Genomic DNA, 67,570 nt, shown 5'->3' with positions numbered 1-67,570 from the left:
AGAATTACTTGTTACTGTGTGGTGGAGGTATGTGAATGCCACGGTGCACATGGGAGAGGAAAGCTCTGTGCAGCCCGTTGTCTCTCCTTCCACCTTTATGTGGGGTCCAGGGATTAAACCCAGGTTGCCAGGGTTGTGCAGCAAGTGTCTTTCTCCACTGAGCCATCACACTTTTCCTCCTGGTTTTACGTCTAAAAGAAAGCCAGACACGATGCCTAACGAATGCCTGTAAGCATACCCTTGGGAGGCTGGACTGAAGAGACTGCCACAACTTCCAGGCTGGTCTGGTTTACATAGTTAACTGCAAGCTAGTTTGAGACTCTGTCTCTTTTATGAGAGCAAAACAAAACAGAATAAAACAAAATGCAACTGGCCATAGGATCACATGACACCTGGGAGCTGCAATGCATTCAAAGGTAAATGGTCTCATTTAAGTCACGGAGACTTCCCTTTTCTTCTGTACTACAACCATCTGTTTCTGGCCATCCTCTCCTTTGACCTATGTTCACAGTTACTCTTTTTCATTTTATCTGAAGGAATGGCCCGACCCCTGTGTTTCGCCACCTCACTACTGAACTCTGACCACCTACAGAATGGTATGATGGGGAATCTGGAGCACGCAAGTCTAAATTTATTAGTGGCTGTGTTCCATAACATCTTTAAATTACGTGCCTGGAACCTGGAATTTATTTCCCCATGGAAATAGTGGTTACATTCCCAGTGGGTCTACAAAAGCTTGTTTAGCCAGGAATGTCACAGAAATGAACAGTGTCACCTTCCTATTCACCCTGCTTATTACCCTGAAGTCTCCAAGGAGTTCTCGCCTTACTACATGGCTTAACTAGCCATCACTTCAGTGACACATTTTTTTTTCTCCTTATAAATTACAGAAAAGGTTGATTATCATTGCTAACTCTACCTAAAATCCAACTTTTTTTTTTTTTTTTTTTTTTAAGATTTTATTTATTATGTATACAGTGTTTGAAGGCCAGAAGAGGGCATTAGATCACATTATAGATGGTTGTGAGCTACCATGTGGTTGCTGAGAATTGAACTCAGGGCCTCTGGAAGAATAGCAGAACAGTCAGTGCTCTTAACCTCTGAGCCATCTCTCTAGCCCCTCTAAAATCCAATCTTTAATCTCTTATCTCTCTTTGAAGCTGTTTTGTTTTTAAACTAATGATCACTTAAGATGTGACTCTGGTGGAGTTATTCTCCTGACATCCAGAGAAATAATGTCCCCAATGCTGACACTAAGGCTACACTGTCACATTCTCCACCTATAGCTTGAAAAGAACCAGCTGTCAGCTATAGAGGATTTTAATCCAGCAACATGGCTACTCTAGCTGGAATACAGACACACCCTTAACACACACCTTTATTTTATTTTATTCTTTGTTTTTTGAGACAGGGTTTCTCTGTGTAGCCTTGGCTGTCCTGGACTCACTTTGTAGACCAGGCTGGCCTCGAACACAGAGATCTGCCTGCCTCTGCCTCCCGAGTGCTGGGATTAAAGGCATGCACCACCACGCCCCGCTCGCCAGCACACACCTTTAATCTGGAATAGCACAGGCCCTTAGGACACACCTCTAATCTCTAACAGTGAAGGGAAGGCTCGTTTGTAGGAGGAAGCACCCATGTTTGAAAGACCCATGTCTAATTGAGAGGCAGAAAGAGTGATGATCTGAGAACAGAGAGAGAGGAGGCAGATTTACCTAGACAGTTTTAGAGATAGCTGAAGAGAGAACAAGCTAGACACAGGTGAAGACAGAATGAGCCAGAGAGTGAGAAGGAGCCAGAAGATTAGATCAGATTGCTAGAGTTGGTTTGAGGCAAAGTAGAGCAATTCAGTCAGAAGGTGAGAGAAGCCAGTTTGAATCAGTCAGCTTGGAGAGGATTTTGAACCAGACTAGCTGAGTTGAAGACGCCAGCCAGAGTGCGCAAAGAGCCAGAAGGGGTGAGCAGTAAGTCTCAGAGACCGAAAGCACTCTAGGCCTAGATCAGATTGTACAAAGGCTAAAAACTTCCAGGACTAGGCCTAGGTTAGCAGATGAGGCAGTAAGCCTTGGAGGACAATTCCCTCTGAAGAGTAGAAGCTCCTTTTTATACAGTGGGCACAGCCACTGACCTGCAAAGGTATTTGTAGGGCTTTGAGGAGGCTTAAGACAAAGCAGCAGCCCCTCAGAAACTTTGAATCACCTTTCTTGATGTTTAGCATAACAATAGATAGCAGTTCTCAGGTCTGAGTGGTCCTGGATTAGGGTGAGAATTTAGATTATCTGGTTAATGCTTATGTATATTTTGACTATATTTCAATGGGAGATATATCTATCTCTCTTCCTCTCCATCCATCCATCCATCCAACCACCTATCGTATCTTACTAAGTATTCCAGAGAGAGAGAGAACGCAACTAACAAAGAAACAAACAACAACAAAAGGAATCCAGACAACAACTACAAAAAAGTCCAGCCTGGACATCTGCTCGACCTGTGTGTCCAGAATAAAGAAGAGAGAGCCATGGCGGTGTATGTCCACTTCAAAGGTGGAGACAGGAGGATTGGCTAAATACGGTTTGAGGCTAACTAGGCTATATGAGACCTCATCTCAAAAAAGAAAAAAACAAAACAATAAAACCCCAAACAACCCCCAAGACAGCACTCCACAAAAGACAATGTATGTTGTTAGTGGTTTCTTTCTTTAAAGAAAAAGAAAAAAAGGGGGTGGGGGCTGGAGAGATGGCTCAGAGGTTAGAGCACTGACTGCTTTTCCAGAGGTCCTGAGTTCAAATCCCGGCAACCACATGGTGGCTCTTCTGGTGTGCAGGCATACATGTAGGCAGAACACTGTGTACATATTGGATAAATAAATCTTAAAAAAAAAAAAATTGGTGATTCTCAGTAAACATTTGCCAAGAATGGCATTTTTACTTATGGACAAATTCTAATACATTGTGCTGGGTGTGGTGTGAGGCAGAGACAGGTGGATTTATGAGCTCAAGGCCAAGCTAGTCTACAGAATGGGTCTGGGAAAGCCAAGCTACACAGAGAAACTGTCTCCAACCCCACCCCCCCAAAAAACCCCAAACCAACCAACCAACCAGACAACCAAACAAAAAAACCCAATACAGTAACCATACATGAATCTTTTACTTTAAATTCACAATGTCTAAATAAGATTGTTTAAAATTATTTTTTTAGTAAGCATACAAAATAATGAGTATTGTTACACTTCCATACATATATATCACTGTATAAAAGAGATCTTTTAAGGACAGAATATAGTTGTCATTTTCTTAATAACATCACTATAATATTCACAACAAAGTACTCAGATTTTACAAAACCAAAATCACTAGTAGCAAAAGGTAGATACAGCAGGATAGATATATAATTATATATCTGGTGCATATAATACTTCAGAAGCTGTGGTAGGAGGCTTGTAAATTCAAGACTACCTTGGGCCACATAGGGAGTTCAAGGCCAGCCTGGACTGCAGAGAAAGACCCTTTCCTCAAAAAAAAAGAAAAAAAGGGGGGGGAGGAGAGGAAAATCATATCATATACTTCTGGACCAGCCAGGGGACTTTCTCAAGCCAAACCAAACCAGAACAGAGAATAAAATAACACATAATGTGCCTAGCATGGTGGTGTCAAGGCAGACGCAGGTGGAGCTCTGAGTTTGAGGCCAGCGTGGTCTACATGGTCAGTTTCAGGACAGCCAAGAAACCCTGTCTCAAAACAAACAAACAAACAAAAACCCCAAACAAAAAAAGATGTAGCAAGTTTAATGCAGGTACAGCTTCAGCTCTTGAAAGGCTGCAATCACCATCTATAAAAAATTAAGGCCACTTGGGAGGCAGAGGCAGGTGGAGCTCTGAGTTTGAGGCCAGCCTGGTCTACAAAGTGAGTCCAGGACAGTCAAGGCTACACAGAGAAACCCTGTCCCGAAAAACAAAATAAATAAATAAAATTGCGGCTTACATAAGGAAAAACATGCTGTGATCTCAGCTATGGAAACTTACTTCCTTGTTATGGCCACTGTGCTTTATGTGCAAGTGTTAAAGAACAACAACTGGGCGGGGCGGGGCGGGGCCGGGTGGGGTGTGACTAATACTTGAGAGGCAGAGGGATGGCTATGAGTTCCATGCTAGCCTGCACTACATACTGAGCTCAGGGCCAGCTTGGGTAATATGGCAAGATCATATCGTAATCTCAAAACAAACAAACCAAACCAAAACAACAAAATTGTAAATACAACACAGCTTCACATGCAAGGCTTCCAAGATGAGAGGAACTATTTAATGTTTAATGCCTATAGTTTTTCTCATCAAAGGACAGAAAAACTCACAGAAGGAATTATAACCAAATTTAGATAAAATTCCTCAGACAAATTGTATCTGAATTCATCTGAAGTTATAACACAGACACAGGCATTTAAACATCAGTTACGCCTAAATGCAATGCGTTGTAATGAATTTTAAATGAAAATTCCTCATTCCCTTGGAGCACACAAAGAGGCCTGGCTATTTCCTACTGTGCTTTAATGCCTCTGCAAGCAGCTCTCCACAGCTGGCCTACCAGTCACCTCCAAACCCAGTACAGTTTAACTTGGATCCTGTTTATGTGCTAAAGTTTGCTCATTTAAAAAAAAGGGGGGGGGGGCTGGCGGGGTGTGTGTGTGTGTGTGTGGCAGTATTCTGGGCTGGAGAGATGGCCCAATGGTTAAGAGCACTGGCTGCTCTTCCAGAGGACCTGGGTTCAATTCCCAGCACCCACAAGGCGGCTCACAACTGTAACTCCAGTTCCAGGGGACCCAACATCCTCACACATATATACATGCAGGCAAAACACCAATACACATAAAATAAAAATAAATCACTAAAAAAAGTCATGACGTCCTCAGAACCTATAAAATCAGCCAACAGGCTAGCAGCACACTGGAAGTTCTTAACATTTCAACACTAGGAAAACTAAACACACCTCTCAATTTTGTGTTACAAGAAGCAGATAGCAATATATATATGTGTGTGTGTATATATATATATACACACACACATATATATAATGCACCAAAGATCTGAACATTAAATAATCTATACAAGTTAAAAGAAATAACACAAATGAAATCCCAGATGTGATTCTTAAAACAATTTTACTTGAAGAAAATCCAAAGCATCTTTCAATCTATTGCTAGGCTTACAGAAGTAATCTTTCTTTTTGGGCAGATGGACCATAACAGGCTTGTACTGCTGTACTGAGGGTTTAAATACATGGTGCTTCTATTTGCACTGGGAAAGATAAACAGTTGTATTATGCCTTTCTGGACAGTCAATAGGTTTTACTTACATTGCTTTGAGAGAAGACAAAAGACATCTCTTTACAATAGACTCGCAGCACCCTCAGTTTCTTGGATACCAAACACACAAAATCTTAACCATAGCACATGAAAACGCATATGTACAATATAAACGGGCAATAAAATAAAGACACTAACGTGACCTCTAAGGTTCTTAAGTGCCAATTTACAGACTGGCCACCAGATACAGAACTTGAACCTGCCATAAGAGAAAAATCATTATTAACCGGGTGGGGGGGGGGGGAGAAATTAAGCTACGACTGTCATCATCATGGAAAAACTTAAGACGGAAGACAATAATATCATAAAACCTGTGTCTTGTAAAGATTTCTTCCCATCACAAGGTGCAGAAACATTACCCCCACGGAGCAAATGACCTCGGTCCTGTTTCTTCCCTGCTTTTGCCCCCAGGCGCCGGTGTAGATCTCGAGTGTGGACTTTTTCCAGAGATGAGAGGTAGAAATCTGTACTTTATCCGGAGCCGGTGCACTTTCCCCCTTGGCCCATCTCTCCTCTGCCTCCAAGATGGTAGGAAAGTTGTCGTTTCGCAGGGCAGAGGAACTGCTCTGTGGTGTTATGTCCTCGCAGTGCCTGTAGTGGTGCTGTAGGAGGCTGCCGCCTCTTCTAGTGCAGGCGGGCAGCCCTGCCTTCTTGGCTGGAGAGTATATTCAGGGATTTCCCCTTAATGATCACCGACCCTGGGAGCACTTTTTTAGTTTCCAAAATAAAAATATGATCCTCACCCCTCTTGTACGACAGGGCAAGACTCTCGCTGAAGCCCAGGGGGGGAGCAGTATCAACCGAGCTTCCTAGTCCACAGCCAGCGCCTCTCTGATCTGTCAGCCTAGCCGAGGGAAAAGGGGGAGGGGGGTGGGGGGGAGGAGGAAAAAAAAAATCAGGGGGAAAAAAAAAAAGCAGCTGAAAGGTAAGCAGAGGCGGCCCCAGGCCCGGCCCACATCCCCGGGCTCCCGTAGGGCGGCGGGCAGGGCCGCGCAGGCAGGGCGGGCGGCGAGCGCGCTTACGTGAGGCCGGGGATTCGCCGGCCCACGCCAGGCCGCGGGCGGAGAATGAAAGGGTGAGTGGGGCCGGCGCTGGGGTTGGCGGGGGCCGGGGGGACCGGGGGGCCTCGGGGACGCCCGCAGGCAGCTACGGCGGGGGTTCCGGCGGCGGACTGAGCGCGGCCTGCGCGGGCCGGACCTGGGGGGGTGCTGCGGAAGGGGGGCGCCCTAGGCCTCGGGCCCCGCGGCGGCCGCGCCCTGCCCCCGCGCCACAGGCCTCCCGCGCCCCTGGGGTCCCCCGGGGCCTCGGGGTTGGCGGGCCGGTGGGCGGCGCGGAGGGCTGCATCCTGCGCCGGCCCCAGGGCTCTCCCGCGGGGCGGAAGGCCGGGTGGCGGGGACCGGGGCGGCGGGTCTCGGCGTGGGGAGTGTGCGGCAGCACCACCCCCCTTTTCCCCCCGTCCCCGGGCATCGCGTAGACGGGGGCCCCCCGGATTCCGGTAACTGTTGGGTTTATTTATCCCCGTCCGCGGCGCTCCGGGCGGCCTGGCCGGGGCGGGGCGGGAGGCCTGGCGGGCGTGGGGTGGAGGGGCGGCGAGGAGTCAGGTGCAGCCGCGGCCCGGAAAGTTTCCTTCTAGGCCCGAATTGGGGGCTGCCCTCTCTCCGGGGAACCTCGGTCCTAGCGCCCGGGACCCCCGAGGGCTTGGGGGCGAGCGCTCGGCTGGCGTGAAACTCTTTGCCAGTTCCTGTCCATTCAAGGTACTCCGCCCCTGCACCCCTCGCCCGCGCCCCACCCCACTCCCCGCGATCCCCCTGCGGGGCTGCCAACTCCAGCCCATTCCCCAAGAGCTCCCAGGCCCGGGGAGAAGCCTTCTCTTCCGGTTTGGAAAAGTTTTCAAGGGATTTTTTTTTTCTTCTCTCTCCTTCTTAGCGTTATTAGTTAGTGACTGGGCTTTTGGGGGTGGGAAGGGAGGAGGTAGATTCAGGTGCTGTTTCTACAGCACAGTCTTTGCCAGTCGGCCACCCCTCCTTCCTCGCTGGTTTTTGTTTTTTAAATCCCGTACCCCACTTGTACATTTATTACACCCCCCCCCCCCGCCTTCTCTCCCGGACTCCTTTGGGTTCCCAGTCCCCCTTTCTGGACAGCTCCGGCAGAAAGATACTAAGTAGGGAGCAGAGAGCAAACTGTCAGGGAGAGAGAGAGGGGCAGGACCAGGCTGGCTTCTGGAGCAGTCCCCTGCCCCCAGTTGTAGGACTTTCCCCCCTCTAATTTGGTCACTGTCCGGTAAAAACCAACTCAGAAACTGAAGCCGTGGGGGAGACCTCGGCTGACAGACGTTGCCGAGCATTCAAAATTGGGAGGAAGGAACTGGAGGGCAGGGCGGCTTTTTGAAATCAGGTCTACCTGCAGTTTACAGAGCAATGACTGATTTGTTCTGGAATAACTAGGTTTACGTGGTATCCTTACATGGCACTCTAGAATTAGAAACATTGGGGGTTTAGCCAGCTTAAAGTTGTTATTGCTACAGCTCAGGGGTCTGTGGAGTAGCCCTGTGAACTGAACATAGGAGTTCGGCTCTGGCCTACCCTGTAAACGAACTCGATTTTGTTCTATTTTGGTGCCATCAGCTCTGAAACTTTATTCGCTCCTTTTTTCTTTCATGTAGTAAACTTAAATGTCCAAATTCTAGGATGCCTTTCTCTTCAAGGATAGGCAGTTTCTGGAGGCTACAACCTACTCCCTCCTGGTTGTTGTTTAATGTTGAAATTGCAGTGTACATGGTCCTGCCACCCCCAGTCCCAGTGTGGGCAAGTGTGGGGAGTTCTCTCTTTTTTTCACATCTCTTCTTAGAGCTTGGGGCAGTGTGCGTGCGTGTGTGTGTGTGTGTGTGTGTGTGTGTGTGTGTGTGTGTGTGTGTGTGTGTGACCTGCTTGGTTGCAGGTTGGAGATTGCTGGCAGAGGCGTCCACGGTCTGATCTCAGCCCACAGGGCAGTTAGTGAAAAGCTGCCTGTCAATTGCAGAGCCACGGGGTAGTCCATGACTTGGTCAGCGCTGGCCTCTGTCAGGCATCTCGCACACTGAGGCTCCTTACACGATTCTTACCAAGGAGTCTTTGCTTTTCTCTGGCTAAAATAGAGCTCTGTTTTCTCACAGAGTTAGATGACCAGCCATTTAGAATGGTGCCTCAGGAGGTCTTGATATTTGAAGATGGTGTGGATTTGGTGTCAAAATGTAAATTACATATAATGGTTGTTTTATCATAATTGATTAATTGACATTGGTTATTGACTAAGGCGTTTCCATGTATGTGTACAGCAAAAAACATTATTTCTTTGATCACTGGCCCTTATTTTGAGCAAACTGCATAGAAGAAAAATCATTCTGAGTCCCCTTTCCCAGGATATTTTAAAGTTAAAAAAGAAATCTTGCCGTTTTCTAATATGCTTAATGCTTGTCATCAGTTTTATATTCTTAGTTTCAAAAATTGTAAATGTACAAATACTGAAAAGTTTGTGATTTTTCTCCATCCTGTCTCAAACATTTTAATTACTTGTTTTAACATACTCGTGGGATATTTTATTCCAAGAAGTGGGAGATTTGATGTTTTGAAACTTAATTTTATTTCAAACTACCAAGACTTTCTGGGAACATACTGAATTAATTTTAAGTTGAAAGAGAATGTCTTTTTCACTATGAGTTGTTTTGTTTAAAAAGTAGATGTTTGGCCAGGCAGTGGTGAGACACACCTTTAACCCTAGCACTCAGGAGGCAGAGGCAGGTGGATCTCCAAGTTTGAGGCCAGCCTAGTCTACAAAGCAAGTCTAGGCTAGCCAAGGCTACACAGAGAAACTCTGTCTTGAAATACCAAAAAATAAAAAAAGTAGATGTTTAAACTGGGTGCGGTGGCTCACGCCTTTAATCCCAGCACTCTGGAGACGAGGCAGAGGCAGGTAGATCTCTGCAAGTTTAAGGCTAGTCTGGTCTACAAAGCAAGTCCAGGATGGCCAAGGCTACACAGAGAAACCCTGTCTCTGAAAAAAAAAAATCCAAAGAAAAGAAAGAAAGAATTTTGTGTATCCCATCTCCACTTTTTTTTTCTTTCTAGAAAACCATATTGCTGCTATTTAACCATTTTTATTTTTGTTTATGGGTGTTTTGTGTGCAGGTATGTCTGTGCACCATGAGGGTGTTATACCCGAGAAGGCCAGAAGAAGGTGTCAGATCCCCTGGAAACGGAGTTGCCATGGTTGTCAGCAGTCATGGGGTGTTTGGAATGAACCCTGGGTCCCCTGATAGAGCAGCAAGTGGTCTTGGTTGATGAGTCTTCTGTCTGCCTATTGCTGCTGATTTAAAGGACTGAAAGTGTTAGTTTAGATAGAGTTAAACAGTCTGAAGTCTGACCACTTGAACATATTTGTTCAACCAAACTCTTTGTATCCATCTTTCTCTAAGATCTTCTAGGCTTAGCTCTCAGCGTCTAGGTCTGGAACAGGGTTTTAGGTACTGGAAAACGTGGCGATTTGCACCTGAAGACAGCTTCTTCCCACACCTGGTAGCTTGTGAAGCAGTAGGTGAGACTGGCTGCGTGCTGCACTGGATGGACGGCTGTACAGGGGACACAGCTGCGCTCTTGCACTGACACCAGCTGAGTGTATCCCAGCCGTCCCTGGGCGAAGGCTGACTTCAGACAACTCTCCTGGCCGTGAGACTGGGGAGAGGCTTAATGTTACGCCGCCTGCTTTTCCTTCCCTGATTCAAAGTGGCAGACTGCTTGGTTCTAATTCTTTTGCACACTGTAATTCAGAAATTTATTTATTTATTTAGGAGGCAGGGTCTCACAGCATGGAACTCACTCCTTAGATTAGGCTGGCCTTTGGTTTATGTGATCTTCCTTCCCACCTCTTCCTTCTCCGTGCTGCGTGCCACCATGCCCAGCTGTGATTTACTCTTTTTTAAGGGTCTATCCTGTCCCCACCCCCAGGGTTTCTCTGTGTTATCTTGGCTGTCCTGGACTTGCTTTGTAGAGATCCACCTGCCGCTGCCTCCCGAGTGCTGGGATTACAGGTGTGCACCACCATGCCTGCCTGTGATTTACTCTTAGAACCAGTTCTTAGTCAGGGATGGCCGTGTATGTCTGAAGGCCAGGGCTAGAGAAGTTGCGATCAGAGGATCTCAAGTTCAAGGCCAGACTGGCTACATAGTATGGCTGTGCTTAAGCACTCCCATCTCTCTCAGGAAAACCATTTTTTTGTTTTGTTTTTTGTTTTTTTCAAAATCTTTGTATCATGCCATCATCCAGGTATACTTGGTTGGACTAGGCTTTGAGTTGGTCTCTGATCCCATCTCTTCTTACTCTTTGGTCTCTTTAACAGGACAATTCTTGCTTTAAGGATTAATGGTTCAACTGAATGTGGTGGCACATGCCTTTAATCCCAGCACTCAGAGGCAGAGGCAGGAGGATTGCTGTGAGTTGGAGGCCAGCGTGGCCTACAAAGTAAGTACAGGACAGCCAAGGCTACACAGAGAAACCCTGTCTGGAAACAAAACAAAACAAACCGGAAAAGATTAGTGATTCTTCTAGCCCACCTATGTTTGTAGGAACACCACCCAAGTAACTCCGTTTGTTTGCCTTTTTTCGTAGTAAAATTACATGCGCATACTGTGTTTGGAGAATTGACCTATCCAACCTCTCCAGAATAATACCGTTTTAGTGCCTTCCTCTTCTTGTTCTTGTGTGCACACAGCACACACACAGACTAAAAGCCTGAGTGAAGGTAACAGGTGTGTGCTTTCACATCTGGTAAAAGTTTGGGATTTAGAATCAAATTGGTCTTTAGTCCAGTGGTGTGACACCTTATAATTAGAATTCATCTTTTTTTCCCCCTTCTTCTAGAGATAGGGTTTCTCTGTATAGCCTTGGCTGCCCTAGAACTTAACTCTGTAGACCAGGCTGGCCTTGAACTCAGAGATCCTTCTGCCTCTGCCTCCTCTGTGCTGGGATTAAAGGCACCACTGCTCGGCTTTAACTTTTTTAGAAAACTGTTATTGTATTTTATTTATTATGTATGTGTGTATGTGTATGCCATAGCATGTATGTGGAGGAGGTCAGAGCACAATTTGTGAGAGTCAAGTTTATGATTCTACCAAATAGGTCCCAGGAATTGAACTTGGGTTGTCAAGATTAGCAGAAAGCGACTTTATCCTCTGAGCTATTTTGGCAGCCCTTAAAACTAATCTTACTATTCAAAATAAAAATAAATCAGGCTGGAGAGATGGCTCAGAGGTTAAGAGCATTGGCTGCTCTTCCAAAGGTCCTGAGTTCAAATCCCAGCAACCACATGGTGCCTTACAACCATCTATAATGAGATCTGGTGTCCTCTTTGTGTGTGCAAGGGTTCATGTAGGCAGAACACTGTATACATAATAAATACATCTTTAAAAAAATAAAAATAAATCTTAAAACATTTCTTTTGCTTGGTGTGGTGGCACATGCTTTTAGTTCTAGTACTTGGGAGGCATGAGTGCGTGGATCTCTGTGAATTTTTTTTTCTTTCCGAGACTGGGTTTCTCTGTGTGTAGCCTTGGCTGTCCTAGGTTCACTTTGTAGACCAGGCTGGCCCCTGCCTCTGGAGTGCTGGGATTGAAGGTGTGTGCCACCACGCCCATTGATGGCTGTAAATTTGAAGGCAGCCTGGTCTACATAGTAAGTTTTAGAGTGCCATAAGGAGACCTTATTTATAATAATGATGATGATGATGATAATTTATATTCATAGCTATAATTTCATAATCCTAATTTATATCTGCACTAATAATAATAATTATTATTATTAAAAGCAAGCTGGAAAGATGGCTTAGCAGTGTCCACATTGGGTGGCTCATAGCTGCCTGTTACTTTAGCTGCAGGTGACTTGATACCCTCCGTGGATTTCAGGAGCATGAGCTCTCACACACTCATATATCCACACAGAAATACATATTTGTCTATATAATAGAAATTTTTTAAAAGGCCCTCAGGAGATGGCTCAGTGGTTAAGAGTACATGCTGCTCTCCTGGAAGGCCCAAGTACTGTTCCCAGCCCCTGTGTTTATAGCTCATGACTGTACCTCCAGGTCCTTAGGCCAGACACTGCTCTCACGTGCACAAACCCATACACAGACCCACACGTACTCCCATGATTAGAAATAAAAAAATCTTGAAAACATTTAAACTTGATTTTATTAATCTTAGCTTTTAGTTGGGACTGGTGGCTCACGTCTGTAACCTTGGTACTGGGGAGGCTGTGGCAGTCGTATCAAGAGTTGGATGCCAGCCTGAGGTGCGCAGTGAGTTCCGGCCAGCCTGGGCCACAGTGAGACTTTGTCTCAAAGAAACACAAAGGGTCTTGGCTTCCTCAGTGAAGCAGCACTGCTCTCACCTGCCCGAGGCGTGGCTGTGGAAGCGAAGCTTCTCTAACTGCTGCTTCTCTGGTGGCGTGGGGTTTTGAGCCCTGGGCCTTATGAGTGCTGGACAGTCTCTACACGGAAGTGAATCTGAACTTGACACCCTCTAGGACTGTGCGAGCCCCTTAAGAGTAGAGTTACTTTTATGGCTTTGAAGGCCTGGGTATTACGCGGCCTTCGTAGATCACTCTGGAGTGACCTAAGAAAGTGACAGGAGTCACTTCAGCAGGTGTTGATTCATCCCTTTGGCAGATCAGCCGTCTGGTGCCAGTTTCTGGTTTAAAAAGAGTCTCTAACATTAAGTATGACCTTGACCCTCTGAACCACAGAGTAGAGATTTTAGGCATGTGCTGTGCTTCAAGTCTGTCAGCAAGCACTCTGCCAGCCAGCCAAGCCATGTCTCTAGGTAGTGCCTCCCCTCCCCCCTCCCATCAGAGACTTTCTAGTATGGAGTAGAAGGAAACTGAGTATATTACAACCCAGAATGATGTGGGTTAACCTCGTGGAAGAAATCTATTTTTCTACTGTGCCTTTCTGTGAGGGCTTTGAATCAGGGCTTCCTGCCCTAAGCAAATGGGAGGAGTTAGGTATTTCAGGAGGTGGGCGGTGCAGGTATGGATAAATGCCTAGGGACAACAGACTGCTCTGTGTTGCAAATGGTGGATCTGTGTGGTCTTGGGCTGGGAGTGGGGGGTGGGCTAAATGGTGAGTGGGGACTCAAGTTTCTTTGTTGGGGTAAGGAATATGGGTTTCTTTTAAAATTGCTAGTGAACCTGAAAGTATTTGTCTAAATACATTACTTAAAAATTGGGCGGAGCTTGGTGGCGCACGCCTTTAATCCCAACCCTCGGGAGGCCGAGGCAGGCGGATCGCTGTGACTAAGAGTAGGTGGAATAAAGGAGTGAGACTGGATCCCAGGGAAGACGGTTTGAGCTAAAGTGCTGCGAGCCAGAGGGCAGGAGGTGGCCGAGGCCACTTAGAAGGTGAGCTGGCCTCAGAAGTGTGGTGTGCCCGCAGGGTGGGAGACATCTCCAGAGGGCAGCTGAAAGGAAGGAATAGGTAGATTTGACTTAGCGGATTTCAGGAAATGAAAATGGATTTGTGTACATGGACAGTTTGTTCATTGGTTTGATATCTGGAGTCAGGTACAAGTTAAAAATAACAATAAACTCCCTAGGAATACATTGCTTGACATTGCTTGACTTAGACTTTTTGAGTGTATAACTTAATGCTTTTATAGATGAAACAGGTTATGACATAACTTGATCTTGAATGTTTAAAAGTTTTTCAACTAACTGCTGACCTGAAAATGTTATTTTTTGTGAGAAATTTAAAATCCTGAAAACTTGGAAGATCTTAGAGTTGGGGCTAGATTTCAGTTTTTGTTTTTGTTTTTATATGGAACGCTTCAGGAATTTTTGTGTATGTGTTGAGAAAGGGTTTCTCACAGCTCAGAGTGGCCTTGAACTTATAGCCACCTTCCCACACAGCTTCTGGTTTGTTTTCTTTTTTGAGACAGTATCTTTTTTTTTTTTTTAATATTTATTTATTTATTTGTATATAGTGCTCTGTTTGCTTGCATGTCTTCATGACAGAAGAGGGCATCAGATCCTATTACAGATGGTTGTGAGCCACCATGCGGTGCTGGGAATTGAACTCAGGACCTTTAGAAGAGCAGCCAGGGCTCTTAACCGCTGAGCCATCTCTTCAGCCCCTTGAGACAGTATCTTACACTAGGTCTAGCTAGTCTGGAATTCACAACAATCCTCCTGCCTCAACCTCCTAATGTTGAGTTACAGGTGTGAGGCACCACACCCTGTGAGGTCTGCTTTTTTGCCTTTTTTTTTTTTTTTAATTCAGTAACTTGCTGAAGCTTGTTTGTGTTGTCTTTAAAAGAGCAAAGTTTGCTGAAGTCTGCCTGTGGTCCACTTTTGCCCCACTGTAGGCCTTTCATCATGTGCCGCCATAAAGTAAAATTAAAAGCAGGGAGGCCAGCACTGCAGTCTGAGTTTGGAGGCAAGGGAACTGGGGGGGGTGGGGGGGGGCGGGCTCCCCTCCCCTCCCAGCCCATCCCAGCCCAGGCCAGGACAAGTGAGAAAGGACTCCAGGTGTCACGTGAGAGAAGGGAAGAGGGGAGAACTTTGGTAACAGAAGAGCCAGGAGTTTCAGATTCTTAGAACCAAAGGATCTGAGTTTAGCCACAACTGAATTTTCCCTTACTGATCCTGCAATGTAGGATTTCAGCAGCAGCTCTGACATGAGCAGGAATTCAGTAAGCATTGGTTGTAAAAACTTACTAACCAGAGCTGATAAATGTTCTAACCAAAGCAGGGTGTGTGTGTGTGTGTGTGTGTACACACATGAGAGTTACTGAGGAATTACCTCTAGGCTTTGCGTGTGCTAAGGGAGAAGCGATGCCCATGTCCCCAAACAGTGTTCTGAGACGTATATCCGATCTATATCTCACAGTGATCCGCCTGCCTCTGCCTCCTTGAGTGCTGGGATTACAGGCATCTCCACCACGCCTGGCTATATTTTATGCTTTTTGAGACAGGGTCTCACTACATATCCCTGGCTGCCCTGGAACTTACCATGTAGACCAGGCTGGCCTCAAATTGACAGAGATGCTTCTGCTTCTCAAGTGCTAGGGTTAAAGGCACGCCTACCAAGCCTGGCCTCTGCCAATGTTTTCATTCAGAAGAAAATCAATACTTAAGGTCTCTTTCCAAAGGTAGAAACATCTTTTAGATGTAGATTTTAAAATGTGGATCACGGGAGAAACTTCTCAGTGTGTTCTGTAACTCTAGTCCCCAGGAAGTAGGAGGGCCTGAATTAGTACAGAGTTACACTGACCCATTCAGAAAACCACCAGCCGCTGGAAGAGGGTGTTGTAGCCCTGCGGACTGGGGATGAGACGATAATGCTAGTAAACTCCTCCGTACGGCTTCTAAGAGTAGTCAGTGTTAAGTGATCACTATGTGCTGGGTACTGTGCTAAACACATGTTCTTGAAATACCTAATTTAATTGTGCTAAGCAGCTCAGTGAGATGCATGCAATTATCTTCCCTTTACAGATGAGAAAATTGACCAGATCTGAGCCCTATTCCTGATTCCTCCCAGAGGCAATGAGTGATCTCCCTGCTGCATAAACTACCCATAACCTTTCTAATAAATCAGGTAAGGCCTTTTAATTAATTTAATTCATAATGTGAATTTATTTGTACACCTGCCTTTTGAGGAGGCTTGGGCACATAACAGGTATTTGATAAGCATTTATTTTCTTTCTTTCTTTCGTTTGTTTGTTTGTTTTTTAAACAGGGTTTCTCTGTGTAACAGCCCTGGCTGTCCTGGACTCGCTTTGTAGACCAGGCTGGCCTTGAACTTAGAGATCCGCCTGCCTCTGCCTCTCGAGTGTTGGCATTAAAGGCATGTACTACCCTGCCCGGCTGCATTTATTTTCTTTTTAAATTATTTTGCCTTACACTTGATTATGACTTTGTATTTTTGGGACATGGGCAGTTTTCTCTCTCAGTCATATCAGTTGATATATTTTTATCTTCAGTCAAACTTCACTGCATTTTGCCATCCCAGAGTACCTCAGAGGAACAGAAATGACTCAGCTATTGGGAGTGTGTGTGTGTGTGTGTGTGTGTGTGTGTGTGTGTGTGTGTGGTGACTGGTGAGATTTTTGTGTATTTAAATTTTAGACAGGGTCTTACTATGTAGACCTGGCTGGCCTAGACATCCCAATGTAGACCGTGCTGGCCTTGAACTCAAGGACATCCTTTCGCCTTTGCCTCCTGAGTGTTGAGAATAAAGGCTTGTGACACCATGTCGAGGGCCTGAAGTATAGTTTTAAAGATGGGCTAAGTGACTGAAGAGATGGCTCAGCAGTTAAAAGCATGTACTAGTGTTCTTGCGCAGGGCCAGGCTTGGCGTTCAGTACTGATGTTGGGTGGCTCTCGCTGACCTGTGACTCCACCTACACCAGCTCCAATGCCTCTGGTCTCACCTACTTTAAGAAGATTGGAGGGCGGCTGATGAGAGAAAGGGCACTAGTGAGAAATGAAGGGGAGCTCGATCTGGTCCGTCATCCTGGGTCTTGGTGAGCACACACCTGTAAGAGCCCACGCCAAGGGTCTAGTTCCTTTCTTTGGAGCATGTTTCATGTGTGGGTTATAATCCTCTAAGGGGAAAAGGTGCCATAGCTACTAGAGAAGTGATGTTGTTTTCATCAGTGTTTAGTAAGCCCACTCTTGCCATTGAGTCTAAAAGCAGGAGAATTTCTTTAAAAACATGTTGGTTATGTAAAATGAGAAAATAGGGTCTCCAGCCTCAGCAGATAGTTAAGTGGGACAAGGCACTTGCTGCTGAGCCTGATAAACTGAGTTCTATCCCTAGAGCTACATGGAGCATAGAAAAGAACAGACCCCTTACAGGTAGCCCTCTTGTCTCCACAGGAATGCTTTCTAGTATTCACATGTGTGTGAGCTTGTGCGCGAGCGCACACACACACACATACACACACACAGAGACATGATGTCACACAGTGTAGTCCAGCACTTAGGAAGTAGACATAGGATCAGAAGTTCAAGGTCATCCTTAGTTACATAGAGTTCCAGGCCAGACTGGGCTATCTATGACCCTCTCTTAAAAAGCAAAATAAAATGAGATAAAATTAGAACATAGATATTTATTATAAAAGTAATTGTGTTGTTGCTAGGTGGTGGTGGTACATGCCTTTAATCCCAGCACTTGGGAGTCAGAATCAGGCAGATCTCTATGAGTTCAAGGCCAGCGAAAAAAGCAAAAAAACCCAAACATACAAAAGAGTAATTGTCTTGTAAATGAATTACATGAATTGCCTAATAAATATTTTATTATTTTGATTGTTATTATGTTATTTGATTGTTATTATATAAAGCATATATATGTTTGTTTTGATTTTTTTTTTTTTTTTCCCCCGAGACAAGATTTCTCTGTGTAGCCTTGGCTGTCCTGGACTCACTTTGTAGAGTAGGTTGACCTCAAACTCACAGAAATCTGCCTGCCTCTGCCCTGAGTGCTGGGATTACAGGTGTGCACCACTGTGCCCGGCATACACTTAAATCTATGCTCCCCTCCTTTAAAGCAACCGAGGAAACCAAAAAGAAACTCCCGTGTGTACTGCCCACTACATCGTCATAGCCAGGCAGTATGAGTTAGTGGTCTGAGGTGTGGTGATCTTATTTATTTATTTATTTATTTATTTATTTATTTATTTATTTATTTTTGGTTTTTTGAGATAGGGTTTCTCTGTGTAGCCTTGGCTGTCCTAGACTCGCTTTGTAGACCAGGCTGGCCTCGAACTCACAGTGATCCGCCTGCCTCTGCCTCCCGAGTGCTGGGATTAAAGGCGTGCACCACCACCGCCCGGCGGTGTGGTGATCTTGATGAGGGTGAGATTGCAGTGGGATGATGCTGAGCGGGATTTCTTCCTTAAGTGCTGCAAGGGGAACCAGCCCACTGAGGAGCTGGTACAGCCTGAGGACAGCCAGCAGACCCCGGGCTTGGATTATTGGAAAGGCTCTCTGCTCTCTGTGTTGGGCTCTCAGACTGGCAGGGAAGGTGGGCCTTGGCTATAAATAAGCTGCATCCCTTTTGTTTTTGGTTTTTGGGTTTTTTTTTTTTGTTGTTGTTGTTGTTGTTGTTTGTTTTTTGAGACAGGGTTTCTCTGTGTAGCCTTGGCTGTCCTGGACTCGCTTTGTTGACCAGGCTGGCCTCGAACTCATAGTGATCCACCTGCCTCTGCCTCCCGAGTGCTGAGATTACAGGTGTGCGCCTGGCCCAGCCCTCTTGTTTTACAAGGCATTCAGAATGGAGGAGATACTGGCAGCAAGAAGCTGATAGCTGGTTTTTGTTTTTGTTTTTTTGTTTTTTGTTTTTTGTTTTTTTGTTTTTTGTCAACTGAAGAAAAATAAAGCCCAAGTTTCCTTTCCTCAACCTCTGTCATGTGTGTGCTTGTGGGAACTAGCCAGCTAGCCTCACGGGAAGAGTATTTGTGATGAACACTTCCAGAAACAGCAGAAAGGTGAAAATTGTGATCAGATAGTTCCCTGTGGTGGGAGGTGGAGGTGAGATGTTGCTCTTCTGAAAATGGAGAAAAGATGGTATAAAAAGCTCAAGAAATAATAAGACAACAGTAAGGGTAGGCTGCTGTCTTGCGCGTTCAGAATAAAGAAACAGCTCCTCATTGTACAATTTTTGTTGTGGGTTTTTCTCTCTATGTAGCTGTGGCTGTCTGAGAACTCACTCTGTAGACGAGGCAGCTCTAGTTCACAGAGATCCACCTGCCTCTTCCTCCAAAGTCCTGGGAGTAAAGGTGTGGACCACTGTGTCTGGCTAGGGAGGTCACTTTCAAAGCAGTGGATGAGAGGACAAACTAAAGAACACCTAAGAAGGACTAGAGAGCCAGGTATGGTAGCTCACCTTGTAATTGTAGTGCCTGGGCGACTGAGGCAGGAGGATTGAATGAGTGTGAAGCCAGTCCTCTAGCCTATAGTCTCACGCCAGGCTGGAGAGGGGATGGTAGAGGGAAACGGTAAGAAAGCTAGTTGGCCAGTAAGTGAAGATGTCAGCAGAATAAGCAAGGTTAAAAACCTTAAAAGAGAAAATTGGAAGCCTGTGTTTTGAAGGCTGGAGACATGGCTCAGTAGGTAAGAGCACTTGTTGCTCTTGCAGAGTCCTGGTTCAGTTCCTAGCACCCACGGTGCTTCACTGGCCCGGTCATCTGTAACTTCAGTTCTATCAGATTTGACGCCCTCTTCTGAACCCTGGGAGCACCAAGTGTCGACATGGTGCACAAACATAGATGCTGGTGAAACACTGTGTTTAAGTAAATCTAAAAGAAAATTTATTTTTTGACACAAGGTCTCGCTCACTATGTAGCTCAGCCTTACTTTGACTCACGGCAGTCCTCCTGCTTGCCCTGGTGCTGGGATTACAGCTCTACACTACCCACCAGGCTGAAAAGGGGTTCAAAAGGAAGTGGGGTATGGTGCTCAGGCCAAAAGCCTGGTACCTTTCTCTGTGAACATTTCTCTGTGGTGTGTGCATGTAGGTGTGCACATGACAGTGCACAGTCACGTGAGTGAATGCAGGTGCATGTGTGATCACAGGATGACTCATGTTGGTCCTCACCTTCTACCTCATTTGAGACAGGGTCTCCTCTCTCTCTCTCTCTCTCTCTCTCTCTCTCTCTCTCTCTCTCTGTGTGTGTGTGTGTGTGTGTGTGTGTATGTTTTCTTTCCTGCTGCACTCGCTAGGATAGCTAGCTTGAGAACTTGCAGGGCCCCTCCTGGCTCTGCCTCCTCCAGTCTCCTGGGAGGAGTGCTGGGATTACAGATGTGTGTGCTACTGCATCTGGCTTTTCTTTTTCTTTCTTTCTTTCTTTTTTTTTTCTTTTTTCTTTTTTCTTTTTTTTCTTTTGGTTTTGTTTTTTCGAGACAGGGCTTCTCTGTGTAGCCATGGCTGTCCTGGACTCACTTTGTAGGCCAGACTGGCCTGGACCTCACAGAGATCTGCCTGCCTCTGCCTCCCAAGTGCTGGGATTACAGGTGTGCGCCACCACGCCTGGCCCATCTGGCTTTTCATGGGTTCTGGGATTCAGACTCAGGTCTTCAGATTTGTGTAGCAGGTGCTTTACCTCTGAGCTGTCATCTTGGCCATGTAAATAAGTTTGTTGTTGTTGTTTTGTAAATAAGTTTTTAAAAGCTTACTTATGTAATATTTTTTAAAAATTAAAACAAAAGTTACACTTATTGTGTGTATATGTGTGCATATGCATATGTTGCCACTGGGTCCTTGTACCTAGTGATGATATAAGTACTGTTACCCTGTTTTGTGAATGAGAAATCTGAGAATCTGAGAGTTTAAATGATTTGTTAAGATGACAGAGTTGGTGGTAGATTTTGGGCTACCGTTTCCTCTGATGCAGACATTTGTCCCTGAGTGTGAGGAATTTCGTACAGTCGCTCCCTTGGTCTGTTCTTTCCTCTTCTTCCAGCTTGGTTTTTCTAGTGCTGGGGGTTAAACCCTGACCTTCTACATACTGAGCATCTAGTATGGCAGAGCTTACTGGCAGCAGCACAATTTGTCTAGTTTTTCTTTTGAGACAGAATCTCCTGACCTTGAACTTCTGATCCTCCAGAGTGTGAGAGTTAGGTGTGGCCTGGGGGTTGCAAGCTCATTGTGAGATAGCGCTGGGGACCAAACCCCTAAACCCTGGGCTTTGTGTTTGCTAAGCCTTTGCCTGCACCTGAGCTACGTCTCCAGCCCATGTTCAAGGTCTAAAAGGAAAGCTTATTTCTTGGCCTTTCTTTTCTTTTTTCTTTTTTCTCAGACAGGGTTTCTCTATGTAGCACTGGCTGTCCTGGACTCGCTTTGTAGACCAGGCTGACCTCGAACTCACAGAAATCCGTCTGCCTCTGCCTCCCGAGTGCTGGGATTAAAGGCGTGTGCCACCACTGCCCGGCCTATTTTTTGGCTTTTTAAAAAACTGATGTCTAAGCTGTCACCCACCATCTGGGTGAGGTTCAGAGTTGAGGCTCTGTCAGCTCACTGAGACTTGGACTTCATAAATTAGGTTCAGTTTGTTGTTACAGACTACAATATTATGTGAGCATTACGTGTGTGTGTGTGTGTGTGTGTGTGTGTGTGTGTGTGTGTGTGTGTTAGTGTAGCAGATGCTAGATAATTTCTCTTTTCACTTTCTTAGGGACTCTTGGGTCAGAAGATCCAAACCGTGATTAGTACTAGTATTTGACTCACTAGGAGCACTGAATTGAACAACGTAAATGTGGTTGACTAATACTTGGTGTCGTGGAGTTCAAGTTTGGATGGGCTGGGTGTGGCAGACAGAATATGAGAAAATAAGTATTAGGGCATTAATACTTTACGTGTGTGTGTGTGTGTGTGTGTGTGTGTGTAGGCACCGGAGTGCCATGGTGGGTATGTGTAGGTCAGAGTATCACTCTCAGGAGTTGGTTCTCTCCTCCCACCATGTGGGTCCTTGGAATTGAGCTCAGATTGCCAGGCTTGGTGGCACACCTTTCATCCCTGAGTCATCTTGGCAGTCCAGAAATAAAGCTTTTAAAACAGAACGTATTTTATCTTATGCATATATTATGTATGTATATGTGTATTTTAATTTACGGCGTGTGGCCTGTGTGTTGTAGGAGTATATATGCATACACATGTTTGTGTGTGTTTGTGTGTAGGAGCTCATACTTGCCTAAGGCAGGTGTCAGGAATCTTCCTCAGTTGATCTCAACCTTATATATTGAGGCAGGGTCTCTGAGATGAACCATAACCTTACCTAGCCTCACTAGCCAGTTTGCTTCTATAGCAAGTGTGTTATCCACTGAGCCAAATCCCAACCTTTTTTTTTTCAAAGAGGTCTTATGTAGTCTATGTTGGCCTGTACTCCTGCTCTTCTGACCTCTGCTCCAGGGGAGCTGAGATTTTATAGATGAATACCATCATGCACGACTTAAAAATTTATTTACTCAGCTGGGTGTGCTGGTGCACATCTTTAACTCCAGCACTTGGGAGGCAGAGGCAGGCAGATCTGTGTGAGTTCGAGGCCAGCCTGGTCTACAAAGAGAGTTCCAGGACAGCCAGGGCTGTTACACAGAAAAACCCTGTGTTAAAAAACCAAAAAAGAAAGAAATACTAGAGCTGGGCATGGTGGCGCATGCCTTTAATCCCAGCACCCGGGAGGCAGAGGCAGGCGGATCGCCGTGAGTTCGAGGCCAGCCTGGTCTACAAAGTGAGTCCAGGATGGCCAAGGCTACACAGAGAAACCCTGTCTCGAAAAACCAAAAAAAGAAAGAAAGAAATACTATTTTATCACTGTCTATGTCTGTGGTGTGTGTGAGCATGTGTGCTACAGCATGTATGTGCAGGACAGAACAACCTGTGGGAGTCAGTTCTCTCGCCCTACCTTTTTTTTTGTTTGTTTGTTTAAGATTTATTTATTTATTATTATGTATACAGTGTACCTGCAGGCTAGAAGAGGGCATCAGATCACATTTTAGATGGTTGTGAGCCACCACGTGGTTTCTGGGAATTGAACTCCAGACTTTTGGAAGAGCAGTCAGTGCTTTTAACCTCTGAGATATCTCCCAGGCCCCTCTCTCCCTACTTTCGTGTGGGTTCCAAGGATGGAGCTTAGGCAACCACTGAGCTATCTCAGCACCTGTCCCCTCTTTGTTCTCCTCTTCTTTCATTTTTATTACATTCATTTCTTTATTTTGTGTGTGTACCTGTGTCCACACACATGCCACACATGGAGGTTGGAAGGCAACTTACAAGAGTCAGCTCTCTTTCTGGCCTGGAGGGTCTAACCTAGGTCATCAAGCCTGGCAGCAGGCGCCTTTAAATAGGCTCTTGCTGTGCACCCCTGGATGGCATGGCTAGAACTCTATATAGAACAGGCCTTGAATTCCAAGTAATCCTCCTGCCTCGCTTCCCAAATGTTGATTATAGGTGTGTGATACCATAACCAACTCTGCTTTGTATTTCATAGAAACATTGTGTAACATTGCTAAGTATTTGTTGATGTAATAACAACAACAAAACTGTAGTGCTTTGTAAACTATCTTTGAAAGTTTTTATTTGTTTGATTTATGTATATGGGTATTTTGACGGCACGTGTGTCTGTATACCACATGGGCGTCTGGTACCTTGGAGGCCCTAGGACTAGAGTTACAGATATTGTGAGCCTTCCTGTGGGTACTGGGGATTAAACTCAGCTTCTCTGGGAAAACGGCCAGTGGCCAGTGCTCTTAACTGCTGAGCCATCTCTCCAGCTCCCACTTCCCCCGCCACTTCCCCCCCCCCCCCCCCAGCCCCTTTGGGACATTCTTATGTAGCCCAGGCTGCCTCAGACCTACTGTGTAGCTGAGCATAACCTGGAACTCCTGGTCCTTCTACCACCTCCTAAGTGCTGGGATTGCAGGTGCAGACCCTCGTGGAGTTAACCTGGTAGAAGTGGCTGTATCTTTGAGCCACTCTGAGCTAGTCACAGAGTGCGCATGATTTGCTTCAATTTTGGAGGGTGAGGTAACATGTTTTATAAAGCCCCCTTTCCTGTTCCTTGGAATATTAGACTCTAGTCAGTCCATTGCATTAGGAAGGGGACATGGAAATACTTTATGTTCTGGGTGAGCTGGCTGTTTGTGTATTAATGAGGCCTTTGATGTTTTGTAGACAATCTGCTTCTTGATTGAGCAGCATTCCAAACTGTGCTACCCCTGGGCTCTCTTCACATTGCTGTGGTGCAGAAGATTTAAAATCAGGTATGGCAGAGAGGCCACAAGTCCCTCAGTGAAATTCTCTCCTTGAGTCTGCCTTACACTCTCTGATTTGTTTATCATTTGGGTTTCTTTTTTGTGGTGGCCTTTTAGCTGATGTTCACAAGGAATAGAGTCACGTGATGTATGAAGGGAAACATATACACTTCTCTGAGGTTGACAATAAGCCCTTGTGCTCGTATAGCCCCAAACTGTGCAAGCAGCGGCGACTCAACGGCTACGCCTTCTGTATCAGACACGTTCTGGAAGACAAGACTGCCCCCTTCAAGCAATGTGAATATGTGGCCAAGTATAACAGCCAGCGTTGCACCAACCCCATTCCCAAATCAGAGGATCGTAGGTAAGAATGCCGTGGGACCAGGTTTGGGTTGTTAGTAGTCTTGGAATTTTGCATTGTCGATTCTCTCCCTTTGTCTCTCTAACACTGTTGTTTTTCACTGTGTTAAATTTGAGTGTTGAGTCCTGGGGCTGTCCAAAGAAACTTTCGAGTACTTCTGGGGTTAAGAGCAATTTCTTTTCAATGGAGTGGTACATTTTAGAGGGCATTTGAAAATATGTTTGGGTATTTCATAAGCTTCTAGACTTTCTTTGTAGACCAGGCTGGCCTCGAACTCAGAGAGATCCGTCTGCCTTTGCCTCCCTGAGTGCTGGGATTATAGGTGTGTGCTACCACGCCCGCCTTAAAGAAGAATATAATTATCCTCTTTATATTTTTCTTGCATTTTCAAATTTCATTTAACAGATTATTTTTAGAGTCAGATAAAAGCTAATCCTTACTATCTTACAGGGTCACCAAATAATGTTAACAGGGTGTCAGAGGGCAACAGCATGCTAAGGCTTGTGGGGAAAATCTCTCTAAAGATTTATTTACTTCTACTATTACATATATAGTGTTCTGCTTGCCCGCCAGAAGAAGGCATCAGATCTCATTATAGATGGTTATGAGCCACCATGTGGTTGCTGGGAATTGAACTTAGGACCTTTGAAAGAGCAGCCAGTGCTCTTAACCACTGAGCCATCTCTCCAGCAAACCACCCCGACCCCACTTTTTCTTTTTCTTTTTTTTTGTTTTTTGAGACAGGGTTTCTCTGCATATCCTTGGCTGTCCTGGATTCACTTTGTAGACGTAAAACTCACAGAGATCCACCTGCCTCTGCCTCCCTGAGTACTGGCTACATTGTGCTATTTTTAAGAAATGGGTTGTAGCCGGGCATGGTGGCGCACGCCTTTAATCCCAGCACTCGGGAGGCAGATGCAGGCGGATTGCTGTAAGTTCGAGGCCAGCCTGGTCTACAAAACGAGTCCAGGACAGCCAAGGCTACACAGAGAAACTCTGTCTCGAAAATCCCCCCGCCCAAAAAAAAAAAAAGAAAGAAAGAAAAGAAAGGGGTTGTAATTGGTTGTCTTTATGTTTGTAGGAAAAATACTTTCCCATGGTCTCTTCATGCTTCTTTAGATCTCCAGACGACAGTAATCATCCACACCCTCCGTAGTCACTCGTTTGTCCATGTTCTTTAATGGAAGCAGGTGTCAACCTGCGTAGGCGTGGCTAGCAAAGAACCGTGTATTTTTAATGCTGAGTATTTTTCATTTTTAGTGTGAAATGAATGATTTTTGTAGGTAGAGAGCCTACCAAAATGAGCATACAGACAAGTTATTTGGGGGCTCTCTTTTAGAACTTCTGGTGAGCACGTGTGGCTCAGATTACAATGTGTGAAAGTCTGAAACAGATGCTTAGCGGAGCAAGGGAACAAAAGTTACCTGGGTGTGAGAGGGACCTGCACTTGCACTGACTGGTACCCCCGCCCCTGCCTCTAGTGCCAGCCGCTTTGCTTGGGCCACTTGCTGCATCGCCGTAGTCTGCTCACTTTAGCGTCTCACACAGCAGTCCTCTTTCTTAGCTGTCTTTCATTTGAGCCAAAGCAGGTGTTATCTTATTAGTGTAATCCAGAGAGCCTGGCTTCTTTAAAATACTGGTTTTGTGAAACATTTGTTTCACCTATCTTTGACATTTTTTTTAGAACAAGGAGGGACAGGGGTTTTGTGTTCCTGTGTTGAGAGAAGCACCAAATGTACACTCTATTTCAAAACTGCCCCATGACTGTGTAACTGCAGAAGACTTGTTGAAACACAGGATTAAAACAACAATCAGCTCAGTCTCTCTGTTCTCCCTCTGTTCTCTCTCCCTCCCTCCCTCCTTCCCTCCTTCCCTCGCTCCCTCCCTCTGTCATGGATGCCCCCTTTTCCTCCTCCCTGACCTCTCCTGCCCTCATGGCCCTGTCACTCTATCCCTTCTCCACACCCTCTCCCCCTTTCCCACAGTAAACCTCCTTTATATCAGAAAACACACACACACACACACACACATCAAAGAAAAAAAAAGCACATTATTCCCTCACAGTGGCACACTCATAATACAAAGACAGGAGGATGACAAGTTTGAGGCTAGCCTAGGCTACGTAGCAATGATTTTATCTCAAATAAAAAAGGGCTAGGAGGGTAGCTCACTGGTAGAGCAAGGACCTGGGTTCACTATCCAGTGTCAAAAACCAAACCAAGACAAATGATTTTCAGCATTTGATGAAAAGATTACTTTCTTAGCAAAAGTAAGGCAGAAATTTTTATTTTAAGTTAGAAGTCAGAGCTAGCCATGGTCCGCAGGTAGAGTCAAAGATACCTTTGGGGAGCTGGTTTTCTCCTGCTACCATGTGGTCTCCCAGGGCTTGATCCCAGGTCTTTGTGCCTTTACTAGCGGAGCCATCCATCTCAGCAGCCTCCAGAAGGAGGGATTTTAAAAATGCAGACTGCTGACCGTGATAGTGCGAACCCAGTGGCTGGAGTCAGGGAAGGCTGTGTGTGTAGATTAGCCTGTGCTGTATTAGCGGTAGTCTGTGAAACAGCTTCACTTACCAGCTAGTTCTGCTCACATGTAAATGAACACAAGTTGGACTTCTTAATTAATTAATTAATTTTTAAAATGATTTATTTACTTATTACACACACACACACACACACACACACACACACACACACACACTATGCTCTGCCTTCGTGTGCACCTGCATGCCAGAAAAGAGCAGTAGATCATATTAGAGATGGTTGTGAGCCACCCTGTGGTTGTTGGTAGTGTTATTTGCAAATAGGTTAAACTAGAATCAGAAAGAGTTTAATATTTCTCTTGTTCCATAAAGTCCAGGTTAAATTCATGTAATACTTTGTTTAGATCTTTACTTCTCAAGTGCTGGGATTAAAGGCAAGTACACCATACATGGTACTGTTTCTTCATCTTTTTAACTTCTTAGTTACTAGTTTTTCCTACCTAACACCATTTCCTTACTGCCTTCAGCAGTAAGGACTCCGTTTTGTTTAGGGGATATATATATAGTCCGGCTCAGAACTGCCAGCTCTGCTCAGCGCTGTGTGGAGATGCCACTTGTTGACTGCAGTAATGGGTTCCATCCTCAGATAGCTTTGGGAAACACTGGCGCATGGGTGCATCTCCCTTGGAACTTCATAATGCACGTTATTATATGTAATGCTTTGAGATGTTTTTCAGCAGAAACAAGCAACAACAAAATCATTATGCAATTTCGGTTAAGCCGTAATTTTCCAAATTGACTAAGTGTGAAGTACTGTTTTGATGGCGCACTTGTTAGCCTGCTGTGGGAACTGTGTGATGAATACGGACTGGAGAATATTCCGTTCCACAGACCCTCAACAGGTTTTCAGTGTAGTTAATTGTCATAACAGGTATTTATTTTCTCAGTATGTACAAGGACTTTATCCTTCACGATATTTAAGTTGCAAAGGTAGCCTTTGTAGACATTGAAGAGTCACGAGGGTCTTCATGAGCTTTGGTTTTACTTCCTATCCCAGCTTGGTCACTTTTTACTTGGAAAGTGGTTTGGGGCAGATTTGTGTAAATGTACTGTAATTATCTGAATAAAGGGTGTTATTTTAATGCTTACTTCAGCTTACTGCTGGAGGAGACCGTCCATGTTCTTACATCTCTGTCTATTGAGAGGCTCCTTCCGCTAACCAGCTTTACTTCCCACGGTGTGTGTGTGTGTGGGGGGGGTACTCATGGCCCATGTCAGCTTTACTTCCCACCGGTGTGTGTGTGTGGTGTGGGGGGGGTAAACTCATGGCCCATGGTCAGCTTTACCTATCCCAGGGTGTATTATGGGGGGGGTACGCATGGCCCATGTCAAGCTTTACTACTTCCCACGGTGGTGTGTGTTGAGGGTACGTCATGGCCATTTCAAGCTTTATTTGCCCTGTCCGGTTGTGGGTTGTGTGGGGGTACTCATGGCCATGTCAAGCTTTACTTCCCACGGTGTGTGGTGTGGGGGGTACTCATGGCCCATGTCAGCTTTACTTCCACGGTGTGTGTGTGTGGTGGTAACTTCATGGCCCATGTCAGCTTTACTTCCCACGGTGGTGGTGTGTTGGAGGTACTCAAGGCCCATGTCAGCTTTACTTCCCAGGGGTGTATGTATGGGGGGTGTACTCATGGCCCATGTCAGCTTTACTTCCCACGGTGTGGTGTTTGTGGGGGGTACTCATGGCCCATGTCAGCTGTACTTCCCAACGGTGTGGTGTGGTGGGGGGGTTACTCATGGCCCATGGTCAACGTTACTTCCCACGGTGTGTGTGTGGGGGGGGTACTCATGGCCCATGTCAGCTTTAACTTCCCAGGGGTGTATGTATGTGGGGGGTTACTCATGGCCCATGTCAGCTTTACTTCCCATGTGTGTGTGGGGGGGTACTCATGGCCCATGTCAGCTTTACTTCCCACGGTGTGTGTGTGGGGTACTCATGGCCCATGTCAGCTTTACTTCCCACGGTGTGTGTGTGTGGGGGTACTCATGGCCCATGTCAGCTTTACTTCCCAGGGTGTATGTATGGGGGGGTTACTCATGGCCCATGTCAGCTTTATTTCCCACGGTGTGTGTGGGGGGGGTACTCATGGCCCATGTCAGCTTTACTTCCCACGGTGTGTGTGTGGGGGGGTACTCATGGCCCATGTCAGCTTTACTTCCCACGGTGTGTGTTGGGGGGGTACTCATGGCCCATGTCAGCTTTATTTCCCATGGGGTGTGTGGGGGGGTACTCATGGCCCATGTCAGCTTTACTTCCCCGGTGTGTGTGTGGGGGGGTACTCATGGCCCATGTCAGCTTTACTTCCCACGGTGTGTGTGTGGGGGTACTCATGGCCCATGTCAGCTTTACTTCCCACGGTGGTGTGTGTGGGGGGGTACTCATGGACATGTCAGCCTTTACTTCCACGGTTGTGTGTGTGGTGGGGTACTCATGCCCCTGTCAGCTTTACTTCCCACGGTGTGTGGTGTGTGGGTGGTAGTACTCATGGCCCATGTCAGCTTTACTTCCAACGGTGTGTGTGGGGGGTACTCATGGCCCATGTCAGCTTTACTTCCCACGGTGTGTGTGTTGGAGGGTACTCATGGCCCATGTCAGCTTTACTTCCCACGGTGTGTGTGTGGGGGGGTACTCATGGCCCATGTCAGCTTTACTTCCCACGGTGTGTGTGTGTGGGGGTACTCATGGCCCATGTCAGCTTTACTTCCCACGGTGTGTGTGGGGGTACTCAGGCCCAGGTCAGCTTTACTTCCCGCGGTGTGTGTGTGGGGGTACTCAGGCCCAGGTCAGCTTTACTTCCTGCGGTGTGTGTGGGGGTACTCATGGCCCATGTCAGCTTTACTTCCCGCGGTGTGTGTGGGGGTACTCAGGCCCAGGTCAGCTTTACTTCCCGCGGGTGTGTGTGGGGGTACTCAGGCCCAGGTCAGGGGTGTGTTATAAGGTTTTGGTGAAACATCAGGAACTTAAGTGGTGTTGGAATATAATGCTTTTTCCCATAAGAAACATTAAAGTAATCTTCAGACTTTTGATGAGTTACTTTGTTGTGATAGAGAAGATCAAGGCTGTATGAGGCACACTGGCCAAGTTACTGTAGGGTGGACAGACTGGCGACTTCTGCAATTGGGCGGTTGGCATATGCGCCTTATCATCATTACACAGAACTCAGTTGGGGATAGCTTGAGAGTAATGACAGTTGTTTTTTTGGAATAGATTCTTGCTGGGTAGCCCAGACTAATCCTGAATATGGGCTTCTCCTCCCTAACTCTTCTAAGTGTTAGCATTACAGGCTCGTGCTACCATATTTCCACCTGGCTGTAACTTTTGTTTGTTTTCAAGACAGGGTTTCTTTGTGTAACCCTGGCACTCATTCTGTAGACCAGGCTGGCCTGGAACTGGGAGATCCACCTGCCTCTGCCTCCTGAGTGCTGGGATTAAGGTCACGTGGCACCCTGCCTGGCTGGCTACAACTGTTCTTGTGCTTTTTAAAGATCCTGGTCCTCCTGCTTCCACCTCCGAAGTGTGAGAATCACAGGCCTGTGCTACCACAGCCGGCCTTGGCCATCTGATGTTTGGTATATGTGGCATCACTATGTTTTGTCCTGTGTGCTTCTGTGTTCTACTTTGCATATGTGTGAAGAGCACTCTCCCATGTGTGTGCTTTTCTGCAGGTACTGCAACAGCCACTTGCAGGTACTTGGCTTTATCCCGAAAAAAGAGAGGAAGAAAAAGAATGATCCGGTAGATGAGGTGAAGGTCAGGCACCAGATGGATGCCATGGCGTTTAGCCTGACGGTGCCCACCCTGGCCTTGAAGATGCCCAATGGACTGGATAGCATGTCCCTCTCTCCACCTGGGGCTAGGGTTCCTCTCCACTACCTGGAAACTGAGTTGGAAGACCCCTTTGCTTTCAACGAGGAAGACGATGACCTAAAGAAAGGGGCAACTGTGAGAAAGAAGTTGCAGAGCAAGTTGGCTCAGAACCGGCAGCGCCAGCGAGAGACAGAGATTTTAAAAGTTCGGCAAGAGCACTTTAGTACCCCTCCCGCGCCTTCACAGCAGCACGCCCACCTGTCACCTCTATCCACTTCTTTAAAACCTCCAGCACCACCACAGGGTTCAGTCTGCAAGTCACCTCAACCTCAGAACACCAGCCTACCAATGCAGGGAGTGGCCCCCACCACACACTCTATAGCACAAACAAGGCAGTCCTCTCATAAGAGGCCTCTGCCCCTCCTACCCTCCAGTCGGGCTCCTGCCTCAGACACCCCTAGGACTGACCGGATCCTCATGAAAGCCAGCGCCTTCTCTCCACACTTCTCTTGTATAAGCCGACTGCAGAGACTGGTGAAACTGTGTACCCAGAGGCATCAGCTGGATGCGGACCTGTTTCCTCACTTAGGTGAGTTGGCCCCTCTCCTTTGCTGTATCTAATGGCTGCCATGAGATGTGTCTGTCACAACTGTGTGGATTTCAGCAGGACCACCCACAGTAAACATGTTTCCGGATGGGAGATAGTTGGTTGAGGAGACACTGTGTTGAATTGGCCATTTAGAATTTCTGTTAAAGCTTTTGAAAATTACATTTTTGAAATCTTAAAAATTATTTTTGACAATTTCAATTTGCACAAATGTATTTTCATTGTACTTAATCCTCCCATTGCTTTGTCTTGTCCCCCCTTCCAGGGAGCCCCTTTCTTTCTTACAAGTGCCGTTTCTACTTTGTATTGTTTTTGTTTTGTTGGTGATGCACTAAGTTTAATTAGCCTTGCTTCCTGAGCATAGAGGCAGTCAAAGCTTTCATTAATGCTTGTAGCAGTATATAAAAAAGATGGTTCTGTTTGCTTGTATCCTCTGTGAGATCAGTATCTGTGTGTTCATTAAAGCTTTTGGTCTAAAGAGGGCCTTGCTATGTTGCATAGGCTGGCCAATTCTTAGCTCAAGGGATGTGCCTCTCTCAGCCTCGACATCTTTTACTAAACTGCATGGGATATAGACACTGTGTTCCTGCCTTGGTGTGGTAGCATCACTACTATCTGCCCATAGTTTTTTCCTTTAGATCTGGTGAGTAAGCTAGGCACAGTGCCACAGGACTTGGGAGGCAGAGGCAGGAAGATTGTTCCAAGTTTGAGGCTAGCCTGGTCTACGTAGTGAGTTCCAGAACAGTCAGGGTTTTGTAGTGAAACCCCAAAACCATCATTAAGAAATTCTCATGGGGGGCTGGAGAGATGGCTCAGAGGTCAGTTCCCAGCAACCACATGGTGGCTCACAACCATCTATAATGTGATCTGGTGCAATATGCAGGTGCATATTGCAGGCAGAACACTGTATATACAATAAATAAATAAATAAACCTTTAAAAAAATTCTCATCATAATTCATGTTCAACACTAACAGAATAAGAAAATGCTAACAGGGCAGGAGAGATGGCTCAGTGGTTAAGAGCGCCGCCTGCTCTTCCAGAGGTCCAGAGTTCAATTCCCAGCAACCACATGGTGGCTCACAACCAGCTATAATGTGATCTGATGCCCTCTTCTGGCCTATAGGTGTACCTGTAGGCAGAGCACTGTATACATAATAATGAATAAATAAATCTTTTAAAAAAATGCTAACAACAAAACTTATTGGTTTAAACTTAATATAGTGTGTGTGTGTGTGTGTGTGTGTGTGTGTGTGTGTGTGTATGGCTTTCAGGAGTTGTTTTTCCATAATGGGATCTAGGGATTAAATTCAAGTTAGGTTTTATAAAAATGCTTTTACCATTGAGGCAGATAAAAGTTCTATTATTTTTTGAGGGGGAGGGGAGGGTCTGTTTCGAGACAGGGTTTCTCTATATAGCCCTGGCGTCCTGGCACTTGCTTCATAGACCAGGCTGGCCTCTAACTCAGAGATCCTCCTGCCTCTGTCTCCGGAGTACTATGTATATATGTGTGTTCATTTGTGGGTTTGTTCACACTTGACTTAGGTGCCCAGAGTCCAGAAGAGGATGTTTGAGCCTCTGGAGCTGGAGCTCCATGGCTGCTGAGAACTGAACTCAGGTTTTCTATAAGAGTAGTGTGTGTTCTGAACTGCTGAGCCATCTCTTGAGCCCCTAAAATATACTTTTGAGTGTGTTATGACCTAAAATCCTATGTGCAGGAAGAATTTCTTATTTGCTTCATATGGTAGCATTAGAAATGCAAGTTAAGGATGTGAGTAGCAGAAGAAATATGAGTGGTCATTGGACCAGTGAGAACATCATTTCCTATAATAGGTGGGGAAATACAACAGTGAATTACCACATTGGCAAAAATCCTATTGATGAGCACATATTTACCCATTGCTGGTGAACAGTGTGACTGTCAACTAGTCATTTACCCACTGCTGGTGAACAGTGTGACTGTCAACTAGTCATTTCTCTATTGCTGGTGAACAGTGTGACTGTCAACTAGTCATTTACCCACTGCTGGTGAACAGTGTGACTGTCAACTAGTCATTTACCCACTGCTGGAGAACAGTGTGACTGTCAACTAGTCATTTCTCTACTGCTGGTGAACAGTGTGACTGTCAACTAGTCATTTATCCACTGCTGGAGAACAGTGTGACTGTCAACTAGTCATTTACCCACTGCTGGAGAACAGTGTGACTGTCAACTAGTCATTTCTCTACTGCTGGTGAACAGTGTGACTGTCGACTAGTCATTTATCCACTGCTGGAGAACAGTGTGACTGTCAACTAGTCATTTCTCTACTGCTGGTGAACAGTGTGACCGTCAACTAGTCATTTATCCACTGCTGGAGAACAGTGTGACTGTCAACTAGTAATTTCTCTACTGCTGGAGAACAGTGTGACTGTCAACTAGTCATTTATCCACTGCTGGAGAACAGTGTGACTGTCAACTAGTCATTTATCCACTGCTGGAGAACAGTGTGACTGTCAACTAATTAAAATAGGTATTTGGGGGTTCTGGCTCGTACCTATGGCCTAGCACTTGGAAGGCTGGGACAAGAGGACTAACGGGCTTGAGACCAGTCTGGACTATAGTGGAGACCCTGTTTCACAGAAACAATACAGGGACTAGAGAGATGGCTTGGCAATTAGGCACACTAGCCTCTCTTCTTTAGCACCCTAGTTTGGGAGACTCACAACTACCTGTAACTCCAGCTCCAAAGGATCTGCTCCCCCATTCTGCTCTCTGTAACACCTACACCGATACGGCATACTCTTACATACATGCATACATTAAAATTTTTCCTTTTAAATAAAACTGTATGGAGAGAGTCTGGGTTTGATTCCCAGCACCCACATGGTGGCTCACAGCCATCTGTAGCTCTAGTTACAGATGCTCTTTCCTGCCTCCATGGGCACTAGACGTGCACATAGTGCACAGACATACATGCAGGCAAAACACTTACACATAAAATCATAAGATAAAACATAAAACTATACAAATGCAAGTACATATATAAATATATGCTATTGTATAGCTATAGATATATAGTAGTCAAGCTCACTTTTGGGGTAAATATCGAAATGTAAGAATATATGTGCAGGGTGTTTACTGTAGCATTGCTTACAGAAATAACCATCTGACATGTTGACTAAGCAGTGGGAAGCTTGAATAGGTTACATGCATGTATGTTTTACGTATTATTATACAACTGTTATGAAGAGTGAATGAGATCTGACTGAGTTGTGTTTAATATGACTTAACAGGTAGAAGAAAGTCAAGAGGAATTATGTTATTCCATTTTGTAAAAACTAAGCAAACAAAAAGAACTAAGCAAGAGCATCAGTATAGCAATTGGTTATGTATATGGGTAGATATTTGCCTGGGTGAATAATACACATTACCAAGCTGTAGACATTGCCTACTGTGGAGAACGGGATGAGGTGGAGTGAGATATGTAGGGATGTATTTTACTGTAACGGGAATAGTGAGTTTTCTTTTATACCTCTAAATTATTTCACCTGTTATTATCTGAATAAAACTTCTGGATTATAGTGAGCAAAAATAATAAAATGTCCCGAAACCTATTAAATATCTATTTGTTATGACCTTAGTAAATTCTTTAAAGTAGCTTAAATTGAGTTCCTATTATATATACTTATTTATAACCTTTTCATCTTTTTTATTTTTTATTTTTGTTTTTTTCAAGACAGGGTGTCTTTGTGTAGCCTTGACTGTCCTGGACTCACTTTGTAAACCAGGCTGTCTTTGAACTCACAGCGATCCACACCTGCCTCTGCCTCTGCCTCTGCCTCTGCCTCCCGAGTGCTGGGTTTAAAGACGTGCACCACCAGTGCTCGGCTCATAACCTTTTTAAAAATCTTGCATAATAATGGCTGGGCATGGTGGCACATGCCTTTAATCCTAGCTCTGGATTAAACCCTGTCTCGAAAAAACAAAAACAAAAATATCTTACATAATAATTATTTTCCAGTTAATTTTTTCATATATAGATAGCACGATTTGTTATGGTGAATTTAAGTTATTTCTAGTTTATATTACCTTAAACTATTATAGACGTACAGCTTTGTAGCAAAGTAATTAGTCATATCTATAATTTTTTTTCTTAAAATATATAATGAAACACAGAATTGCGTGAATGATGTGGGGGCCAGACAGCCAGACTACATGCTGTGGTGTGTGTGGGATGTCAGAGGACGCCTTGGTAGACTCAGTTCTCTCCCACCTTCGCTTGGGTTCCAGACATCAAACTTGCTCATCAGCCTTGTGCAGCAAATGTCTCTAACCTCTGACCCATCTCACCTTCCTCTTTTCTTTTTCTGTATGTAGAAAGTGTATGTATGTGAGCACATGCAAGGCCATATGCATTCACATGCGTGTGGAAGCCAGGTCTATACTGGCTGTTGTCTTCCAGTGTGCTCTGCTCTGTCATTCATATGCACGCGCACACTCACGGACAAAGAAAACATAGTGAGTTCATGGCTAGCCTAGTCTACATGAGAGTTTGTCTCGAAACTAAGATAATCTAATCTAATCTAAGATAATCTAACTAAGTTAAACCTAAGCTCTGTGAAGCAAAGCAGCGTATTCAAGTCGCAGCTAGAGCAGTCATCAGTCTCGCCTACCCAGCAGAGGAGCTTCCCGGGCGAGCCCTGCTTAGTTCCACTGTATGCTGGACAGACTCAGAGTTGAGATATAATACAGCAAATCCTTTTTAATAATAAGAGCCCCTGTAAATAAAACTGTCTGCTCACCTGCACCCCGCCTTTCCGTCATCCTTCGTAGCGAGGAAGCAGCAGCCACCCTCCTCACACTGACACCGTTGCCAGCAGTCAGTGTCACACAGCTCTACACAAGCAGTGTCTCAGTCAGACTTTGAAGGTAGTGTTGGCATGCGGGACTCTTGAGAAGTTTTTAGGGACTCTGAGATTTACAGACAATATTTAGTAATATAGTTGAATGTTTGTTAATATGTTTTATTAGCCAGTGTTTATCTTGCATTTGCTTACTTGCCTTTTTCATTCTGTTTTACTGAAGCTTTTTTCTTTTTTTCCCCAAGACAGGGTTTCTCTGTGTGACAGCCCTGGCTGTCCTAGACTCACTTTGTAGACTAGGTTGGCCTTGAACTCACAGAGATCCCACCTGCCTCTGTCTCCCAAGTGCTAGGATCAAAGGCATGCACCACCGTGCCCGATTCTATTGAAGCTTTTACTGATAGCTAGAAATGCTTACACATAGTCCATATTTTTGTAAATCCTCCTCTCCTCACTGTTACTTGTTTTCAAATATCTGTAAGACTGATTTTTTTGGGTGTGCACATTTATTTTGTTTGTGTGCGCACACACACATGCTTGTGCCATACACATATAGAAGTCAGTACAGTTTGGGGAGTTGTTTCTTTCCTCCCATGTGGGTTCTAAGGATTGAACTCAGGTCATCAGTCTTGACCACAAATACCTTTACTTCTGCTTTGTTTTGTTTTTTTCAAGACATGGTTTCTCTGTGTATCCTTGCTGTCCTGATTTGTAGACCAGGCTGGCCTCGAACTCACAGTGAACAGTGATCTGCTTGCCTCTGCTTCCCTTGTGCGGGGTGAGGCATGCGCCACCTCGCCCAGCTCTTGACTTTTCAACTGACAGTTTTACAGCAGGAGAAACACATCCATCTTCATGGTGCCCAACCTTTGTGCTAATCTACACCCGTTAATGCCGTGCCTGACCTATCATTTGCACTGTCTGCTGCAGGGTTGGACTGGTCTGAAGAGAGCGGAGAGGAGCTGGAGGACTCAGATCAGGCCTCACCATATCAGGTCGCATGGTCCATCCGAGAAACCCTCAGATATGAAAGACACACGTAAGCTTTCCTTTCTAGTTTTATTCTTGGATATGTAGCAATTTGCCTTTCTTCCTGTGTGTGCCAATGCTATTAGGAATCTTGCTATGCTATGACTAGGTATAGTTAGGCAATGTTATTTCAGTTTGGGAAGAAGTAGATTATATTGGTTAAGCAAAGTTAACTTTGAATTTTTCTTGCTAAGTTTGTTTCCCAATCTTTCCCACTCACTGATGAATAGAATTTGATAGAATAGAATTGAAAGGGCTGTTGGAGGTTATCTGATGTAATTTCATCTTATAAAAGTAGAAACCTACCAAAGAGGCTAAGGAACTTGGTGAAGATGGCTTTGAGGGTCACCGAGAGTCCTACCAGGCTTCCCATCTCATGCTGTGAGAGCTAGGAGGAGACGGGCGCACTACGTGGCCTGGCTGCCTGGAACTTACCATCTAGACTAGGTTGCTTTCAACTCACATTGAGCCTCCTGTCTCTGTCTCCAGAGTGCTTGCCCTGTGAAAGGGTGTGTTTCATGTCACTGTCTTCTGCAGGATCGGCCCGTTCTGTAATGTTTGCATTGTGCTAAGTGCTCCTGAAGGGGACTCTTCTCAGCTCAACTCACCTTATCAAAAGCTGGTTCAGTATCCTGTAGCTCTTGTTGGTGTGCAGGTGATGAGTGTGCATCGTCTTAGAAATAAGTAGTACAAAATGAGTTCTTTTACTGACTGTTTCAGCAGTGTAAAGAATGTAGCTGGGGCACCATGAGCGAGCTGAGTGACGTCTTTGTTGGTGAGGCCAGGAGATGATTACCTGTGGACTCGGCTACTCATTTATTTAAAGATTTGGGGTTTACATAAATGCCCAACAAAATAGAGACCAGAGCATTTGACATCTGACACAAATCCACCCCTCAAAGTTCCCAGCCTCCTAGTATGAACACACAGTTTATCTTATGGCTCTTGAATTTGTAGGACTGAGAATGCAATAAATTAGTACAACAGGAAATGGAAAATGATTCAGTAGAGATGGATTATGAAGTGAGACTTCACGGAAACAAATTCTAGTCAAAAGCTTATTTGCACATGGCACTGGAGCAAGAGGAGTTAGTTGGGTTTTATTAATAGGCAGTGTCAATAATTTGTACTAGCATATGCATCTGTGTCTGTTCCTGGGTTTGATTTACCGGCACCCCCACCCAATACTATTTCTGCCCCACTTAGCCCCTAGAGAGCACTGGGAGTGCTGCAGTTTTTACTCATCCAGGTTCCATTTCATGTTTCAGGACTGCTGTCTTACCTCTAGTGTGCTCTTTGAGATGGAGCACAGGACTGTTAAGCTTAGCTTTGTAGTTACAGACCCATCAGTCATGTGTCATGCCCACCAAACTTGACTTTGGATATTTGGGGTCAGTTGTACAGGTGGTGAGTTACCTAAGTGAATAGTCTGCCCAGAACGTGGGGAATGAGTGACAACAAATGGAAGCCTTTTCTAGTTTAACTCCTGTGATAGCCTGACCATCAGTTTGGGGGCTGATCGCTCTTGGTTGGAAGCAATGTGATTGTGTCTCTGCCTTTCATTCTTGCAGAATTGTCACAATGACAATGCCTTCCTCAGTTTCCTTCCTCTGCAGAGCATTTCACACTCCTAGCTGCCTTGATGGCCACAAACCCTGGTTTTCTAGTTTTTACTTTGCTTTGATATATGTCCCCCCCTCTTATTCCCCTCCCAAGATAAGGTTTCTCTGTGTATCCCTAGATATTCCGGATCTTACTCTGTAGACCAGGCTGGCCTCGAACTCACAGCGATCTGCCTGCCTTTGCCTCCTGAGTACTGGGATTAAAGGTGTACACCACCATTGCCCAGCCTACTTTCCTTCTTTTAGCAAATAATTATCTTACTCCTTGCCCGGCTTTAGTGTAGTATGTGCATGCATGTCTGTGTCTGTATGCGTGCAGGGGCCTCCCATGTGGAGGCCAGAGCAGCCTGTCAGGTGTCCTGTTCTAGCTCTCTCCGCCTTATTCCTTTGAGGTTGGGTTTCTCAATGAACCCGAGGCCAGGCTGGTTGTCAGTGAGTTCCAGCAGGTCCCTGTTTCCAGGCAGTAGTAGGGTTACAGGTGTGTGCACCGTGCCCCCTCCTCCTTTTGAGACTTATTTATTTTATTGTCTGAGTGTGTTGGCTGCCTGTATCTATGGTCACGACATACATACCTGGTACCCAAGGACATAAGAGTGGAACCGTGGATACCCTGGAACTGGAGCTATGGGTGGTTGAGAGCGACCATGTGGCTACTGGGAAAGGAAACCAGGTACTCGGCAGGCACAAACGCTCTCTTAGTCATGGAACCATCTCATCTCTTCACTCCCATCCTTTTACATGGCTTCTGGGGATCAGGGTCCTTGCGCATACACAGCAAGTGCTCTTGCCCGCGAGCCCCTTGCTACCCATTGTCTTCCTTCCTTCCTTTTTGTTTGTTGTAACAGGTTTTCTCCATAGCCCTGGCTGTTCTGGAGCCTCCTGAGTAGCTGACTGCTGTCATTAAAGGCGTGCACCACCAAGTCTGATTAGCCATTTCCTTAAATACCTAGAAAGATTCTTCTGTCTTTGACATAAAGTTCAACTCTTCTCCCACCCTCTCTTTCTGGAAGTTGAACCTCTTGAATACTAGACAAACGCTGAATTATGTGTCAGCCCTTTTCTTACTTAATTTTGGGACAAGATCTTGCCAAGTTGCGCAAGCTGGGCCAGAATTCACTCTGCAGGTCAAGCTGGCCTTGAATTTGTGATCCTCCTACTTCGGCCTCCTAAGTAGCTGGGATTTCAGGCTGTGTCACCAGGCTTGGCACTGAACTCTTAACTTGGCATTTAGATAGAAAATTCACCCGTCCTCACTCATTCTCCTCCATAGCCTTCTTAGCCCAGCTGCTCAACACATGCGTTTGCTGCCTGTCTCCCAAGAGTGTTCTGGGTGTGAGGTCTCCTCATCTCCATCCTCAGCATGGATGCTTTCTTCAGGGTTAGCTCTGCTGCTGTCTCCTTTGTAGACTGAGCCTTAGGTCCAGCAGCAAGCATCGGTGACACTTTTCCATACCTGTGCCATCAGCGTTTTGTCATGCTCTTACATAGGGTGCTTATAGCACTAATTGGCCCTGTTAGAACTCTGAAGTATAGACCTACAGTGAGACTCTGAAAAACAATTCAAAAACAAGCTTATTCTTAGACTCTGCCTTATAAATATTCTGACACAATAGATCTGGGGTAAGTCCTGGGAATCTGAAACTTTAAGATACTCTTAGATTTTTCCCTCCCAGACACACACTCATTGGGTAGCTGGGGCTAACCTGGAACGAACTGTGTAGTCCAAGATAGCAGTGAATTTGGATTTGCAAGATTCTGCCACTGTGCCTGGCTAGATCCCCCATCCCCTGCCTCATCCTTTGTATTTGTTGTGGTTTTCTTTTGGTTTTGTTTGTTTGTTGCAACAAGGTTTCACTATGAACCCCAGCTTAGCCCTGAGTTCAAAGCAATCCACCTGTCTCCTGACTGTCACCAAGCCCAGAGTTCTCAGATCTTTCTGCCTTGTGTTAGGGATCTGAGTCCTTGCTCTATTTGCTCCACTGTGTTAGTTATTGATGCATATTCCATTTGGGAATGTCTTTATCTTGTGTAAATCTCATTGCAAACTCTTTTCTACTTGGTTCTCCTGTAGTTGTTAGCATAGTAGACACACAGTAAATGCTCAATAAATGAAATATTAAAGTATGAACCTTTAATTTGTATGTTTATAGTAGAAACTATACTGTAAGGACCATGTTTCTAGGCGATGTTCTAAACAGAAGTTTACAGAGGTAAAGCAGGACTTTCTTTGGAGTGTCAGCTCCTCAATAATGACGTGGAGACTTTTTGTTTGTTTGGTTTCTGTTTTGGTTTTCGAGCAGGGGTTCTCTATAGCCTTGGCTGTCCTAGACTTGCTTTGGAGAAAAGGCTGGCCTCAGCCGGGTGGTGGTGGCACATGCCTTTAATCCCAGCACTCGGGAGGCAGAGGCAGGTGGATCAGTCACTCTGAGTTCGAGGCCAGCCTGGTCTACAAAGCGAGTCCAGGACAGCCAAGGCTACACAGAGAAACCCTGTCTTAAAAACCAAAAAGAAAAAAAAAAAAAAAAAAAAAGAAAAGGCTGGCCTCAAACTCACAGTGATCCACCTGCCTCTGCCTCCATGAGTGCTGGGGTTATCAGCGTGTACCTGGCAACAAGGAGGCTTTTTATAAATTACTAAAGCTTGGCCTTAGCTTAGCTTGTTCTCAACTGGCTCTTAACCCTTTTATATTAATCTGTGTTATGCCATGTGGCTTGTTACCTCTCAGTCTCTCGATCCCAGCACCTCTTTCTTCCTGTGTCTGGCTGGTGACACTTAGTGCCTGATTCTTTCCCAAAATTCTTTTTTTTTTTTTTTTTTTTTTTTTTTTTTTTTTTGGTTTTTCGAGACAGGGTTTCTCTGTGTAGCCTTGGCCATCCTGGACTCACTTTGTAGACCAGGCTGGCCTCGAACTCACAGCGATCCGCCTGCCTCTGCCTCCCGAGTGCTGGGATTAAAGGCGCGCGCCACCACGCCCGGCCTTTCCCAAAATTCTTATCTCTGCCTGGAAGTCCTGCCTGTGCTAGTGGCTGTTGAGCTCTTTATTAAACCAAACAGAAAGTGAGGGAAGTGTATGTTTACAAAACATTGGTGCTTAACAATACCAAAGTTCTGTCCTCAGCCCTCTGCTGGCGCAGGGATAAGCATTTGAACAATACAAGCACAAGTCTACACAGTGCACAGAAAGGTCACTCCAACATAGAGTAGCTTGCTATGGATTGATATGAAATAAATGCCACCCTAGAGCATTTTGTTTTTGTTTTTTTTTCGAGATTGGGTTTTTCCTCTGTAGCTCTGGCTGTCCTGGACTCACTTTGTAGACTAGGCTGGCCTCAAACTCACAGAGATCTGTCTGTCTCTGCCTCCAGAGTCTTGGGAACCATCCTAGATTAAAACAAACAAACAAACAAAAAACCCACCAAACCAAAAAAACAAACAAACAACAAACAAAAACCCAAAAACAAATGCTGAGCTATAGGAGACAAGTGGTTTCCATGTAGTGTTTACTTATAAGAGAAGAGAAAGATCAAAGTAGCACCAGTCTTGGGGTGATGTGTGTTATTCCTAACAATGAAAACTGAAGTCAAATTCAGCCTATGGAAAAGTTGCTGTTTGCCATTGGTGCTGGTCAGTTACTGAGTAAGCACAGCGCTGTTTGCTTAGATGTACCCTTAGCGGAGCTTTCCAGCAAACACTTGAGTTGGGATCAGCAATCAGTCACATTAGTGTGGTAGGAAACTGTGTAGCCTTGGCCTAAAAAGCAGTTCAGACACCTCTGTAGCTAGAGTGGCAGTTCTGCGCCATGGTTCCTACACCATTGCACTGTAACTAAGAAAAGGTGATTTAAACCAGAGTGTGTAAAGCATAGCTTTAGAAATGACTGCTGGGTTTCTGGGGCGACTGCTTTTCATGAAGGTGCAGTGTCTGTATCCTCACAGTGAGCAAAGATAGCGAAATGCGTGTCCTGCCTGCCCTGCTCTGGTACGGCCTGCTAATTTTGTGCTTTTTTTCAGTGCTACTGGAATTCCTCCTGGTTTATTGAGTTTGTGTTCTCATGTCACAGGAGTGTTAAACCCTTGGTCAGTCTCACTTCCCCTTTCTTACATGAACTTGCCAACGTAATCAGTAATCAGTCTCCACCCTTCTCCCTGCACTTCCCAGGTCAGACGATGACGACGTGGAGAGTAGGAGCTCCAGGGTGACCCAACTTTGCACTTACTTTCAGCAGAAATACAAGCACCTCTGCCGCCTGGAGCGGGCAGAGTCTCGACAAAAGAAATGCCGGCATACCTTTAGGAAAGCGCTGCTGCAGGCGGCCAGTAAGGAGCCTGAATGCACTGGCCAGTTGATACAAGAACTGCGGAGAGCTGCATGCAGTGGAGCCAGGTCAGAGCCACACAGGCAGCGCCACACTCTCAGGCCTTGTCTCCTCTTGCTTTGTTTTATATAACCTTTGAAGGGTGGTTTAGGCATTGTGTGAGGTGAACGTTTACGTCTCAAGTAGTTGAGCACAGTGTCTGGTTTTGTTGAGAAGGAGTGCTGTCTGGGTGCTAGGATAACACCGTCTTGAGTTGACAGCGAAATGGAAGCATTTACAGGTTCGGTTTTTTGGGGGGCTTTGGGTGGATGGGGGGTTGAGACAGGGTTTCTCTGTGTATTCTTGCCTGTCCTGGATCTCATTCTGTAGACCAGGCTGGCCTGGAACTCAGATCTGATTACCTCTAGCAGTGCGCCACCACGCCCGGCTTCCATTGGTTCTTTTATTCCTTAAGTTGCATTAGAATTTATTGATTGAAGAGATTTGAGAATGTTGTTTCTCTTGCTTGCTGGCTTTGTGAATCTGTATTGTCCAGGCTGGCTTCAGACTCTGAACCCTCTTGCCTCTGCCCCCTGAGTGCTGGAATTATAGCAGACACCACTTCATCTGGCTGAACATGTTAGCTGTCTTAAAACAAAACAAGACAAAAATTGCAGTACTTAAAATTTTCCTGTTACTTAAGTTAATAATTATAGTTTTAAAAAATTGCATCTTTTTAAACTATAAATTAGTATTTTATTTTATAATAATATATGTTTTTATTTTATGCTTTTTCTTTTCCTATGCTTTCTTTTAATGTGTAGTTTACCTCAAGTGTTCACAACAATTGATTGCTGTCTGTTTATTGAGACTGCTCTCATGATACACGCAGGCTGACCTTGAACTTGTGCTCCTCTTTCTCAGTCTCAGAAGTATGGGATTCCAGGCATGTGCCACCATATCTAGCAAAAACAGGATTTTTAGTGACTGCATACTACTGATACCAGTCCTTAGACTTTTCATGTTTTATGTATTTAAGTTAAAATTGACCTAACTTGTTGTAAAGTTCTTTATCAGTCTAATATGATGTCATGAACCTATAATTCCACTGTGTAGGCTGAGACCAGAAAGTCATAAGTTCAGATCCAGCCTCAGCTATATGGATAAGACCACATCATAAACAATCAACAACAAAATCAACACAAAACAAAAATTATTTGTATCTAGTTTTTCTTCTTAGCAGTATGTCATGGTCATTCTCCTAAATTCTTGAATATTTGTTTGAAAATACGGTTTAATAGCATTTGTATAATTTGTTACATAAAAATCTGCATATAAGAAATCATTCTTACTCTGTTTTGATGAAGAAATTTTATAATACTTTAGCTATGTATCTCCCAAAATAACTAAAAGCTGTAAGATAAATTTTCTAGTCTCATACAGGATTCTGAAATATATATTTATCATCTTATAACTACTTTTAGTTTTACCTAAAATACACTTTTGTTGTTGTTGTTGTTCAGTTTTTGTTTTTTTGAGACAGGGTTTCAGTTATGTAGCCTTGGCTGTCCTGGAATCCCTTTGCAGACCAGGCTGGCCTCCAGCTCACAGAGATCCACTTGGCTCTACCTGACTAGGTACTGGGATTACAAGTGTGCACCATTGCGTCTGGCTCCCTGAAATACACATTTAAAACAATAAATTGAGTTAAAATTTTCTTAAATTTTTTTGTTGTTATTGTTGGTTTTTTGAGACAAGATTTCTCTGTGTAACAGAGCCTTGTCTGTCCTGGACTCATTTTGTAGACTAGGCTGGCCTCTAACTCACAGAAATATGCCTGCCTTTGCCTCTCGAGTGCTGGGATTAAAGGCGTGTGCCACCATGTCTGGCTTGGAAATGTCTTTTTATTCTTTCTTTTGTCATGAGACAGCATCTTGTCATGTACCCTATGCTGGCTTAGAACTTGATGTACAGCCCAGGCTGTCCTCAATCTTACAGTCATCATAGTTTCTGTATACAGGTGCTAGAGTTTCAGGCACATGCCTCTGCTGCCCAGCTCAGGAACTGCTTTTCAAATTTAGAATACTTAATTCCTTACTGATTTAAAAAAAATTATTCTTTATAGTTTTTATGATTTCAGGTGATAACTTTAAGAGCATATATACAGGAAAAAGTAAGTTTATATACAAAATATATCACTTATTGGGCTATTGAATATTGAAAAATATATGTTTATATACTCCTAATTTTTCTATACTACTCATGAGTCACTTGAATAAGTCTTCCATTGTAGACAGTAATTTCTGTGACTGCAGAGGCAGCTCAGTGTACTTAGTTCCATGAGCTCCAGTCGATGAACAGAGGAGTAGACTTCAGCATGCAGAGGCCTGTTCTCAATTCATTTACTCATGTCAGCAGTTTGTGAAGTGAGGGTGTCTAACACCTTATGATAAAGCTGGCCAGTGGAAACTATATATCTAGCATAAAGCAGATTATGCACATAGGCATTGTGTGCCTGTTATAATACCTGATAATGATCTTGTCAAAGCTGTGTGGGTCTGCATAGTGAGGTTAAGGCAGTTGGTAGTAGAAAACTGTATCTGACTTTTTCTTTTTGGTGGTTCTATGGGTTTTAACCCAGGATTCACAATGTACTGGGAGTCAAACCTCCAGCTCTTTCTCTAACTCGTGACTAGTTTTCAGAACACCCCCCAAGCCAACTTCAGTAATTTTTTTAAAAAATTAATAACGTGTTACCAAATAATAAAATAGCAAGTTGGACCAGGGGATGTAGCCCAGTGGTTGAGTATTTGACCAGGGTGCATGAGGTTCTAAGCTCAGTTTTCCCAGTATTGGTGATAAAAAAAAAAAAAAAAACCAAAGTAAAAACCCATCAAGATGGCTTCTCTTACAGCTTTCAAACTGATTTCGTGTCATTCGCCATTAATCATGTCACCCATGATTAATGAAACATTAGTAGGGCTCTTTGTCTTGTTAGTGCTATTTGGATAATGTTGTACATAGTAATTTTAACTCATCCATAGAGATAATGAAATTCTGACTTTGGACTTATGAGACAGATTGGTAAACTGGACAATTAAGTGACTAGTAAATAGTAAACCAGGGCAGCCCGCTCGTGCTTTCTCGCTTTCTCGCTTTCTCGCTTTCTCTCTCTCTCTCTCTCTCTCTCTCTCTCTCTCTCTCTCTCTCTCTCTCTCTCCCTCCCTCCCTCCTCTACCTGCTCTACCCTCTTACTTTCTCTCTCTCCCTCTTCTTTTCTCTCTCTCTCTGGGGTATCCCTCCTCCTTTCTGTCTCCCACCCCCAAATAGTAAACCAGGGCCAGTGAGGAAGCCCAGCAGGCAAAGCCATTTATTTGCTTTGCAAGCCTGATGGCCTGAGTTCAACTTACAGAATGAATCTACTTTACAAATTGCCCTCTGATTTCCATACATGTGCTGTGACACGCTCAACCCCTAAGTCATGTACCCGTGTGTGAGCACAAACACATATGCAAGAGAGTGAGCACACAGAAAGAGACAGACAGAGACCAGAGGCAGGCAGCAAATGTGTAATCCCATAATATAGGAAGTAGGTTCAGAAACTCATAGTTATTCTGAGTTACATAGTGAGCTTACTTAACATCACCCTGAAGCTACATTAGACTTTTTTTTTTTCTTAATAGAAAGAAAGAAAGAAAGAAAGAAAGAAAGAAAGAAGGAAATATATTGTATATTGGGCTTGGTAGGTGGCTCAGCAGATTACTAACATGTTCAGTTACCAAAATTTAGACCAAGCAATTTGGGGCTTAGCTGCTAATACAATACAGATTCTTTTACGGAAAAACTGTCCTTTTTGTTTGTTTGTTTGTTTGTTTTGTTTTTTGAGGGTTTTTTTGTTTTGTTTTTGTTTCTTGTTTTTTAAGACAGGGTTTCTCTGTGTAGCCCTGGCTGTTCTGGACTTGTTTTGTAGACCAGGCTAGCTTCAAACTCACAGCAATCCACCCGCCTTTGCCTCCTGAGTGCTAAGATTAAAGGCATGCACCACCACGCCTGGCTTTTTTTTTTTTTTTTTTTTTTTTTTTAACAGGCTAAAGTTAACAGTGTAAACATCTTTTCTCCCTAGAAAAGCATAAACATACTGTGAGTATGAGCTGAAGTTGTGGCTCAGTCTTTGAGGGTTTGTCTAATGCACATAGTGTTAGTGTCAATCCCAGCACTACCAAAAAAGAAAAGAAATTTAATATTCTTTTGTTTTGAGGCAGGATCTCACTATGTAGCTTTGGCTGGCCTGGAATTCTCTTATATTTTTGGTTGTGAGCCTAACCTTTAACTAGCTGAGCCGTCTCTATGAAGATCAGGATGGCCCAGTAAGATATTTGATATGCCAATGATCCACTTTTCTACCTTTGTGAGGTCTTTTATTATTTTCAAATTGTGTGTGTGTGTGTGTGTGTGTGTGTGTGTGTGTGTGTGTGTGTCTGCATGCAAACATGCACAAATCAAAAGGATGAGCTTTCTCCTTTTACCACATGGTTTTCTGAGATCAAACTCAGATGTAGATTTGGGGTAAGCACCTTTACCTACTGAGCCATCTTGCTGGATCTTAAATTTCTTTTGAGAGAATCTTGTAGCACAGGCTGCCCCTGAGCTCCTCCTCTTCCTGCTCCCAGCACCTTCCCAGTGCTGCTCCTGTAGCTTGCCTTAGTGCCTGGTGTATGCAGTGCTGATGACTGACCCAGGGCTTGCGATGAGAGTGAGGTTTTAATACTTACGTATCACGTGTTGAAAGTGAAGATAGCATTCAAACAATGAAGCATGGAATTGCAAAAAAAAGTAGCGAGCTTTATAAATGTGTTCAAAGAGATAAACATTTTGCAGGGTGTATGAAGCTTAGCCATTTAAAAATGTTCAAAATGTCTACTTTCCCATTTACACACTCATATTATCTTTGTCAACTTACTGTTCATTAGCACTAGGTGCCAAATGGCCCTGGTGCTCACAGTAGAGTCTGATAACCACCTCAACTGTTGACTGTGCGGGTTCTCCATGGGTGGTAACGGGGGTCAAGTCTCTGCTCAGGCAGCTGTGATGGAGCTGTTAGCCTTGAAGGTTAGTAGATCAGCAGAATAACACGTTTGATCATGGTAATGCCTGCAGTCCTTACTCCACGCTGTGCTTTGAAATGACTGTGCATAGTGGAGATAGTTACAGTGTTGCTGTTACAGACACACAGCGTTGAAAATTTACCCTGGGGGCCATGGAGATAGGCAATGGGTAAAGGCGCTTGCCATCCTGCCCAGTGACCTGTGTTTGATACTCCCAGAGCCTACTTGGAGAAAGAGAGAACCAACTTCCTGGAGTTGTCCTCTGACTTCCATGGGTTTGTGTGGGTTGTGTTCATGCATGCACACACATATAAGTAATAAGATAGTAAGGTCAACATTTAAAAGAAAAAATTACCCTGGATTGTTAGAGCACTTAAAATGAAATTTGCATTTTTCCTTCTTTAGCCTCAGCCAGACCAAGTTGAAGGAGGCGGAGCCAGCAGCATGCAGTGGGACAGTGAAGGGCGAGCAGTGCGCGAACAAGGCCCTGCCCTTCACCAGACACTGCTTCCAGCGTATCCTTGTAACTGCATGAAGCAGGCAGTGAAGGGAACCCCTTTGGGCCTGTGTGCTTTGTTTGGTTTTGGTTTGTTTTTGTTTTGCGGGGGAAGGGGGCAGAAGGTTCTCTGTGTCACCCTGGCTGTCCTGGAACTTGATCTTAGACCAGGCTGGGCTAGACGTCACAGAGATCCACCTGACTCTGCTCCCAGATACTGGGATTATAAGTCTATAATGGTGTTTCAGGAGGATGTGTTTCTCTTTCCTTCCTTCTTTCATAGAAAGAGGGTCTTACATGTCTCCCAGGTTGGCGTCACATTCAGGTTCCATGACCCCCCAGATCCTCCCACACCTGCCTCCTGCATTCTCCTTTTTGGCCTTCTTTTCTGTCATTTGAATTAAAACTTCATGAATTCTTCTGTAGTAATTTACATATAATAAGTGTAGACCAGAAAGAGAAACACAAATATACTTTCTAAATCAAGAAAAGGTCTTTTTATGTATTTGGTTTTGTTTGTGTTGTACTGGAGTTGAATGGAGGGTCTTGTATGCTCTGTCTACATACTTGCTAGCAAGCTCTGACCTCGACTCAGAAATCAAAGCTTGAGATAGTTAAGTGGCTAAGAAGATGAGCTTTTTTTTTTTCTTTCTTTCTTTCTCTCTCTCCTTCCCTCCCTCCCTCCTTCTTCCTCCCCCTCCCCTCCTTTTTGGTTGATCTTTTGAGGTAGTCATGAGTTAAGGCTAGCTTAAGCTATATAGCAAGACCTTGTCTAAAAACAAAAGACTCCAGACATTTCCATTTTAGTTTTTTTTATTTATTTATTTATTTATTTATTTATTATTGACATTTCAGTTTTAAATAGGGCTTTCAAATTAATCTTGTCACTAATTTGTGAGTTTGATTTTGGTCCTTGAAATGTGAAATGAAAAAGTCAACCTTGGACAGGTGGATTTTTTAAAATTAAATTTTCATTCTCCTTGGTGAGTCTTCTAAGAGAAAGTTTTTCCTTTTAAATGCTGTTTTTTTTAGGAGCTGGAAAGATGGCTTATCAGTTAAGAATGCCTGTTGCTTCCAAAGGACCTGCTGTGGGATCCCAGAACCCACACAGTAGCTTACAACGGTCCATTCCAGTGGGGTTGACACCTGGTGTATGTGTGAACATGCAGGCCAAACACTCATACGTAGATAAAATAAAATACCTAAAAAAGAAGTAAGAACTGGGTTCAGAGCAGTCTTTTTAGTGGGGATTTTAGGAGCATGTTAACAAGAAAATGATTGCTTATTCAAATTATAGAATTGATTCAGAATGGCTATAAAGGAGACTTGCCCCCATCAGCAGTTGGATTGGTACATTAACTTTATAGACAGTTGTTTGTTAAACACAAATAAGGAGCGTAACTGATTTTACCTGGACACCAAAGAGTTAAACAGCTTGCGTGTGCTTTCTCCCTGACTCTAACCCCAGACATCCTCTTGAACCGCTCTCAGCAGCTCTTCTCCAGCTGCACTGCCAAGTTTGCAGACGGACAGCAATGCTCTGTGCCAGTGTTTGACATTACACACCAGACGCCCCTGTGTGAAGAGCACGCCAAGAAGATGGTACGTTTAGTTTCCGTTCTGCTGTTGGGGCTTTCAAACTGTTGATAACTATTCCTACTAGGAAACATGCCATTAATGAAGCACTGTAAAACAGTGGTTTCAGTATTGGAAGCTATGCTGTGTTGCCTTTGACTAAAAAATTTTAAAAGGTTGTGTTGACCCCTTGAATTCAAGGCCCTTTTCCAAACAAAACCGAACCCCCAGTGTTTCAGAGTATTTAGTAAAGTTTGAACATCGCTAATCCAAAGAACCCAAATTTCTGTGGGGTTCTAGAATGGCATGACACTCAAGGTACAGGTTTCGGAGCCGTCCGGATTTTGGATCTTAGATTTCTGGAGTAAAGATTCTCATATGCAAATTGTATACAAATACCTGAAAGCCTCAAAAACACTTCTGGTCCCTCAGTGTTTCAGATGAAAAATACTACAAACCTGTAATTACTTAGATAAATGCTGTTTAAGAATCACCCATCTATTTTCTTTATGTCTCATACATACACACACATGATAGTACAGGTGTATTTTCTTACATACAGCAGGTTTTGCCTTCAGCTTTGCTTTTTTATAAGTAGTTCTGGGAATGATATGGATATTTATAAAACTTAGGCAAAATACCAAACCTGTCTATAATGTTGTTGAACTTAATTGTTGCTTTTATTACAGCTGGTATCATGAGCCCTAATTAATGTAGAATAATCTGGAGGAGAGACACATTTGAGTTCCTCAGATATTTGAGTGATTTAAAATGAGTTTGCTTTGGGGTAAGGCTGTAGCTTAGTGGTAGAATACTTGCCTATCAGGAACAAGGTTCTGGGTTTGGTGCTGGCAGGAACAAACCAAACCAAACCCTCAGAGCTGAGGTACAGTTCTCATCTACCAAACAGCTGTTGCAAGACACTGTGCTGGGAGCCTTGTGTACCACTAGGCCAAGGAAGGCGAGAGAACGTGGTGCAGTTTCATGGACTGGGCAGAGCTGGTTTGTGGTTCTGGCTTTGCCATTAACTAAGGGCACAGTTAGGTAGAGAAGCTGCCTTCCCAGTCTGTTCCCTTTTAACATACTGGCTTTACCCAGATCTTCTTTTGTGGTTAGTTCCTTTTTAGGTTCATCTTTTTTGAAATTTTTGAATACTAAACATCATGTAGAAATGCTGAGTTTATTTTCCTATTTAAGTAATATATTTAAAGTATAGGCGTTTTTTTAGGCATGCACACTTGCTTTTTTTTTTTTTTTTTTTTTAAGATTTATTTATTTATTATGTATACAGGGTTCTGCCTGCATGTACACCTGCAGGTCAGAAGAGGGCATCAGATCACATTACAGATGGTTGTGAGCCACCATGTGGGTGCTGGGAATTGAACTCAGGACCTCTGGAAGAGCAGGTAGCGCTCTTAACCTCTGAGACATCTCTCCAGCCCAAGTATGAGCATTTTTTGTCTTAGTTTATTCAGGCTTTATATGAATGAAGGCTAATTTTCTGGGTTTTGTTGTTGGTGGTGGTGGTGGTTTGGTTTTGTTTTGAGAGGGTCCCAGTCTGTAGCCCAAGCTGGCCTAGAACTCATAAAGTCTGTGCCCCACTCTCTGAGTATTAAGATTACAGGCAAGAGCCGCTACACCCAGCTTTCTGTATGCTTCTGTGTGTGTGTGTACCTGTTCAAGTGTGTGTGCACTTGCATGTGTAGATGCCAAATTGATGTTGGGTGTCTTTCTTAGTTCTTCTCACCCTCAGTTTTGGAGACAGCTTCTCTGGAGCTCACTGATTGGCTGAACTGGCTGCCTAACCAGCTCCAGAGATGTGCGTGCCTCTGCCTTCCCTGGTGTTTGGGTTAGAGAGGCCTGGTGCTGTGCCCCACTCTGTGTGTGGTGCTCTGCCTCGCTCTGTGTGGGGGTGCTGTGCCGCACTCTTTGTGTAGGTGCTGTGCCTCACTCTTTGTGTGGGTGCTGTGCCTCGCTCTGTGTGTGGGTGCTGTACCTCGCTCTGTATGTGGGTGCTGTGCCTCGCTCTGTGTGTGGGTGCGCTCTGTGTGTGGGTGCTCTGCCTCGCTCTGTGTGTGGGCGCTGTGCCTCGCTCTGTGTGTGGGTGCTGTGCCTCGCTCTGTGTGTGGGTGCTGTGCCTCGCTCTGTATGTGGGTGCTGTGCCTCGCTCTGTATGTGGGTACTGTGCCTCGCTCTGTATGTGGGTGCTGTACCTCGCTCTGTGTGTGGGTGCTGTACCTCGCTCTGTGTGTGGGTGCTGTACCTCGCTCTGTGTGTGGCGCTGTGCCTCGCTCTGTGTGTGGGTGCTGTGCCTCGCTCTGTGTGTGGGTGCTGTGCCTCGCTCTGTGTGTGGGCGCTGTGCCTCGCTCTGTGTGTGGGTGCTGTGCCTCGCTCTGTGTGTGGGTGCTGTGCCTCGCTCTGTGTGTGGGTGCTGTGCCTCGCTCTGTGTGTGGGTGCTGTGCCTCGCTCTGTGTGTGGGTGCTGTACCTCGCTCTGTGTGTGGGCGCTGTGCCTCGCTCTGTGTGTGGGTGCTGTGCCTCGCTCTGTGTGTGGGTGCTGTGCCTCGCTCTGTGTGTGGGTGCTGTGCCTCGCTCTGTGTGTGGTGCTGTGCCTCGCTCTGTGTGTGGGTGCTGTGCCTCGCTCTGTGTGTGGTGCTGGCAATCTGAGCTCAGGTTCTCATGCCCTACCAGCCAGGCCATTCCATAGGCCATTGTGTGCTTCTGGTCCCTTCTGTGGACCTTGCTTGATGTAGACACTTGCTGATGGGGCCCTGCAGCTTTCAAGGCAGTGCAGGACTCAGCTCTTTATGTTGATGTATTCTGTTATCCCCACATACATGTAAGACCAGGATATGTTTTAATGACTTAGCAGGAATCAATGTGGGCTTAAAATTTATTTTATTTTTTACTGGTAGATGTTTGAGATAAGGCTCTTCTGTACCTCAGGTTAACCCCCGTGTTGGTATGCAGCTGAGGATAACAATTAACTTTTGTTAGTTTGTTTGTTCAAGACAGGGAGACAGGGTTTCTCTGTGTAGCCCTGGCTGTCCTGGTCTCGCTTTGTTAACCAGGCTGACCTTGAACTCACAGATCTGCCTCTGCCTCCCAAGAGCTGGGATTAAAGACTTGTGCCACCATGCCCAGCAACAGTGAACCTTCTGTTCTTCTGTCCGTCATCTCCTAAGTGCTAGGATGACAGGCACACATAGTCATGCCTGGGTGATCTGCATGCTCAGTAAGCACTCTGCCATATCCTCAGCACTATGGCTTCAGAGTCTGCACTTCAGTTTACATTAAGTATTCCTTTCAGAATTCCTGATTTTGTGCTTTCTCCGTCATCTTCCCTGATTTGGCATTGATCTAATGGTCTAAGTAGCCTCCAAACTCTACTGTCTGCAGTCTTCTCAGCTCTTTAGTTAAGAGCTATTCCAGGATTCATAGAATGAAGAGTGATGTCAACTATTTAAATACTGTCCTGCATATTACCCAAAAAGAAAATGCTACTAGTTGTAGATACCATGCTTTTTGATAAATGGAATTTTTGTCTTATAACTGTTAAAAGAGCCTATTAAGGGCCTGTTTAGATACAGATTTTTAATTTTCTTCCTCCTCTTCTCAGCTGTCTAATTTGCCATGCAAATGACAGTGGGTTTTTGTTGTTGTTGTTGTTGTTCTGAAACTGTCATACAATTTAATCTATTTTGTTATCTTTCCTTTTTTCTTTTTCTTTTGTATTGTTACTTTGAGAACAAAGCTTGTTGTGGTTCTTCAATAATCAGTATTTGTTTCACTCACATCAATTCTATACCTGCCTACTCTTTGTGCCTTTTTGGTACACTTTATTTTTATTTTATTTTATTTTATTTTTTTGCGTGTGGGCACAAGTTGTACCAACAGTGTGTATAACTTAATTCAAACAGTGACAGCATGAACTGTAACCATGTTTTATGTATGTGTAGGTAATGCCACCTGTGGCCATCATCTGGCTAACAGCAACAGTGACTTAGTTCGGGTAGCCGTCACAAGGCACTACAGAATGACTGGCTTCTAAACAAAAGAAACCTATATCACACACTTAGGGGCTGCTGGAACTCCAAGAATAGGGCTGGAGTTCAGATCCCAGCACCCACATAACAAGCTGGACACCCCACAAATGCCTATAACCCCAGCTCCTAGATCTCTTCTGACTTGGCATGTGCGTGCACCTCACACACATGTACATACATTCATGTGGACATACACACAAATAGGTGAATAATAAAAGAATCTCAGCTTGATGAGCCCTTGCTTTACCTTACGGTCCTCTAAGGGTGTTCTGTTGTCCCTAGCTGTCGCCTTGGCCTTGTGTTTGGCTGTTGAGGTGGGAACCGTGACCTCCTCCCACTCATTCCTCTACGTTGCCAGCAGGCTGGTGGGCTTTAACATGTGTGTCATGTGTGTCCTCAAAAATGACTCCTCTAGATGGAAAGAAAAAGAAGAAAAGGGCCGTTGCCTATTAAAGTTTAGAATCATGATATTCAGAATAATACATGCTCTAGTCCCAAGCTTCTTAACCAGTTAAAGTGTATGGGTTTTTTTTGTTGTTGTTTTTTTGTTTTTTTGTTTTTTTTCTCATCTGTGCCATTCCTTTGGCCTAGGATGGTTCTCTCCCTTATCCATCCATGTCTTTTAAAATCCACTGCTGTGCCAGGCGGTGGTGGCTCACGCCTTTAATCCCAGAACTTAAGAAGCAGAGGCAAGTGGATCTCTTTGAGTTTGAGGCCAGCCTGGTCTACAAAGTGAATCCAGGACAGCCAAGGCTACACAAAGAAACCCTGTCTTGGCAGGGGGTGGGGGTAGAGGATCTAGTGCTGCTCATTTTCTGAATGTTGTGTTTATGTGTCCTTTTCTTGATGTTCTTAGAGAGCATAAACTCTCATCGTATCTCATTTGTTTGTTGGCTTTGCTGGAGATCAAACCTAGGCTTACACAGCTGGACAGTATTTCACCATTGCACTACACCACTAGCCCTCAAAATGCCTTTAAGTGGATGTAGTAAGTGTCTGTGTGTGTGTGTGTGTGTATGTGAGTGTGTGTGTGTGTGTGTGTGTGTGAGAGAGAGAGAGAGAGAGAGAGATTGATGTGAATTAAGTTAACATTTTATGCTCATTTATTATATATAGCTTTAGACATTATATAAAGTATTAAGAGAATTTTTTGATAGTTAAGTTTTTTTCCACTTAAGCTTAGGGTTTTTAGATAATTGTTGATTTTTATTTTATGTATATGAGTGTTTTGCCTACAGGTATATATGACTGCATGCATGCTTCATGCCTATAGAGGTTCAAAGAGGGTGTCAATTCCCTTGGGACTGGAGTTGTAGAGGCAGTTGTGAACTGACATGTAGGTGCTGGGAGTGGGACCCTGGCCATCCGGAAGAACAGCCAGTATCTCAACCATCAAGACTTATCTTCAGCCCTAGATAAATTTATTTTAACTGGTTCATAAAAATTATAGTTGGAATAATGTGATACTTTGATATTATAAGATACTTAAGTTAGGTAAAACATATCTTTCAAATATTTAATTTTCTTTTTTGAGACAGTGTCTTGTGTAGCCAGGTTGGCCCGCCTGCCGCCACTCCCTAAGTGCCTGGATTACTAGCATGTACCACTATACTTGGCTTTATGTGGTACTGTGGATCCAACACAGAGCCTTGTACATGCTAGGCAGGCACTGTACCTACTCAGATACAGCCCCAGTCCACATTTCTTGTAGTAAACACTTTAAGCTTTCTTCTGGTTTGAAATGTATAGAGGATTGCCAGCCTGTAGTCACCTTCCTATGCACGAACATATCAGGAGCGAGGGCTGGAGTGGGGTCTAAAACATCTTCTGTTCATTTCAAAGGATAATTTCTTGAGAGGAGATAACTCCCGTAAAGTTCAGCACCAGCAACAGAGGAAACCTAGGAAAAAAACGAAGCCCCCTGCACTTACCAAAAAACACAAGAAGAAGAGACGGCGTGGACCTCGTCGACCCCAGAAGCCCATTCCCCCTGCAGTGCCCCAAGGGAACCTCAGCATGCCCACCAGCGTCTCACTGCCAGTGGAGGCCTCGCAGACCCGGTCAGTGGTGGCCCTGAGTTTGCCTTTCCTCCCTTCGCACCGCCTGCCTGCAGGATATCTGCCTGACGGTGCTCAGTGTTGCTAGTAGCCTACCGCAGCCCTCACACTTATCAGCCTAACTTGAACAGTGTCATATACAAATGTCACCAGTATCTGGCTGTTTGTGGTACACATTTATCAAAGCCAGTTTTTATTATAGTAAAGAAAATAGATGCTGAATTTGAGAATTTAATTTTATGCTTTCAGGTTCTTCTATTTTAACAGAAATTATACATGTTATAATAGAAGTACTTAGGAATATGATTTTATTGCATTAAAGTTACCTTGATCATATTTGAAATTTTACTAAGACATAGATGCACTAAATGGGTGATTCATTTTACTAATTTGAAGTGAAAATATAATCTAATAATGATTGTTTTAATCATGGATAAAGGCTGTAGGAATTTGTGACTATATATAGTGAGGTGTGTCTTTCTGCAATGTCTTGCTTTCACATTTTCTATTCATAAAGTGAGGGAAAGTTTTGTTTTTCCGTACTCATAAAATGAGGAAAAGGGTTTTGTTGTTGTGTGTTTGAGACAGGGTCTCAAGTATCAGTATGTAGCTGAGGGGTGAGGTAGCTTCTGATTCTCTGGCCTTTATTCCCCAGTGTGAGGACTGCAGGCGTGTGCCACCACCAGCTTAGGAGGAGTTGGTTCTATTACCATCTCCTGCGTTTGACCTGGATGTCTAGAGAGTCGAGGCCATTCGCTGAGGGGGTGGCAGGCAGTCTAGAGACATGCTGCTCTGTCTTTGCAGTAGCCCTTCCACACCGGAGCTGAGTGCCGATGAGTTGCCGGATGACATTGCCAACGACATCACTGACATTCCGCACGATTTGGAATTGAACCAGGAAGACTTTGCAGATGTCCTGCCACGGCTGCCTGATGACTTACAAGATTTTGATTTTTTTGAAGGTATGGTCAATGTTTTACTTAAGGAATTGGTTTAAAAATGGTTCATAAGAAGGGAAATTAGTTTTTATTTTATTTTGGGGTTCTGTTTTTGTTTTTTGAGACAGGGTATATCTCTACGTAGCCTTTGCTGTCCTGGACTCACTTTGTAGACCAAGCTGGCCTCGAACTCACAGAGATCTGCCTGCCTCTGCCTCCCAAGTGCTCAGATTGCAGGCATGCGTCACTGTGCCCAGCCTCCATTTTGGGGTTTTTGGCACAGGCTTTTGCCACATAATTCAGGCTAGTCTTGAACTCATAATGCTCCTGTCTCAGCTTTGGAGTGCTGGGATTATGCCCAGTATCACCAAACCCACCTAGAAATGATAGTAATAATAATGGTGTTGTTATTACTGCTGTATGTGTGACGCATGTGTACCTATGCACAACCACATAGATATAAAGGGTGGAGAGCAGCTGGGAGCTGCACTCTCTTTCATCCTTTACCTGACCAGGGGATTAGACTCAGACTGTTAGGCCTGTGTGGCATGTCCCCGCACCCACTGAGCCATCTTAGTGGCCATTTTTAAAATAATAATAATAATAATTATTATTATTTTTATTATTTTAATAAAATAGCCTTTTGCAGTGTAGCTGAAAATTTTTCCCTGACATAAAATTTCTGTCACTGTAAATACAAGAAACCAACATCACTAAAGGGGTTTTCTTTTCAGAAGATGAGAAATCTATAATTTATTTAGTTGTATTATATACTTAGTAGATTTATACTTTAATAGCTATGCTATTTTGTTCCGTTAAAGTGAGTGATTTTTCTTAATGTTTTGACAGTGCTATTCAACATACCTTTTTTTTTTTTTTTTTTCGAGATAGGGTTTCTCTGTGTTAGCCTTGGCTGTCCTGAACTCACTTTGTAGACCAGGCTGGCCTCGAACTCACAGTGATCGCCTGCCTCTGCCCATACCTTTAATTTGTAAAGAATAATTTATTAGACTCTTTTACAGCTTGACCTGTCTTTGGATCCTGGCATGGTGGTGCACTTCTGTAACCCAGCAAGTGCTGGGACTGAAAGTGTGGACCACCATCCCCAGCCGAGGAGGACAACTAGACTAAAGAGCAGATGAAGCATAGTCTGAGCGGTCCCTCCTGGCCTGGAGAGATGGTGGAGAGCATTCCCTGCCTTTGCCTTTGTAGAGAACCTGTTTGGTTGTCCTTATCAGCTTGCTTACAACCACCTCTCACTCCACCTCCTGGGGACCAGACACCCTCTGCTGGACACCACAGGAACTGCCCTCACAGATCCTATAGACACATACTCAGAAAGTAAACTTTCTAAAAGAAAAGAAACTTAACTTATGAAGGAAATTGAGTGCTTACCATTAAGCAGCTTGGCTTCTGTGTTCTCATCTTCAGCAGGAAGAATTGAAGTGTAGACAAAGTAATACACACCTCTCTTGTTCTATAGAGCCTTCATTCCTTCATGGTAGTGATACTAATATCATTTTAGGTGACCCCGAGGTTTTAATTGACAGCCTTTTAGATTTCCTAAGAGCTTAACATTCCAATTAAAAATAAATAAATAAATAAACAAATAAATAAAGTATGTATGTATGGAGGGGGAAAAAAGAACTTGACATTGCCAGGACTGTTGAGATGGCTCAGTGGCTGAGTGTTTGCATTCTTCCAGAGGACCTGTGTTTAGCTCCCAGCACCCATATTGGGTAGCTTATTGCTTGCAACTCCAGCCCCAAGATCCAGCACCTTGACTTCCACAGACACCTTACATGCATGTGGTAGCAATTCACACAGACACACACCTACTGGTGGATAAACATAAAAGAATTTAACAGAGCATTGTGGCTCACACTTTTAGTCTCAGCACTTGGTGGCACAGACAGGTAGATCTCTGTGAGTTTGAGGTCAGCCTGGCCTACATTCTACGTTTCAGACCAGCCAAGGCTACATAGTAAAATTGTCTGAAAACAAACAAACAAACCAAACAAGACATTTCATATGGTAGATTTCTGAGAATAAATAAATAAGATGGTAGTTGAAATCCCAAGAAAGCTAACATTTGAGACCTGTTCTACAAATGAATTTTTTCTTTCTTTCTTTCTTTTTTGTTTTGTTTCCTAATCTCATTAAAAAAAAAAAAAAAGCCTTCTTTTCACAAAGGACTTTTTTTTTGAGACAGGGTTTCACTATGCAGCCCTAGCTGGCCTAGAACTTGCTATGTAGTGCAGGCTGCCCTTGAACTAAGAGAGATCCGTCTGCCTCCGCCTCCTGAGTACCGGGAATTACAGGTGTGCGCCATAGTGCCAGGCAAGAAGGACTCTTGTGTCACGATAGTGTTTGGAATGTTCAGATATGTGGCTTTCGCTGCATGGGTTAGCTGTAAGCTCTGACTGTGATGGCTTTGGTTGATGCAGGAAAGAATGGAGACCTCCTCCCGACCACCGAAGAAGCCGAGGAGCTTGAGCGGGCCTTGCAAGCTGTGACTTCTCTCGAGTGCCTGAGTACAATTGGGGTACTTTCCCAGTCAGACGGTGTGCCAGTTCAGGGGTTGTCAGATAGAGGCCTGGGGGTGTTCTCCACGGGTACCGACGCTTCGGGAATCCAGTCCTTGAGTCGAGAAGTAAACACAGACCTAGGGGAACTCCTGAACGGCCGTATAGTGCACGATAGCTTTCCCAGCCTAGAGCTGGACGACAGCCTCCTCCGTTCTGCTGCTCTGTCTAACCCACCCACACCCCTGGCAGGGCAGATCCAGGGGCAGTTCTCTGCCCCAGCCAGCGTTGGCCTTACTTCTGCCACTCTGCTCAGCCAGAGTGCGCTTGGGGAGAGAGCCTTCCCAGGACAGTTTCGTGGACTTCATGATGGCAGCCATGCCTCCCAGAGGCCACATCCTGCCCAGCTGCTGAGCAAGGCAGACGACCTTATCACCTCACGACAGCAATACAGCAGTGATCACTCACACTCCTCACCCCATGGAAGCCATTATGATAGCGAGCACGTGCCGTCGCCCTACAGTGACCATATCACCTCTCCCCACACATCTTACTCCGGTGATAATATGGCAGCTACCTTTTCAGCAGAGATGCCCATCATGGCACAGCACTTGCTCCCCACCCAGCTTGAGGTGCCACTTGGAGGAGTGGTCAACCCCAGAACTCACTGGGGGAGTCTCCCCGTCAATCTTGGCGATCCCTCTGCATTTAGCAACCTCCTTGGCGCGGATGGACACCTTCTTTCCACTTCCCTCTCCACGCCGCCCACCACGTCCAACTCAGAGACCACACAGCCTGCCTTCGCCACCGTTACCCCAAGCAGTTCCAGTGTGCTTCCGGGGTTACCACAGACCAGCTTCAGTGGCATGGGGCCCTCCGCTGAACTAATGGCCTCCACCTCTCCCAAGCAGCAGCTCCCGCAGTTCAGCGCAGCCTTCGGCCACCAGCTGAGTTCTCACAGTGGCATTCCTAAGGACCTGCAGCCCAGCCACAGCTCCATAGCCCCTCCCACAGGCTTCACAGTGACAGGTGCCACGGCTACAAGTACCAATAATGCATCTCCCCCCTTCCCCACCCCTAACTGAGCGAGTCTGTGTGCTTGCAGGTAGGTGGAACCCGGTGTTTTCTATCTTTGTTTCCTCTATTGCACCCCTCTGCCCTTTTCCTACAGGAGATTTAAGAATAACAGTGGGGATTAGAGGGACCTCTCCTTCCCGGTTCAACACGTGGCCGTGCAGCGGGCCTTGCGTCAGTGTTCACGTGCGCTCCTTAGCGCTGGTGCTCATTCCCGCCTGGCGGGTCCTCTCAGCATGGCGGCTTCTGTGGTGGCTCAGCACAGTGACTGGATAGGATTGATTTCTTTTCTCAGCAAGTCCTAGAAGTGGAAGATACCTCAGATTACCAGTGCCCTTTACTGTCTCCTAGTGTTCAGACCCATGCTCCCATTTTCTAGCCAGGTTTCTACACAGCTTGTTCTAGGTGGAGTGGTCCTGTTAAGATCCTGTGTAGCAGGCGGTGTGTGGGCGCAAATCAAAGCTCCGAATCAGCACCAACTGCCAAGCACCACAGTGAGACTAGGACGCCATTCCTAATTGTGATATGGTTAGCTGAAAAGAAAATTGTCTCTTGACTGCCTGTGAATGCGTGTTCACTCCTGTGTGTGTTTTGTGCGGTGCAGTAGCTGTCTCATTGTATTGTTTCTTTTCTCATTCCCAGAATAAGCATAAGGCTCTCTTCTCCCTCCTTCTGTCTCATACCTAGCAAGCTTCTTTCCTGCTGAGTTGACTCAAGCGTCCTGGACAGGGAGGGGGTGGTCCAGCAGTGATAGCACAGCCCTTGCGGAAGATCAGCCTGTGAGGAAGGGCCGCGGAAGGCTGAGTTCACATCACTGATAGTGTCACGACGACTGACCTCACCTTTTCCATGTGCATTTGTTTTGGAATCCCTCACTCATGGAACACATTTGTAGGTAGTAATTGAAGAAAATACTTTGATGTGCAAAAGCAGGCCACACCAGATAGAGTTGAAAGATGACATCTCTGACCTGCTTGGTCCATCATTCGCTCCTAGTTTTTACATGTTTACAATTGTGATTCTTTGGTGAGATTTGTGACTGTGGAGGACACATGTAGAATCCGTGTACCAGTTGTGAAGTGATGTGTAATATTGGAAGGACACACATTTTAAAGTTTCTTTCAAAGCAGAATATGGAAATTAGATATAAATTTTACTTATCTTAGGTACTTTTAAAATAATTGAAGTACATAGGATGGAGTATAATTGGAAATTCTTTTAAAGTACCAAGGTTTTAGGGTGAAATATCTTACTGGGTGGTGCAGTACATTGGTGACTATGAGGTGATGTGTGGGGCTTCTTGCCTATTGTCCCCTCCCAGAGCAGGGTGGAGCTTCATTTTCTACTCTGTTTTGCTGAGGTTTCACTGTCCCTTTGGATACCATTAGGTATGCATACCTGAGTTCAATCTAATTTACATATGTATATTTTTAAAAATAAGGCAACATCTATTAATGATGTGGTACAGTAATTCTTTTGTCAGGGACTATTTGATCCTAATTCCTTCCTGATAGGTAAAGGTTGGGACATATTTTCCTACTTCTTATGTGTGTTTTCTTCATGCCATGCTAGTTCTAACCAGTCCCTTCTGTTGAAGGTTTTTCTTTCTCTGCCTTGTAAAAGAATGATGGTGATTAGCAGGCGTTATGCAGATACCACGTGCCTGAGCTTTTGGAGGGAAAGTGTCACATGACTGTATGAAATCATGATATGCCCTATTTTGTATTTATTGAAGTTGGGTGGGGAGGTACAAAATATGTTTGTAATATATTTCCTTTTTTTTTTTCTTAAAAATCATGTTAATTAATTGGAACATTTATTTTTAATAGCTTTGCCTTTTTTTGCAGATTGAGAAATTTCTAAATTATAAATTATGTCACAAAGCAAAATTATATTTGGTATCACCATGAACTTCTCTTCTGAACTGTGAGAACAGCTTTTGACTATTTCCACCTGTGAACCTGTGTCAGTGGCTTTGTTATTTTCGTGCACTGTAATGAAATGATGGTGAACAGTTACCTCACCTCAAAAGTGTCATTTCATTTGCTAAGCTGTTTTCACATCTCTTTATAATCATCACTAGAAAACCGCCTTCCCAGAAATGTTCTTTTGTCTCAATGTGTGTCAATTAAAGATTGTAGCAGAGCAGTACCCTACATTTCCTTATCAGCACCTCTCTGCTGAGGAGAGTCGCGGGCAGTCACTTTGCACTGTTCCTGGCTATCTGCCCCCATATTAGCTGCTGAAAAGTCTTTAGTTGTCAAAACTGAGTTTGCAGTAGGTTGCACCTTTTATTGTTTGCAATTTTCTGTTTTATGTGCATTTAAAAGCCCTTCTTTGCTTTCGAGTAAGGAGGCATGAAGTGATCAGGAATGTTGCCAGTTACAGCTTCACGCCAAAAATATTGAGTAAACTCGCTTTTGTTTAGATGCCCATGACGACAGCTGAAGGCAGGGCAGCCTTAGAAAGAGCTGGTATAGGAGTAGATAGGTAGCAAAACGCACGCTTCTTCTGTCTCAGAACTAACATCCAAGCCTCTAATGTGCTTTTCTCTGGCTTTTTTTTGTATGTGTGTGTGAGTCTGCTGTTGGAAGAATATCTATCTATAAGCCCGGAGGGTATCCACTTTGTTACTCTTGTAGTTGTTAAAACAATTCTAGTCTCTTAATAGTGGATGGGGTAGTAGTGTGCAAGGAAAACTTCAGCTTCTTTTACAATGCTTATATGAAAACAACACTTACGTGATGGCAAGGCAATACTGGAATCAACAAACCTTACACAAGGTCCTAGTAGGTAGAAGCTAGTTTTAATTGTAGTGCTCAGTACGTGAGAAACAGTACCGAAGGCGGCTCCTTCTGTCTCTGCAGTTCTTTGGGACCATTTATAAAGGCCAGTTAGATTGTGTTACTGTGATTTAACTTATGAAGTTGCTGCAGTTACTGACTGTATCCTGTGCTCTGAGAACCGGATGTTCAGCAACTCTGATATCTGAAGAGAAAATGGGCTTTCTCTCCTTTAAGTGTTAGTGTTATTTTAGTAAAAGTACTTAAGGCATTGCTTCCTTTCTTCTGTAAAAATGGCTTAGCAATTTTCACACCTGGGTAGGTTACACAGCTAGTGAACAATTCAGGATAGTAGACAGCAGTTACAGGTAGCCCACCAAGTGACAGACTATGCAATAGACAAATCTTGTAGTTATCTTCGCATAGCTGATAAGCAAAGGTCGTTTTCTCTAGTGAGCCTACTGTGTGAGGTAGTCCTGTGTATAAATGACAGCAGCTCCATCTTGGCAGGTAATGTGTGTCTAGTGTCCCCTCTGTAAGAAGGTTATGGTTTTATGAGAAGCAGATAGTCATTGGAGATGGAGAGTGATTGTTTTATATTCCTTCAAGTTGATGGTACCATTTTTAGTGGCTCAAGGCTAAGGAAAGCTAATTCTTCATCTTTGCCAAATATATAAGGTTAGTCTTCTAAAGTAAACCAGGCTCTCACCTGAAGGCTAGGAGTCATCCCCCTCTGTGAGTGAGTCACAGTGAAACCCGTCCAAAGCTTGTCCTCAGTCCACACTCACAGTTCACACGGCCAAGGCAGTTCTTTCCTTTAGGGAGGAACTACGTCCATGCAAGAAACAAGCACCCTGACAATATAGCTTCTTTTACACAAAAGAGCTTAGATTTCTGTTGGCCTGTTGCATGGCTTCTTTGGCAGTAGACTTGAATCACACAGAGGTGAAATCCTTGCTGTACACTCCTTGAGTTTGGCCTGCCATCTTTGCTGTGCCCTGGCATCCTGGGCAGCAGTGTTGGTGCGTGGGCTGCCTCTGCAGTGACTGTCTAAAGCCATTACCTTCCTCTGGCTCAGTTCCACACGTGGCTGGGCGTTGTTTTGACATTGCAGAGTGTGGGGATATTAACACTAAACTATTTAATAGGTTTGGAATCCATTAGAATTTTAAAAGTATTTACCTTTTAGTCACCTTTTCTTTTTAGACTTAAAAAAATTAAACTCTATTTTTTATCTGATGTGTGTAGGATACTCTAATAGAGTGGTTTGTTGAATGGGCAACACAACTGTACAGCATAATGAGGAAATTTAGAAACATCTTTGAAAGAGAATTTGTTTGGAGTGAATACTCACTTGTAATTTTTCATTACTGCTACCCACGTTGTTCTATGAATTTCTTCATATCAAAATTATTAAATGGGGGATAGTCACTCATGAAAAGCCACATATTTTTCCCCTTTCAATAAACTGAAAAAATAACCAGCTCTTCCCTGGAATTCAGTAAAAAAGAAAAATAATGATTTCTTAATATTTTGGCTTCTGTAACTTTCTTATATTATTATATTCTGGTGTGAACCAAAATCACACTTTAATTAAGGTGGTATCTTAATTGCTGTCTTTCAAAGGGTTTATGATCTGTTCTCTGTGACAAGCACAGGTGGGAATCTGCTATGCCCCTGGCCACTGAGTTAGGAAAGCATTTCTGGGTGTTGGGTATGCCTCATCTAACATCCACAGTGCTGCAGTTGTGGGTTACATTTGGGAGCCTTTGGGTTTTTTCACTCCAGTCCTAATTCTTGGTTAGCTTTCCCTTCAGCACTGTGATAAGGACCAAGTAAAAAAGAGATGTGGCATTTCAGAGAGATTTGTCATGAGTGTATTTACCCTGTGTTCCTGAGTATGGAGAATGTTTTTAGTGGTTTGAAGAGCAGGGCCAGCAGGATCTCTGGCTGACCTAAAGTTACTCTGAAAAGCAGTCTTCTAAGACAAAAGGTGTTTGGCTCTCGGAGGCCAGTGGGGCAGCATGTTTTCTTTCCTTCCTCCCTCTGCCTGTTTGCACGCTTATCCTCGGTGCTGCAGTGTGCATGTGCACACACATGAGCCGCACTTGTCTTGGCCCAAGAGTGGTAGAGTCTTCTTTCATTGGTTTTTGTTGTTTGTATGTGTTTGTTTGTTTGCTTTTTAATCTGGGGACCACTGACCTAAGCTCTGTATGCACCCCAAGTTCCCCATGGAAAACGTTTCAACATGCAGGGCGGAAGGCACCAGTTCAAGACCACACCATTGCTTTTCCTTGGGGACTTAGACTGATTTGCCCCGAAGTGACTCCAGCCTGTATGTATCCTATAGTACAGGCAGCTCCAGCGGGTTAGTGCTGACAGTGTGTGCCTCTGTTCCAAAGGGTTGAATCAGCTCTTCTCAACAGTGATAGCTCTTCTCACCGTATCGGGTTGAGTATGTCTCAGGGATTCCTTGCGGAAATTAGGGCAGTTTTTAAAATAAGAAAATAGTTTTAAAAGACACTAAAGGTGACTCATCACTGATGAGAGCTCAAGAAAGAGAAGGCATTTGGTTTCGTAGCCCGTGGTGTCTTGCCAAGGACTTTTTCCTTTCTACTTCAGGCACTCATCTCGGCTTCAGCATACAGAATCCTTTCCCATCATGCACAGCTTTAAAACTTTTATTTAAAAACTTCCTTCCCCAATGAGCTTTCAGAATACTTATTGTAGATTTTAAGAGAGAAGGTATATTAATTTATGCTATTAACATCACCTCATAAATTATAAGTTTTATACTAAAGCTGTATTGAGTGTAATGAATTATGTTGCCTATGTGTTTTAATAGCTTAAAATTATATATGAGCTTCTTCTTTTTATTTTTGTTTTTTGTTTTTTGACAAAACAAACTAGTGACGCACCTTCTTACACTGGATCTCTGCCGTGTCAAGGTGTACAGCTGTCCTTTGCTACCTTGCAGATATATAAACAGAAGGATAACCGGGGCCTCAAAATGTAGACACTCTTAGAGCATTTCTTGTCATTCATAGCGCTGTTGAGAGGCAGGTTCTTAGCACGTGACCTGTGGTTTACACTTGAGCCGGCTAAACGCTTAGGTACAGGGTAAACAGAAGCATGGACATCAGCTCACCTCCCTCTGCTGGAGCTGGCATTTGTAAACTTACATTTTTAAGACCTCTCTTGTTTCCTATGGATTTATTCTTTAATTTACAGTTTATTCTGTAAGTTGAGAAGTAAAATAGAGAAATTAATAAATCTAGATGTCCTCAATGTCTCATTCAGGAACGTCTTACCCCTCCTCACTAAGGAATTCCCACTGTGACTTAAAAATAGAGGTAAATTACTTGTGTGCATGTATGTGTCTGTGTTTTTACACACATGCAAAAATATACATTGGGGGGCACATGTGTGAGATATGAATGTGTGCTTGGATAAAAATAGAATGGTAGCCGAATGTGTTACTGAAATATGGTTTATTTAGCTGAGGGTATTAGAGTTATTTTCCCATTGTTTCTTTTTTATAAACATACCATATTCTTCGCTATATTATATTCAAAGGCTAGCTCTGATATCATGTGCATTTTCTATTAATCTTTAGATTCACTTATGCTGTTTTTAAAGTAACATGAGAAAAACCAGATTCTAAGACCAGCCTCATAGTTATGAGCATAAAAATGAGAAAGAGGGGGGAGGGGAGATACCTAGATAACAGCTCATTTA

At 44.4% G+C, this 67,570-nt stretch overlaps 1 protein-coding gene across 1 annotated transcript; it reads left to right on the top strand.

Moving 5' to 3' along the window:
• Positions 1 to 6,836: 6,836 nt before the first annotated feature.
• Positions 6,837 to 63,558, top strand: Ino80d (INO80 complex subunit D). Its single transcript, XM_051153926.1, has 12 exons — positions 6,837 to 7,109; positions 15,870 to 15,972; positions 24,046 to 24,134; positions 24,243 to 24,489; positions 30,698 to 31,428; positions 37,220 to 37,328; positions 43,099 to 43,323; positions 48,745 to 48,854; positions 50,304 to 50,437; positions 56,298 to 56,515; positions 57,317 to 57,474; positions 59,898 to 63,558. The coding sequence occupies exons 4-12, from the start codon at positions 24,272 to 24,274 to the stop codon at positions 61,058 to 61,060; spliced, it is 3,066 nt and encodes a 1,021-aa protein (XP_051009883.1). The 5' UTR covers positions 6,837 to 7,109; positions 15,870 to 15,972; positions 24,046 to 24,134; positions 24,243 to 24,271; the 3' UTR covers positions 61,061 to 63,558.
• The last annotated feature ends 4,012 nt before the right edge of the window (positions 63,559 to 67,570 follow it).

This window comes from Acomys russatus, chromosome 12 (assembly GCF_903995435.1).
Source record: "Acomys russatus chromosome 12, mAcoRus1.1, whole genome shotgun sequence".
In the NCBI taxonomy this organism is placed as follows: Eukaryota; Metazoa; Chordata; class Mammalia; order Rodentia; family Muridae; genus Acomys; species Acomys russatus.
The sequence above is the reverse complement of the archived record's forward strand: the minus strand, read 5'-3'. Positions and strand labels throughout refer to the sequence as shown.

What these genes read in the sequence shown, in the direction of transcription:
- Ino80d (XM_051153926.1), top strand. Translation starts at nt 24,272, where the DNA reads ATGTATGAAGGGAAACATATACACTTCTCTGAGGTTGACAATAAGCCC. An exon ending in GGACCTGTTTCCTCACTTAG is followed by an intron (nt 31,429 to 37,219) that starts GTGAGTTGGCCC and finishes TGTCTGCTGCAG; the next exon opens with GGTTGGACTGGTCTGAAGAG. An exon ending in GCTGCATGCAGTGGAGCCAG is followed by an intron (nt 43,324 to 48,744) that starts GTCAGAGCCACA and finishes TTCCTTCTTTAG; the next exon opens with CCTCAGCCAGACCAAGTTGA.